Genomic DNA, 72,089 nt, shown 5'->3' with positions numbered 1-72,089 from the left:
AGGAGTGCTTCATTTCCAACTATGTGGTCAATTTTGGAGTAAGTGTGATGTGGTCCTGAGAAGAATGTATATTCTGTTGATTTGGGGTGGAGAGTTCTGTAGATGTCTGTTAGGTCTGCTTGCTGCAGAGATGAGCTCAATTCCTGGATATCTTTGTTAACTTTCTGTCTCATTGATCTGTCTAATGTTGACAGTGGGGTGTTGAAGTCTCCCATTATTATTGTATGGGAGTCTAAGTCTCTTTGTAAGTCTCTAAGGACTTGCTTTATGAATCTGGGTGCCCCTGTATTGGGTGCATATATATTTAGGATAGTTAGTTCTTCCTGTTGAATTGATCCCTTTACCATTATGTAATGGCCTTCGTCTCTTTTGATCTTTGATGATTTAAAGTCTGTTTCATCAGAGACTAGGATTGCAAACCCTGCTTTTTTTGTTTGTTTGTTTTCCATTTGTTTGGTAGATCTTCCTCCATCCCTTTATTTTGAGACTATGTGTATCTCTGCACGTGAGATGGGTCTCCTGAATACAGCAAACTGATGGGTCTTAGCTGGTTATTTTGCTCATTAGTTGATGCAGTTTCTTCCTAGCATTGATGGTCTTTACAATTTGATATATTTTTGCAGTGGCTGGTACTGGTTGTTCCTTTCCATGTTTAGCACCTCCTTCAGGAGCTCTTGTAAGGCAGGCCTGGTGGTTACAAAATCTCTCAGCAGTTTCTTTTCTGTAAAGGATTTTATTTCTCCTTCACTTACAAATCTTAGTTTGGCTAGATATGAAATTCTGGGTTGAAAATTCTTTTCTTTAAGAATGTTGAATATTGTCCCCCACTCTATTCTGGCTTGTAGAGTTTCTGCCAAGGGATCTGCTGTTAGTCTGATGGATTTCCCTTCTGACCTTTCTCTCTGGCTGCCCTTAACATTTTTTCCTTCATTTCAACTGTGGTGAATCTGACAATTATGTCTTGGAGTTGCTCTTCTTGAGGAGTATCTTTGTGGTGTTCTCTGAATTTCCTGAATTTGAATGTTGGTCTGCCTTGCTTGGTTGGGGAAGTTCTCCTGGATAATATCCTGCAGAGTGTTTTCCAACTTGATTCCATTCTCCTGGTCACTTTCAGGTACACCAATCAGATGTAGATTTGGTCTTTTCACATGGTCCTATACTTCTTGGAGGCTTTGTCATTTCTTTTTACTCTTTTTTCTCTAAACTTCTGTTCTCGCTTCATTTCATTCATTTCATCTTCAATCACTGATACCCTTTCTTCCACTTGATCAAATTAAGTATTGAAGCTTGTGCATGTGTCACGTAGTTCTCATGCCATAGTTTTCAGCTCCATCAGGTCATTTAAGGACTTCTCTACACTGCTTATTCTAGTTAGCCATTCGTCTAATCTTTTTTCAAGGTTTTTGGCTTCTTTGCGATGGGTTCGAACATGCTCCTTTAGCTTGGAGAAGTTTGTTATTACTGATTGTCTGAAGCCTTCTTCTCTCAACTTGTTAAAGTCATTCTCCGTCCAGCTTTGTTCCATTGCTTGTGAGGAGCTGCATTCCTTTGGAGGAGAAGAGGTGCTCTGATTTTCAGAATTTTCAGCTTTTCTGCTCTGATTTCTCCCCATCTTTGTGGTTTTATCTACCTTTGGTCTTTGATGATGGTGATGTGCAGATAGGGTTTTGGTATGGGTGTCCTTTCTGTTTGTTAGTTTTCTTCTAAAAGTCATGAACCTCAGCTGCAGGTCTGTTGGAGTTTGCTGGAGGTTCACTCCAGAACCTGTTTGCCTGGGTATCACCAGCAGAGGCTGCAGAACAGCAAATATTGCAGAATGGCAAATTTTGCTGTCTGATACTTCTTCTGGAAGCTTTGTCTCAGAGGGGCACCCAGCTATATGAGGTGTCAGTCAGCCCTTACTGAGAGGTGTCTCCCAGTTAGGCTACTCGGAGGTCAGGGACCCACTTGAGGAGGCAGTCTGTCCATTCTCAGATCTTAAACTCCATACTGGGAGAAGTACTACTCTCTTCAAAGCCGTCAGACAGTGACGTTTAAGTCACAGAAGTTTCTGCTGCCTTTTGTTCAGCTATGCCCTGCCCCTAGAGGTGGAGTCTACAGAGGTAGGCAGGTCTCCTTGAGCTGCGGTGGGCTCCACCCAGTTTGAGCTTCCTGACTGCTTTGTTTACCTACTTAAGCTTCAGCAATGGCGGACACCCTTCCCCCAGCCTGGCTGCTACCTTGCAGTTCATCTCAGACTGCTGTGTTAGCAGTAAGTGAGGCTCCGTGGGCGTGGGACCTTCTGAGCCAGGTGTGGGATATAATCTCCTGGTGGGCCCTCTGCTAAGGTCATTGGAAAAGCACAGTATCAGGGTGTGAGTGTCCTGATTTTCCAGTTACCATCTCTCACGGCTTTCCTTGGATAGGAAAGGGAATTCCCCGACCTCTTGGGCTTCCTGGGTGAGGTGATGACCCACCCTTCTCTGTAGACTGCACCCACTGTCTGACAAGCCCCAGTGAGATGAACCCAGTACCTCAGTTGGAAATGCAGAAATCACCCGTCTTCTGCGTCGCTCATGCTGGGAGCTGCAGACTGGAGCTGTTCCTATTCAGCCATATTGGAACCTCCCTCCTCTGGTGTTTCTTTACAGTAGTGTGAGAATGAGCTAATATACTTTTCCAGCTACAAGCTGTGCCAGTCCCTCAGAGATGAGCTTCAATGGGATAATTCTTTTCTTTATTGATCCTGGTGCCTGATTAATACAAAGGTCAGAATCTCAGGTTTGACTCTGTTGTCTCCATATTATCTGATCTCCAAATATGGTTGTCATCACTAAATCCTGGGCACATATCCCAGCTGTAAGGGGAGGGAGAGGTAGGGGATATTAGTTAAGTGTCTTGTGTATAGTAAGAGAAAACAAAAGTGATCTTCAGATGAGGTTACTGCTTAGTTTCATAAATCAACTGTGTCTCAGGTATGTCAAGTGTACCAAAGTGTACTACAAATTTCTTTATTTTGGAAACTAAAAGATATGCTATTTTAAAAATTTTATTCATTCAATTTAAAATAGTATACATAATAACAATCAAAATCTGATACCTAAGAAATAACTATCAAATAGGCATGATAACAAAACTAAAACAACATATATACTGATTTCTAAAATGAGTCATAAGTTATTAATAACCCAGTGCTTTAAGATGTACTTGGAAATCTTGTAGCATGTATCTTTCAAATAATTTTCAGTCAGTCATAGTGATATCTGGCCTGGACAGGCTATAGAGAGGCAGAGTCTATAGTCACTTGGTACTTACATTTTGAAAAGTGTCACAAAAAGCATACCAACTTTAGCCCCATCTAGAAATATCTTGCTCATTAAACCACACTCTTTTGTTGCCAGAACCAGAAATTCATCTCATATTGAGTAGGAAGTTTGTCACAGTAATTGGGAAATCCAGGGTTGCATTGGGGATAACAATATAACAATATCCAGTTTCAGAAAAAAGGTCACTGGATTTCTCTTTCTCTCTCTCAGTCTCACGAATGTACACATACCCACATATCTTAATGCCTTAGAAATGTTTCTACTATACTCTTCTTTTTTCTATTACCCTGCAGACAGGTTTCCTTGACACAACCAGGAAAGGTGGTTCAGGCAGTTTCAGAATCACATCCTTCCAAGGTTATAAATTACCGAAGAAAAATAATCTTTTAAATGTCTCTTCAAATTCTTACAAGATGCTGAATTTATACAGGCTCCCTCCCACATGGTTAGCCACTGAAGAAATTATAGAGAAAAAATTTTAAAAAGCTGTGAGGCTACCCTAAGTTAAAATGGCTCTTTGAATTGTTGCATGTTTGACAATGTGGGTTACTACAGTCTTGAGCAGGGGGTTTCTTAAAACAATAATAATAAGACAATTGGAAAGCTGTTCTTAGTTCTCTTGCTTTCTGCTTTAAGATAGGCAGTACCTGACCCTACTAGAGGAGCTTGGTGCCAACACTCCAGCTGCTGTATAGGGCATTTAAGAGAGAATATAATGAGGAAAGCAGAGAAATCTTGGTTCAAAGAGATTTAAGGTAGACCTTCTTCAGAGAGACCTCCTCCTATCCTTACTCTCCACCTATAAAAGAGGATGAAGGATTTTAATAAAAAGTGGCCTTCTTTTTATTGTTGTTTCTCCCTAAGTATTCTAGATGTTTTGTTTTTCTTTTTTTTTTTTTTGTAAATTTGTAATTAATTTATCAATTTATACAAAAAGTCTAACTGTGATTTTGATTGGAATTGCGCTGATTTTATAGATCAATTTGAAAGGAATAACAATGGACAATAGTGGGTTCTCAGACACATCAATAAGGTATATCTCTTTCTTTAGGTTTTTAGTTTTTCTCAGGAATGTTTTATAGTTTTTACTGTGTAGTTCTTGGGCAATTTGTCAGATTTTATATTTATCTTAGTCTGTTTGTGTTGCTATAAAGAATGCCTCATGCTGAATAATTCATAAAAGAGATTTATTTGGCTCATGATCCTGATGGCTGGAAAGTCTGAAATTGGTCTCTGTGTCTGGTGAGGACCTGAGACTGCTTCTACTTATAATGAAAGGTGAATGGGACTCAGCATGTGCAGAGATCTCATGGTGATAGTGAAAGCAAGAGAGAGAGTGAGAGGGAGGAGGTACCAGGCTATTTTTAATAACTAGCTCTCACAGGAACTAACAGAATAGGAACTCACTCACATCTGAGAGGAAACATTAGTCTGTTCATAAGAATCCATCCCCATGACCCAAACACCTCCTGTGAAGACCTGCCTCCAACACTGAGAATTAAATTTTAACATGAAGTTTGGAGGTGACAAATGTCTAAACCAGAGTAGTATTTCCCACTGTATAGTTGTTTTAGATGGGACTATGTTTTAAGTTTTAAATTTTTGATCATTTGTATCTACTATACATAAATTCAAAGGAATTTTACATATTGATCTTGTATCCTGCAAGCTGTTAACAGATGCTTACTAGTTGTACTAGGTTTCTGTAGATTCCATCAAGTTTTCTACATGACCATGGTCTACAAATAAAGACATATGTGATGTTTTTTTTTCAATTTGAAGGCCTTTTAATTTTTGTTCTTGCCTTTTGTACTGGCTAGAAACAGAAGAATGATGTTAAATAGAAATGTGTAAAGGAGATATCTTTGACGTTTCTAATTTAAGGGGAAATCATTCATTTCTTACCATTTTGAGCGATGGTATTTATTGGTGGTGTAGATTTACATTTATCAAGTTTAGGAATTTCCTTTCTACTGCTAGATTTCAGAAAATTTTTTCTTTTGAAATGAATGAAGGATTTTGTTAAATAATTTATTTGAAGTTTTTGAGATAACAGGATTTTTTTTTTGCTTAAGTTTATTCATATGATAAAGTATACTGATTCATTTAGGAATATAAATCCATCGTGCATGGTATAATATGTTTTTACATATTAGTAGATTTCTTCCTTCCTTTTATTCTGTGTTTATTTCTGGTACAATTATCAGTTTGACATTGAATTTTTTGATCAATATTCTAATTAATATTCTTACTGTTTTTCTGGTAGTTTAAATATGTATTTGTTTTTTATTCTTTGGGAGAATGTTCATTCAATGTAGCTTCCAAACATAAAATCGAGTAACTTTGTTAGTCTATTTTCTTTTTAACTTCTAAGAAATCTTTCGGCCGGGCGTGGTGGCTCAAGCCTGTAATCCCAGCACTTTGGGAGGCCGAGACAGGCGGATCATGAGGTCAGGAGATCGAGACCATCCTGGCTAACACTGTGAAACCCCGTCCCTACTAAAAAAAATACAAAAAAACTAGCTGAGTGAGGTGGTGGGCGCCTGTAGTCCCAGTTACTCGGGAGGCTGAGGCAGGAGAATGGCGTAAACCCGGGAGGCGGAGCTTGCAGTGAGCTGAGATCCGGCCACTGCACTCCAGCCCAGGCGACAGAGTGAGACTCCGTCTCAAAAAAAAAAAAAAAAAAAAGAAAAGAAATCTTTCATTATTACCTTTGAGAAATCAGTATATTTCATTTAAAGTTTTGTTCTGTTTTCCGCATTGTCTCTATTTTCTCTGTATTTCTATTTTATTTGTTTGGTTGATTTTGTCACAGTATTTCATAGCGGAGAGTTTCTCAAGTGTTTGAGAATTATTTTCTGCCTATTTGAATTTAATAATGAGGTAATGATAAGTTGGATGTTTTGTGTGCATTGGTGAATCTTGGACTGGTTTACCTAACCAGGAATGCAGGCACTATGCTGAGATATCATTAAATATCTGTACCTATATATATTTCCTCCTGAGTTGTTCAATTGTTTAAGGAGAAAAGTATCTAATTTTATAGTAAAAAGTAAATTCTTGTCAACAGCAATCCTTGGGCCAAGTGGTACAGGCGGGAGGACACATGGGTAAAGAGTCTCATTATTCAATATGTAAACTCATATAGTCATCCTGTTGTGACAGGTCTCCATAGTTTATATTTTTCTGTGCTTTATTTTCTCTGAACTGAAGCATCTCTTACTCAGTATCTCGGAAAATAAGCTTTTATACTCCTGCCAAAATTACGGAGGAACATATGCCTAGAATGATAGAATATGAAGAGAGACCACAATGCCTAACTGATTTGTCATTCTTGAGCTTTGGAGTAATTCCTTTTGCAGCCCTCACCTTTTACCTTTGGGAAATTTTATTAAAATTATTACAACCACCTTTTGTAACTAAAGCAATGATGTCAAAATTATGCATGGCAATTATTTTTTTACTTACTTTTTTCTGAGACTGATGGTAGAAGGTGTATTTGTGATTAATAGTCATCTATTGGGATTTTTGACTGGCCTCCAAACACCAGACCTCTGAGTTTCATTTTTCTCCTTTGGAACTTATCGTAAGCATGGAATGGACACTAACTCCTTTGTGACACAGGACACCTCACTAGACCCAGGAATTGTTTGAATACCACTCCTGGCACTGGTGATCTTCTTCTATTCTTGCATTTATAAAGAATCTGTAAGATAATATTGTTTTCCAGATTTATTCCAATAGGCTTTAGGTTCACATAGGGAATATCCTGGAACTGTTTACATTTCAGTGGCAGAAGTGCCATCTTCATTTCAAGTAGATATGACATCTGCCCTCACAAATACAGCTCTCATTACTTGCAGTTATGAATCATTTGAGAATAATTTTCTCCTCAGAAACTTAAGTTGTTTATAATAAAGCAATTCATATTGACCCATATTTTACTGAAGCAAGCAATAATTTTAAAATGCACGATTCCACCTCATGACTTGTGTAAATAGTTCACATTAACTGAGAGCCTTGAAAAATTATCTCTTTTCACTCATATTTTCCATAATTAAATAGTGTCTAGTTGATAAAATTATAAAGTATATTTTAAATTTTATTCTCTGAAATCAACTTTTGAAAAATATGCATAAAAAGTTTTTAGAAGTTGAAAGTAAAAAAGTCACTTAGAAGTAAAATGTATTTTTTGATATACATACCGAAAAATCCAGAAATATGACTGATTCCAGACAAAGCTTGATACAGCAGCAACAATAATGTGAATAAAACTTAACATTTTTACAGATCTCTACTATCTCTTCTAAAATGAAAGTGTGATCCGTAAGTTAAAAACAAATAAAAAGTCTCTGGTCTCTATGCTCGTGACCTAGTAAAAGTTTTCTTTCATCTCCTGAGATGTGACCGAGTTACATGCTCTAGTGAAAAATTCTTGAATTTATCCTTACCACCAGTAGCTTAAGCTATCCCTAAAGTCAAATCCTACTTACCTGAAGAGCACTTTCAAACTGCAAATTATATCTTATTAGTCAGTTGTAGAATCAATATGTACATTTCTTTTTTTCAAAAGAATATACTAGAATTGAATTTTAAAAATCACAGTACATCACACTTGATAGCAGTGGCTATTTTATAACACAATGTTTTAATGTATGTTTATGTGAATGTATATATGTAAATGTCAAGAAAGTTTGAACGTATGCCCGAGTAAAAGTAAGATCGGTGTGCCTTTCAATAGCCCAAACAACCACATATCCACTATATATTTCTTTATCACCACTTGTTTTAAAATCTTCACTAAAAGAAATGAAGTGACAGTTTTACAAATATTTACTCTTTTGAAATTAAGAATTTTACCATGATTTTAAAACAAATTATTCTGAAAGAAATTCAACACTTTCCTCTGTGTTAAATAAGAGCCTATGTGTAATACATCTAGCATATTATTTGGGTAAGCAATAAACCTAAAGAATGAGGCAGAACCACCAGAGTCCTCAAGGGCAGGGCAGTTCTGAGGACCAGACAAAAATCTAATTATCTGCCTTGGGCTAGAGCCAGCCTGACAGAAAGAACATCTCTATAATTAACTAAGTGCATGATTTATCTCAGAACTTCAGGCATTGCTCACCCTAAATGCAGAGGTTTAAAGGGGCTACCTATATAGATTGAGCATCTAGGAGCAGGGATTTAGGGACATTGTTATATCACATAAATCAATAGAACATGCAGAACTTGACTTGTATTTTCAATTTGTGAGAGAAGTGGAGTCTTGTGTTTTAAAAATGCCTGTAAAGGTTAATAAAATATATTTTTTTCTGTTTTGAATTCCACTCAGTTACAATATGATCTAACATTTATTCACCAAGAAACTTAACCAAGCAGAGTAGAATATTCCCATAAAAACATCAACGGAGCTCCAGAGCATTTGTGTGTGTATCACGTGTGTGATACAGTTCATATTGATTCAGAGCTTGTCATCACATGTGTTTAATAAAACAAGCAAAATCTTACAATTTAAAAATAATGAGGGTAAATAACACTTCCCAGGAAGCAATTCTGGTGTACTTGAGATGCCAACAGACATAGAAACTTGCCATACTTATTGCCATGGGTTGGTTGAAATCATAAGGACTATTTCCAGGTTTAACATTCTCTTATAAAACATTCTATTATAGGCAATTGTTTTAAAAAAATGTATTTTTGAATATCAAAAAGTGATGAAAATATAAACACCCAGAAAATCAAATACTAATATAGAGAAAAGGGATGACTTAGGGTGGGAGTACTTTAGGTGCATTTTAGAGTGAAGGCTTATTTTGAAATTAATCTTAGAGAATGAGATTTGTGTGTGAGGATATAATACCTTATTATTTCTAACTGGATGTGAAGAAAATTGTAAAAATTGTTCTATTCAGATTATATTGGTCCAAAACTGTGTAGTCCTTTGAACACAGCCAACTACTATTTTCATGCCATGTTGGACAGGAGAAGAGAAGAAAGACTCAGTGGATAGTAAAGAGAACATAGATTAAAGTGTTTATTTTACTGTGTATTCTTCTTGTGATAATTATTTGGTACATGTGGAAATGTACTGTCAATGAATCCTCCAAGGAGTTAATTGGCATTCTTAGAAATGCTAACGAGGGTTATGAAAACAAAAAAGATGACTTTAAGGAGATCAGAATACAAGCAATGTTTTAGAGTAAAGTTGGAGGTTATGATCAATGACATGTAGAGAATTTTAAGGTCTAAATAAGATTGTATACCATTTGTTACTTTGATAACTGTAAAACATCAGAAATCAAATTCTGGAATTCTGTTATTTAAAATAGACATTTGATAAGTAAACTAAGCAGCACATAACAACCTCCGTGTAAATAATTGTCCTCAAATGTCAATGCCATTTAGGATATAGAAAGGTGGATAAGTTTTCACTCCTCTGTGATTTCTGCTTTTAAGAGAATCATTTACTTTAATGCTGGCAGAATACTTCATACTCAAATGCTTATTTTGTCCTTATGAGAAGGTTTAGCAGATTCCATTTAAGAAAACATTAGAATTTTCAGATTCCAGAATTATGAGAATATTCAGAGACTAAAATAGTCTCTAAATTCTGTAGCTTCAAATTCCCTGAAATATTAATAGACATTTTTATTCTGTCCATGAAACAATTAAAATAGATTGCTTTGAAAAGTTGGGCCTAATAAATATTTTTTTTCAAGTGTGTGTGTGTGCGCGTGTGTGTATGTGTGTGTGTATGTGAGAGAGAGAAACAGAGGGCGTGCTAGAGAATGATCCATGAGTCCTCAGTGCTTTTTCCAGTTCCATGACTTATTACCTGCAATCTAAGACTCGTTGTTTTACTTTATAGGAATTATATATTTTCTAAAATAAAAGGATTAGAACTAGAGCCAGAATTCACAAACTAACTGACAGCAAATATGATCTGCAGATAAGTTTTGCTTGACTTATTTGGGTTTTTTTTTTTTTTTTTTTTTTTTTTTTTTTGAGGCGGAGTCTCGCTCTGTCGCCCGGACTGGAGTGCAGTGGCCAGATCTCAGCTCACTGCAAGCTCCGCCTCCCGGGTTTATGCCATTCTCCTGCCTCAGCCTCCCGAGTAGCTGGGACTACAGGCGCCCGCCACTTCGCCCGGCTAGTTTTTGTATTTTTAGTAGAGACGGGGTTTCACCGTGTTAGCCAGGATGGTCTCGATCTCCTGACCTCGTGATCCGCCCGTCTCGGCCTCCCAAAGTGCTGGGATTACAGGCTTGAGCCACCGCGCCCGGCCTTGGGTTATTTGTTTTACACAAATTTGAAATGTTTAAAAAAAAATCAGGAGACTTCACATAACAGGGTCGATATCTTGCCTTTTGAACACATTGACTCTGTTTTTGCACAGTAGTCATCAAGAGCCAAGTCACTGCTCCTCTCTGGTCTTCTTAGGTTGGGTGACACATTGTAAATGGACATAAAGAGATGTATCTGTCCAGTTTACTGCCCTGGCTTATGTGAACATTTGCATGTACCATCCCTGGACCAAGGTGATACTAAGTCCTCTAAATTTTCTAAGCATTCTGACTGTATACTGTAAAAAGAATGGGACATGTTTAAATATCTAAGTTTATATATATGTTCATTTATATGATTCTACTAATAATTCATTTTATTAGTTTCATTGTATATACTTTCTTTATTCAAGGATATAGATTTCCTCTGCTTAACACTCTACGTGTTAGCTACCTTTGTGATTATGTATTATGATTCTATTGTAAAAAAACCACATTTGAAAACATTAAGTGTATGCATACATAAATATATACCTAATAGAAATGTTTTATCAGATAGCTAAATGAAATGACCAACATATACCTTTACAGTAAATTTATATCACAAAAATAATCCAATGATGAAGCTGCTATGTAAACAGTGGATGTTTATTACTATTTTCTCTAATAGTAAATATAAAATGAACAAGATACAAAAGAGTAAAATGAGGAAAAAACATTTTAATGAAATGTTTAAATCAGTTATTAAATAAAATATGTTACTAATTGATAAAATCCACTGTACATAGAAAAATATTTAAATATTTTAAAACTTTGTAATTTAAAACATTTGACAACATTTTTTAACTCTATGTGTTTGTGTGTATGTGTTTCTAGGACATGTACATTCACAATGTTTCTAGGACATGTACATTCACATTAGGACTTATACATGTTTGAAATTACAATTTAAATAATTTTTTTCACTTTTTGCAATTTAACATTACATATAAATGCACTTAAACAGCATAAAACATCCATCAAATAACTGTTCTTAAATCTATGTAATTATTCCCCCGAGAATTATGTAAACTTTACTCCATTATTTATTATAATTATCACTGCATTAAACTTCTTTATGCTTATAGCTTTTACTTTTAAATTTCTTCTTTTGAAATATTTCCACAGGTATTCCCAAGAGCGAAATTACTCAGTCAAAGGGCATAAGCTTTGCTGTAGTTTATGATATATATTGCCATGCGGCTTTCCAAAAAGAAAATGCTAATTAACACTGCTACAATTTAATGTACCAATGTTGTTAGAACTCTACCAGCATTTGCATATTGTAAGTTTAATTTTCAAGCTAATTTGAAAACAAATAAAATTATGTAATAATTGTTTAAATATGCATTTATCTTAATATAGTAATGCTCCACATTTTAACACAGACTTTTTATATTTAAAAAAATGTGGAATGATCAGTTCTACATTCCTAGATACAAAGTATATGTGAGAAATCCTGTAAACAAGTCATATATATATGGCAATGTTGAAGGAAGAGAGTGGGTGACATAAAACTTAATTCAGATTATCCTAACATAAAATTGCCGTTAACATAATTATTTCTCATAAAATCATCCACCCACAAAGAATTGCTTTCCTAAGTATTTTTCTTATAATAAACTCTAATATTCTAGATCTCTAATAACCAGGTAACTCTTTGCTGCACAGTACTTTCAATTGCTTCTGAAATAATGTGTTATTTCGGCCGGGCGCGGTGGCTCAAGCCTGTAATCCCAGCACTTTGGGAGGCCGAGACGGGCGGATCACGAGGTCAGGAGATCGAGACCATCCTGGCTAACACGGTGAAAACCCGTCTCTACTAAAAAAATACAAAAAACTAGCCGGGCGAGGTGGCGGGCGCCAGTAGTCCCAGCTACTCAGGAGGCTGAGGCAGGAGAATGGCGTAAACCTGGGAGGCGGAGTTTGCAGTGAGCTGAGATCTGGCCACTGCACTCCAGCTTGTGTGACAGAGCGAGACTCCTTCTCAAAAAAAAAAAAAAAAAAAAAAAAGAAAAAAGAAATAATGTGTTATTTCATCAACTTAAATCATAGAAAACAAGCTGCTTTTATAGTTTTGCCCATGACGCTTCAAAAATCAAACTCATTGCTTAGGTCAATGGAAAACCAGAAATGTTAACATTGCCAACTTTACAAAAAAAAATTAAGCATTCATGTGAACAAAGCTTTTTGAAACAAAATATTGTGTAAAATATAATCCTCATTTACAATGATATCGTATATATAGTGTGTGTGTATATGTGTATATATGCATATATACACATATACGTAAACAATTATAAATGGGTATGTGTGTGTATATATATGGGTATGTGTATATATACACACACATATATATACATGCACACATATATACATATATAATAACAATTTAGAATGGTATATATATTCCAAATGATTTATATATATATATATATATATATATATGTATATACACACACACACACATGCACGCATACTCAAGAGCTCTTTCATGGAAATATACAAGAAGATTAATGTTGTTTTCCTGCCTGCTAACACAACATGCGTTCTGCCATTCTGCAACCTATGGATCCAGGAGGATAAGACTAATTAATAAGACTTGACTTTCAAGTCTTATTTAGCAAACATATTTTGTAAGGCTATATCTACCTCATCTATAATGATACAGCATGTATATGTGTATACCTGTGTGTGTGTGTGCGTACAACACATATAAACCACTCTAATCTATACAAGCATATCTCATTTATTTTGTTTCATTTTATTGCACTTTACAAATGTTGTGTGGTTTTAACCAATTGAAGGTTTGTAGCAACCCTGTGTTGGGCAAGACTATTGGTGTCATTTTTCCAGCATGCTTACTTCATGCCTCTGTGTCACATTTTAGTAATTCTTGCAATGTTGTACATTTTTAATTATAATTATATATGTTATGGTATCTGTAATCAGAAATGTTTGATATTCCTATTGTAATTGTTTTGAAGGCTTACAACTGCTCCCATATAAGACAGGGAAATTAGTCAAGAAATGTTGTGAGTGATCTGACTTCTCCACCAATGGGCCTCATGTCTCTCTCTCTCTCTCTCTCTCTCTCTCTCTCTCTCTCTCTGAGCCTCCCTATTCCCTGAGACACAACAATATTGAAATGCATCCAGTTAATAACCCTACGATTTTTTCTAAGTGTTCAAGTGAAAGAAAGAGTCATATGTCTCTCACTAAATCAAAAACTAGACATGATTATGCTTAGTGAGGAAGGCATGTCAAAAGCTGAGACAGACAGATAAGCATCTTGCACCAAACCGTTCAGCCAAGTTGTGAATGTAAAACAAAAGTCCTTGAAGGAAATTAAAAGTGCTACTCTACTGAACACACAAAGGACAAGAAAGCCAATCAGCCTTACTTCAGATAGGGAGAAGTTAAGCAGTCTGGATAGAAGATCAAACCAGCCCCGACATTCCCTTAACCCAAAACTTAATTCAGAGCAAGGTTCTAACTGTCATCAGTTCTATGAAGATTTAGGTGAAGAAGCTAAAGAAGAAAAATTTGCAACTAGGAGAGTTTAGTTCATGAAGTTTAAGGGAAGAAGCCCCTCCATAACATAGGTAAAGCAGCAAGGACTGATGTAGAAGCTGCAACAAGTTATCTGGAAATCTAGCTAAGATAATTAACGACGGTGGCTTCTATAAACAACAGATTTTCAATGTAGGTGAAACAGTCTTTTATTGGAAGAAGATGTTATCCAAAATTCATACCAAAAAATAAAAAGTCAGTGTATGCAAAGCTTCCAAGAGCAGGCCATCTTTCTTGTTAGGAGCCAATGCTAATGCCTTTAAGTTAAAGCCAACGCTTATTTACCATTCCAAAAATCTTAGCACCCTTAAGTATTTGGCTAAATCTACTCTGCCTGTGCTCTGTAAATGAAACAATAAGCCTGAATGACAACACATCTATTTTGAATGGTTTACCAAATATTTTTAAGCCCACTGATGAGATACACTGTTTAGGAAAAAGAAGAATTCATTTCAAAATATTACTGCTCAGTATCAAAGAATCTTATCACCCAAGAGCTCTCATGGAGATATACAAGAAGATTAATGTTGTCTTCATGCCTCTTAACACTACATCCATTCTGGATCTTTTGGATCAAGAAGTAATTTTGACTTTCAAGTCTGAATATTTGGTGAATATATTTTGTAAGGCTCTGTCAGAGATGGTGATTCCTCTGATGGACTGGGTAAAGTAAATTGAAAACCTGAAAAGGATTCACCATTCTAGATGCCATTAACAACATTTGTGATTCATGAGAGGAAGTCAGTTTGGAGGAAGTTGATTATAATACTCATGGATTACTTTGAAAGGTCCAAGAGTTTAGTGGAGGAAGTCACTGTAGATGTGGTAAAAATAGCAAGAGAACTAGAATTAGAAGCAAAGTCTGAAGATGTGACCTAATTGCTTCAAAGCCACGATAAAGCTTTAATGTATGAGGAGTTGCTTCTTATGGAGGAGCAAAGGAAGTTGTTTCTTAAGATGAAATCTACTCCTGTTGAAGATGCCATGAACATTGTTGAAATGACAACAAAGCATTTTCATGAACATGACTTATAAAGCATTGGCAATGTTTGAGCCAATGGATTCCAAGTTTTAAAGAAAGTTTTCATGTGTGTAAAATGTTAGCAAGCAGCATCACATGCTGCGGAGAAAATTTTTGTGAAAGGAAAAGTCTGTTGATCCAGCTAACTTCACTTTGCATTGATGCAAAAACCCTCAACAAAATACTGGCAAACCAAATCCAGCAGCCTATCAAAAAGCGAATCCACACAATCAGGTAGGTTTTATCCCTGGGATGCAAGGTTGGTTCAATATATGCAAATTAATAAATGTGATTCATCACATAAACAACTAAAAACAAAAACTTCATGATTAGCTCAACAGACAAAGGCTCTCCATATTGATAATAAAGATAATATTTGACTAGTCAGATTTTGGTCTCTTGAATTACATCTTTTTTCCACCTAAAATATTGGAGCTCTTATACAAGTTAAGCTCAGTCCATTGATCTTGCACTTCTATAGTTTCTTTTATTTTTATTGAAAAACTTCACCTTTACTTCATAGAATTATGTTAAGTAGGTATATAATACTGTAAAGTAAAATATGTGGATATCAAATATACTGATATTTATGTTGTTGCATATTTATGATGCAGTTTTTAGTTTTAAGTTTATTATCAAAAGATTTTTCTTTTCATGCCAATATGACCAAAAGTGTATTTTTCTAACAATGGGCTACAAACCTTTTAAGCTTGGGGGGAAAATATGACTTACAATATGGAAAGATTTCTTCCTATTTGACCTTTTAGCACATTAACAGAATTGAAAGTAAAAGTCAAAAGGCTTAATGCAAGACACGTGAAATTATGCATTTGTCAAACCACACAGAACAATACAATACAATACAGAGTAAACGCTAAAGTTCATTATAGACTTCAGTTAATAAAAACTTTTCTGTATTTGCTCATCAATTGTAGCAAAATGAACCATACTTACACAAGATGTTAATAATAGGGAAAACTGTGAGTCAGAAACTGAGCTGTTATAAGAGAATTTTCAGTTCTATCTACATAATTTTATGTAAACACAAAACTACTCTAAACAATAAACTTTATTAATATTTAAATAAATATCAAGGTGCCTTTTGTTGCTAATTCAGTCTTGTAGACAAAAGTGAGTTGTAAGGCAGGAAAAAAAAGGGGGCCTAAAATGTTGTAAGGTTCTAAATCATAATACTCTATTGGGTGACATATTGAGGTGAGTTTGTTCATTAAACCAAAATATAGCATGCATCTATGAAGCTAAATGACAAAGAATTATTTTATTCATTAATATATCACTCTATTGGCCATATTTATGGCCTTTTAATGCATTTTCTTTTCAAAAGTGCTTTAATACTTAATAAAAATTTATTATAAATCAATCATATGTACAGACAAAAAATGGCACAAAATAAGAATTAGAAAATGTCAGCATTTTGCAAAAATCTTGAAAGTGTTTTCTCCTAAAATTGGAAGAATTTTAGCAGAAATTTTATCAGTAATATAACAAAAAGCCTAAAGCATGTAGCTCCCGGGCTCTGTTCCCAGTCAAATTCCACCCGAAGTTTCTTTCAGGGATTCTGAGATGATTAATCAAAATACATAGATCAGAGAGTGAATAAAAAGTAATAGTATGTTAAAACACATCTTCAGTGGATTAAGCACTGAAAATCAATGAAGACTGACTCTGAGGGGAAAATATAGATCTTTGAATTGCACTAAAATTCTTTTTTACCTAGTAAGAAACAGGATATATTCAAGGATGCTTAAGTTACTGTATATCTGCTTCATCTGTATCACACAAGTTTACAATGAAGTACCTTGGACAGTGTTATGGCAATGAAAGTAAATATTGCAGTAGGTGTATAAATAAAATAAATATTCCCTTGTTAAAGATGTAGAGTTCACCTGTACTAACATACTATAGGGCACAAGTTCCAAATGGCTAGGTAAGTTACAAAAAACAAAATTATAACAAGAAAATGCACTAAAAATTCCAATGTTGGAATATCAGTTGGCTAAGTAACATACTAAAACAAAATTATTTCAGTCTTTTGCTAAGTTTACTCCATTAATCTTCTACTCAGAAAATGTAACAGAACTGATCAATACAATCAGAAACATTTATAATTTCTTCATACCATACACTATCAACAGATTGTCCATTAATTGCCTCTAGTTACTAACAATCTATTTTAAACATAATTTCAATGTCTGTTACTGAATCACTGAATTCTCTTATATTATTCTATTGTATTTCTCTTTTTGGATCAATATATTTCTTGAAGATATATGCCAAAGCTACTTTGAGAAAATTTTGAAAAAAATCTATTGTAGAAAACACATTGATCAGTATCATGTGTCCAATAAAGAAGTCACATAGATAGGCACCCTTAAAAATGACAATTAGAAAAATTACCACAACTCTATTTTTTTTATATTTCATGGGCTCTGAAAAATATGCAGCATGTTTGTATACATGCTTTCTGCACTTAATCTGTTAAAAAATTATCCTCCCATCTCTGTATCTTTTCTTTTTTTGCTGTGATAATTGAGTATTTTAAAGTATTTGTTTTATGCTCTAGTTCAGCAGTGGTATGCACACATGCACAATCTCAAAAATTCTATTATATACCCTATTCAGGTGGAAAGCATTTGTTATTTTAACTAAGCATTTTATAAAGCAATTGAGGTCAGTTTTCTCTGAATTAGAAGCCATGGACTGAAGCTGGGATCTTAAGTAAACTGAGATTTTTGTTGCTGCTTGTACAGGTGAAAAAATGTCATAATAGTGACAATTACAATTTTGGGAAAAAAAAATGTTGGTTTAAAGCCAATGCTTTAAAGAGATGGCCTCTTTACTCCCAAAAGGAATTATGCTCAAAATGAGTTTGATGTTCCTTCCTACTTCTACATAAATGTCTTTTCCTAGGGGTAGGCGGTTGGGGAAGGGATAGCATTAGGAGAAATACCTAACTTAAATGACGAGTTGATGGGTGCAGCAAACCAACCTGGCACATGTATACCTATGTAACAAACCTGCACATTGTGCACATGTACCCTAGAACTTAAAGTATAGTAAAAAAAATTTAAAAAAAAAACTGAAAAAAAAATTTTCCTATATGTCCCAGTTTTATCATTAACTTCTTCCCTTTAATCCTACTTTTGATACAGTTTTTAAAGTTATCTCACCAGTGTAAAGATTTGAACATATGAGACATGGTGCGTGCAGAGGGCAAGCCAGTGTCCTCAGGTGTTCCAGACATTGAACCACCTCAGATTGTCCCACAAATAATTTTTGATTCTATTCTACATCCAATTTTCTTTCTCTGAATTAAAAAAAAAAAATACATACAGTTTCCTATTGTGTTTACTTCATGTGTGCAGATAAATTAATCATCTTTACTCCACATTTAAAGTACACACAAATTTATTGATAATAAATAATATTACGTTTTAAACTCAAGTTAAAATTATGCTCAGAGGCATTTTGTAAGAATCTGCTCCTCTATGGAAAGTTGTGGAGAATCTTGATTTGTAAACATAGAGGTGACGATCCATCAGCATCTCTGCTTTTAATGCCTCGTGAAATAATTTTATTATTCTTTTCTGCTTAAAAAATAATATTGAGGGCTCGTCTGTCATTCTAGGTTAATGATTAGTGTTCTGATTTGTTTCTGAAATCTTATTAAAATACAGCTCATCTCTGGAATCATAGTAGGATTTGATTGTAATGCTTTTATTATGACGGTGTGAGCTTTATCTCTGATTACTCTTTCTTCTAAGGATACAACATAACTGTAAATGTTATATATTATATTGAAACAGTTTTATTCTACACATTTAAAGCCAGAAAAAAAAGGAAATCCCAGGATCTTAAATTCTTCCTATATTTTAGATAAAAACAATAGTGCAATTAAATATCCAAATTGGATTAGGGGAAAATTTCTCCAAATGAAATAGACTGTTAAAAGACATACAGTTTATTTTTTCTTCTTCTTTTTTTCTTTTGATGGAGTCTATGGTTATCTTTACATAAAAAAAAAAAAAAAAAACAAAAAAAAAAAAAAAACACCTATTGTCCTTAACATTAAGATATATAAGAACCACTGGATTTAGTTGAACTGAAAACATATTTAGGTCCTTAAAACCTTTATCCTTGATACTTCATAATAGTGCTTCCAACTGGGGTACTTTTTCCACTCAATAAACATTTATCTATGTCTGGAGATATTTTTGGTTGTCACAACTGGAGGATGGAATTACAGGCATGTAGTTGGTAGAAGCCAAGAATGCTACCAAACAAAACATCCAACAAAGTCCTTAGACTAAATAATATGACCCCAAATATCCATAATGCAAAGTTCAGAAGCTGCCTTTAAGACAAAAATTAAAGCTCAAATAGAAATAATAGAAGTTCTTAAAACTTATCTTGGATACTTGACAAAATATAGGTCCTCATCTCTCTATCAAATATTCTAACTTACAGGTTGGTTTGGGAATCCAGTATATACATTTTATGAATTCCAAATGTTTCTTATCTTGGAGGTACATTTGAGGAATAGGGACTTAGAGAGGAACCCAATACCCCTTGTTCCTATGCCTTTTTCTCTTCACTGTAAGATGAAATAAATACTATGATACTCTGGTATTGGTTAAATTAATTGTAAATTATTTCAGAGTAATCAGTGAGTTCTTGATTGTGGACTATTGAAATCAGTTGCTAGAAATATCAGCCTTTGTTTTTGAGAGTACTTGACTCCATCTTTTTCACTAGCCAGCATTCATTCTGGTTATTCCTATATTATTGTGATACTGGTTTCAGAGAAAGATGACTAAGGTCTGATCAATGAATTCTGGTCAAAGATGTAGCTGGACACCCTAAACATGATGCTTGGTCTGGAGCACAGAATTACAAAGAACATCTCTCGCATGATGTGTGGCAGCATTTGATTTGCCATCATGAAAGGAGCTCGAGTAAAAGACAGAATACTGCTTCTTCCTAATTTTAAAATATGGACTTATTCTTAAAATGGCACATTGCTGAGATATCTTATCTCATATAGAATCTTAGTGAATAAAATGTTTCAAAATGGGTTCCAGGGTTTCTTTATTAAAATAATAAGTGATTCACCAATGAAAGGGAAAAAACATAATTAAGGCCTTTTATGTACACCAGCTTTTTATTTTACCACACGTAAGCAAAACATCCTATTATTTCTCCTTCAAGCAAAAATAATGTAGTCTAAAATTTTGTCAAATACAAACAGCATGTTTATTATTTATTTTCTTCTTTTCAGAAAGAAAGAAAAAAGTGACAGCTTACAAAAATTTTTGTCGTGCTACTGGAAGACAGTTATCTGTTTGTGGAAATTTAAATGATCACAGAGATTTTATTATTAGAATATCTGAGACAGTTACGATAATACCTTTTCAGCTCAATGAAAGTAGCTTACTAGCAGTAGAATTGTTTATCAAAAAAGGAATGATAATTTTACATAAAAAGACTTGAGTTGAGGGTTTTCTCCACCTCTGAGTTATAGATTAAACAAGTCAGTATATCTCCTAAGCCCCTAGGCGTGTCACCTATAAAAGGAGGTGTATGATAGTACAAACGAAAATCTTAGAGATTAATGAGGTGATGATAGTGAAATATTTTGCAAATTAAATAATCTTATTAATTTTTCAGTTTTAGTTTTCACATTAGAAAATTTGAATTAGTTCCAAATAAAATTTATTAATGTAAAGTCAGCAAATAAAATCATTTTGCAACTATTTTATTAAGTACTCTGTATGTGCATTTTGATTCCTTGTTCCTATGGTCTTACAATATCAAATAGTAGATATACATGCTATGAAAATTTCCAAAAAGGAGCACTTTGGTTTCATTCATTTTACTTTTTGTGAAGTACTTCTTAAACATAAGAGCTTCTGATTACATATCAATGTTTTCACCTTGAATTCAAGAGTGATGTTTTATAGAAATACAAGCTCCATAAAATGTCTTTTTTAAAATTTCACAACGTAGTGCTCATGTTTTCATTATTTTTTTTTTATTTCCTGAAGAAATACACTACAATCATATGGACAGGATTGCTTCAATTAAGAATAATGTATATTAAAGACAAAAACAATCAGCCATACCACTTTTTTACAAATTTTTATCAGATACATTTTAAAATAATTCTGAAACAGGTTTGCATATCTTTCTTTTATATATTCTTTTTGAGTCCTTTCTCCATGGATAAAATAGCTTTATAAATTTTACATAGAAAATTATCTGTTTTTAATCAGTGAAAAATACTTATTATAATAAGTTTTAAGCTGTTCAGTAGCCTGTGTTCATCCACTAACTGTCTAACAAAACCTATAATAAATCTATACACATGCAGGCCAGTAAATAACCTATGAAATAGAAAAGTCCATTTGCTAGTTGAGATTTTCATTTTTAGGGACATCAAAAATTTAAGGAAATAGCTGATATGTTATGCCCTCTGGGAAGTGTAGACCACTGATTCTCAAACCTGGCTTCTCATTAAAATCACCAGGAGAGTTAAAAAAAAAATGCTGTTATCTAAGTTTCATCCCAGAAATTCTAATTCAATTGGCATGGAAAATGACCTTGGCAGCAGGCTATTTAAAATATCCCTTGGTAATTCCACTGTGTCACAACATTTGAGAACCACTGGCAGAGATAGAATAGTGAGTAGGAGGAGTTGAACACCAATCACAATCACAGAGGTCTGGTTTTATCCAGGGGACAGTCTCTAGAGAAGCTGAGAGTTGAATGAACTGTGAAGTAATTAGATTTCATATGAATTTCAATTAGATACCTAGGAAAATATGATTTAGCAAATATTCAACTTTTAAAATGTTTATGCCAAAAAAGAGATGCATTTGAGTTGCCATAATTTTTATTAGCACCTTAGAATATTAGTGAAAATCATAGCTTATATTTATGCAAACAAATCAAGACCAAGGATAATCTGAGATTCATGCAAAGACAAAACATCTGAAAAAGACAAAGCATTTGTGTTCTTAAAAAATAAACTATGTAAAGATGGTGTACAAGTGGCCAACAAATATATGAACATATACTCAACGTCAGTCATAATCAGATAAATGCAAATTAAGACCACAAAAAGGTATCTGTTCACATCCATTAAGATGGTGACTATCAAGAAAACAAAAACAATATAACAAGTGTTGGCGAGAATGTGGAACAGTTGCAGGCCTTGTGCACTGCTGGTGTGAATGCAAAATTATGTAATTGCTATGTAAAACACAATGGAAGTTCCTCAAAAAATTTAAAATGTAACTTGCACATGATTCAGCAATCCCACTCAGGGTATAGCAAAATAATTGAAAGCAAGGTCTGACAGAAATGTTTCCATACTTGTGTTCAAACCAGCGCTGTTCGTAGTAACCAAGAGGTGAAAGCATCTCAAATAACCATTGGTAGATCAATGGAGAAGCAAAATGTAGTGTATATATATACATATATATGTGCACATTGGAAATATATGCATATATATATATATATATATATATATATGCAATAGAACATCATTCAGCCTTTAAAAAGAAGGAAATCTTGTTGAATACTACAACATGGTTGAATCTTTGTGTGATGGTTATTTTTAATGTGTCGACTTGAAAGATCCATGAGGTGCCCAGAAAAAACATGGTTTCTGGTTGTATCTGTGAGGGTTTTTATAGACGGGCATAGCATTTGAATAGGTGGACTCAGTGAAGTAGATTACCCTCCCCAATGTGAATTGGGCATCTTCTAATCCATTGAGGGTCTGAATAGAATAAAACGGAGACAAATAAAGAATTGGCCTGTTTTCTTCCCCTGACACTTGGACTGGGTTTTACATTATTGGCTGCCTTCATTTTTGGATCTTTGACACAGACTAAATTATACCACTGGCTTCCCTGGATCTTCAGTTTGCAGACAGCAGCTTGTGGGACTTTTTAGCCTCCATAATCATGTAAGCCAATCCAATTCCTCCTAAAATCTGTGTGTGTGTGTGTGTGTGTGTGTGTGTGTGTGTGTGTGTGTGTGTGTATGACCAATACACACTTTGTTGGTTTATACTTTCTCTATATAACTCATAAATTGAACATTATTGGTTCTGTTTCTCTGGAGAACCCTGACTAATACATTTGAAAACATTATGCTAAGTAAAATAAGCAAATCACACACACAAAAAATACAGTATGTTTACAAGAAATAAAATTCATAGACAAAGAAAATAGAATTGTGCTTACCAGGCGCTGCGGTGGGAGAGAAAAGAGGAGTTGATTAATGAGTATAGAATTTCAGATTTGCAAATTGAAAAGGATCTGGAGATCAACTTCACAGCAATGTGACTATTTCTAACTGTCCACTTAAAAATGGTTAAGATGGTAAATCCTTATGTTACATGTTTTTTTTTTTTATCACAATTAAAAGTTTTGAAGAACGTTTTAAAAATTTTAACATGAATATCAAGAGCCTGTGGTTTACATAAACTCCACATGGTATCTAATTATATTGATGTTTGTCATGATCAAACATCAGGGCTGCTTGAACTGCAGCCCAAAGGTACTGCAGTATCTTTTCTTGCTCTAGTTCTCACGTAATTAGTAGTCTTTAGTGTTACCTAGTTTATAAATCAAAGCAGTATTATCAAGCATGGAATATACCACTTCCAGAATCTATAAAGAGATATCACATATTACACTTCCTTAGTAACAATGAGAAGTGCAACATCTTTTACATACATCCTTTACTTTGGAAGGGATGTCCTAGCATGTTACAGACCACCAGACCCATCAATGTTTTTGTGATATATATCTCTGTGGGATTTATCTGTCACCTTTCAGCATCCATGTGTTTAACCAAGGCCTCCATGACACTAGTTACTTCTTGTACATTCAGATTGATCAACAAGGCCTTGTTATAAGGATTATTGTGATATTCAGCTGGGTGTCAAGTGGGTTTAGATTATTTCAGAATATATTATAACAGGCAAGGAGAAAGCTAACAGAGGCTCAATAGTTAACACAGATACAGATTGTAAATATATATTTTTGTTCATTTCACGTGAATGGAAAGTGTTTTGATAGGGATGGTTGTTTTTGTCGTCAGTGGGTTTCACCTATCTCTACTTATTATACTTATCTGTGCAACAACAGCTATCACTAGGAGGTGTGATGACTCCAATGATCACCTATGGTCAGGGCAGGAGTCTGTATTACCTGAAGCACAGGGACTGAAAGTAGAAGATGATTAGTTATTCTGTGCTCTGTCTTAATAGAACCAAAATGAAAGGAAAAAGAAGACTGAACTTCCCTCCCACACTGCCAATTATATACCAGCATTGTAGAACAATACAACAAAACTGTTGCTTCAATAGCTGGTCTTGTACTTGCCTTCTAGAGCCTGGGGAAGTGCCCAGCTCGCCCTTTCCATCCATATTCTTCTGCTTATTCAACAAAACCATCTGGTGTGTGCCTACCATGCACTGAGGACTTAGAAGCAACACCTCAGTTATTTTCCTTGGGGAGCTTTCAGTCTGTTAGCCGTGGTGTCAGGGACAGGCAACCCAAAAGACAGGTGGCGAAGGGAGCACCGAAAGTCAACGAAGAGATGTGATTTGGAGTGATTTACTACCAGATCAAGTGACAGTCGCCCTATTTTGCTATTTTTTCATCACCATTTTGAATTAACGATGTGTCTCTTCCCACGCATACCCCTCAGAGTAGGGAGTAAACACTTTTGTATGTGACTGTGCTGAGCTTTGAAGCTCCCAGAACAGCAGTCCTCCTGCCCTGCCTTCTTCTCCCCAGGCAATGTGACTCAGGACGGTCCTTGTTTGCAGCCACCAACCCTGCCCGGAGCGGCTGTCTGAACTGACCTGCCTGGATCTCCTCACCAAGGCCAGGATCAGGCAGAAGGAGATGGAGACACCTCCCGCCTCTGCTTCGTTATCCCAGGGCCAGCGGGCCCGCGCGTGCCCGGAGAGGGGCGGTGGCGCGGGCGGCCTGGGGGCCTCGGTTCACATCAGAGTCTCCTCTGGGCTACCCACGTAGCCCCTGCCCGAGCGATCTGAGTCGCCACCAGCTGTGTCCGCGGAGATCTGGGGAGCAAGATGGGAGGGGTCTCCCGCTCCTCGTCCCCACCGGACACCAGGCACCACGTAGCCTCCGAGAGCCTCCCGGAAGCGGGGTCGCCTTGGGGAGCGGCTGAGGCCGAGGACCCGGGGGAAGGAGGAGCCCACGGACGGCTGCAGCCCCAGGTAATCTCCATGGAGGACCGGGCTGGTCTCCTCGCCCGGAGACCCGAGCCAGGAGCCTTGGACTGAGGACTCCAGGGGCGGCACCTCCACCAGACAAGTTTCTGGCAGCTTGAAATGAGGGAGTCCTGAAACCGACACTCGTTTTAATCAGCCTATCTTTTCCTATTTAAAATTATGTTATTTAGGCAATGAAAAGATAGTCTCTAGGTGACTGTAGTTTTCTAAGTGTAATCCTGAAACTTTTCACTTACTATGTTCGTTTACGTTGTGTACATTTATTAACCTGCTGACGTTTGGGTAATCAGAAAACAGACATTTAACCTATTAATGGAACGTTGCAAGTTCGCTGTTGGTTTTGGAGTGCTGTTTTTCCACTTCTGTTAGCCTCTGTCTTCTCATAGTAACACCAGAACGGGTCCCTAAGTAGTAGTTTTTGCATGTGAGAGTTCTACTTCTGGGATCCTTACCAGGTTAACCACCTTTTGATTGCTAAGATTAATAAGTTATCAAATAACAAGAGGTGCTGCTGCACTAGGGCTGGTACTCCTAACACTTGTGAAACCCCGTGCTAAGTTGATGGGAGTGGATGGATACTGCGATCCTTGTATGACATGTAATATTCCTTAAAATCATCTTAAGTTCTTTTGCCTTTATTCCGGATGTGACTAATCATTTGCACTATACACTAATAATGCCTCATATGTAAATGTATGAACTTTTAAAAGACAAAACTCAACTCTGGCTTTTCTTGTATCTAATTATTCTAAGAAATTTAGCATTGGGGCAATGTTTAATTCTATTCTAATTAGGTATAATACAGCCTTTAGTTAAATCACGTTTTAAAAACGCACAGCTTCCTTTTACTCTCATGTATTTTTAAAGCCTTACTTTTGTAAAAAGATCCTTCCCTAAAATTGTCTAAGATTGCAGCCAATTTGTTATGCTAATTTTTCCTTGGCTGGCTGAAAAGCATAACATAAAATGTTTTTATGTCTTCCTAATTTCTAAATACAAATTAGCAGAGTGCATTGAAATGGAAACGTATTCCATTTAATGTAAGAAACCAACATAATGTTTCAGAGTGCATCTTTCCTTCCCTGTTTCTTGAATTATCCCAGTTTTTGAAGTGGGAGTTTTCTTGGTTGTACTGCCTGCAAACTCTCTTCCTACTTGCCTACTAGAGCAGAGTTAATTAGAATGTAACAAATTCACACATTTCTTCTCAGAAAAATGTATACTGTGTTGGCTTCTGATATTGTTAAATTACTTTTAGAAATTTTAGGTAATGTATTTGACAAGCCCAAATCCAAATATCTTTCAGTCATTATAGCTAATTGTATGAAATAATTACTAAATAGTTATTAAGTATTTTAAAGAAATTAATATACTTTAGTTACAAATTAGCATACTCTAGATGGCATTCTTTTTCTTTCCAATGGAATGCCAACTTCAGGCTGATTTTATTTATAAAATAAATACATTTTATGTCTGGGCAAGTTCTGATATTCGAGTAACCAAATAGATACGTTACATTGACAAATGGAGGCTTCCTCTTGCTCATTTTGCAAAACTGTGCAGTACTTTCCAAAATTTTGTGAAACTTTGCAGAACATAGTTTTTGTATAAATTTGGTTTTATTATGATATATATAATAAGGCTAATAATTCCAGAAAATAATTGGTGATGCTAGCTTTTGTTAAATACCTTGACAAAATATGGTGGCAATGTTTCCTTGGTCAACTCTTGAGGAGTAACATTTATAAATATATAGATATGGATATTAAAATATAGTTACATATAATATAATTATATATAATTAATGTATATAAATATATAATTTGTATATATATTTACAAATAGATGGTATATTCTAAAATTATATATAGTGAGTATATTCTACTCTAAAATTATATATAGTGAGTATATATATAGAGTATATATATAGTGAGTATATATAGTGTGTGTGTATACATGTGTGTGTGCGTGTGTGTGTGTATATATATATACTGAAAATGTGGGAAGCTTCTATAAGATCTAGAAAACAGCCTAAAAAGGACAAATCTAAGAGTAACTTGCCTTAAAGAGAAAGTAGGAAGAGAAACAGAGGTAGAATATTTACTCAAAAAGATAATATACGAAAACTTCTCAAACCTAGAGAAAGGTATCAATATCTAAGTACAAGGTTATATAACAGCAAAAAGATTTAACCCAAAGAAGACTACCTCAAGAAATTTAATAATCAAACTCCCAAAGGTCAAAGATAAAGAAATAATAGTAAAAGCTACTGGAGAAAAGAAAGTAACATACAATGGAACTCCAATACATCTAATTGCTGACTTTTCAGTGAAAATCTTATGAACCAGGAGAGAGTTGCATGACATATTTAAAGTGCTGGGAAAAAAAAAAAAAAAAAAAAAAAAACCCACAATTATGCTAGAAAAGTACATCCATCAAAATTATTCTTCAAGTATGAAGATGAAATAAAGACTTTTCCCAGTCAAACAAAAGTTGAAGGATGTTGTCAACTCTAGACTATTCCTACAAGAAATGCTGAAGGGAATTTTTCAATATGAAAGAAAATGACATTAATGAGCAAGAGGAAAACATCTGAAGGTACAAAGTTCATTGGTAGTAGTAAGCACACAAATAAGCAGAATATTACAACATTGTCATTGTGGGGTATAAACTACACCTAAGCAGAAAAACTAAATGCTGAAATAATAAAAAACAATAACTACAACAACTACTCAAGACAGTACAATAAGACATAAACAGAAACAAAACAAGTTAAAAAATGATGGATTAAGGTATAGAGTTTTTATTAGTTTTCCTGATTTTTGTTTGTTTGTTTGTGTTATATGCAGTGTTAAAGCATTATGAGCTTAAAATAATGAATTATAAGACCGTATTTGCAAGACAGTATGTGGTAATCTTAAAGTTAAAAAAAATTCGATACACAAAATTGAAAAGAGAGAAATTCAGTTATTCTACCAGAGAATATGACCTTCATAAAAAGAATACAAGAAGGAAAGAAAGACGGAAGAGAAAACCACAAAACAGCCAGAAAACAAATACCAAAACGGCAGGAGTAAGTTCTTACTTATAAATAATAACACTGAATGTAAATGGACTAAACTCACCAATAGAAAGACATAGACTGGCTGACTGAATGAATAATTTTTAAAAAGGTGCAATGATCTGTTGCTTACAATAAATACTACATTTATAAAGGCACAAATCGACTGAAAATAAAGTGATGGAAAAAGATACCCCATTCCACTTGAAACCAAAAGAAAAAAAAAGCAGGAATAGCTATACTTATCACAAGTGAAATAAATTTCAAGACAAAACTGTAAGAAGAGACAAAGACCGTTATATAAAAATAAAGGGTTTGATTCCTCAAAAAGATATGTAATTGTAAATATATATACACATAATACTGGAGGATACAGATGTAAAGGAAATATTATATAAGCTAATGAGAGAGAGAGATCAGAATACAATAATAGCTGGAGACTTGAACACCCCACTTTCAGAATTAGACAGATCATCCAGACAGAAAATCAACAATCAAACATTAGACTTAATATGCATTATGGGACAAACAACCTTAAAAATATTTACAGAAAATTTCATGCAATGTCTGCAGAATACATATTTTTCTCTTCACCACATGGGTCATTGTCAAGGATAGACTATATATGAGATCACAAAGCATTCAAAAAATTGAAATGATATCAAGCATCTTCTCTGATCACAATGGAATAAAACTAGAAATCAATAACAAGAGGAATTTTGGAAACTATATTTATGCATGCTGTATTAGTCCATTCCCACACTGCAATAAAGACATACCTGAGCCTGGGTAATTTATAAAGAAAAGAGGTTTAATCAGCTCACGTTCTGTGGACTGTACAGGCTCTTGCTTCTGGGGGGGCCTCAGGAAACACATGATTATTGTGGAAGGTGAAGAAGGAACAGACATGGTCTTCACAGGGCAAGAGCAGGAGGAAGAGAGAGAAGGGGGAGTTACTACACACTTCCGAACCACCAGATCTCATGAGAACTCTCTCACCAGAACAGCGAGGGGGAGGTTTGCCCCTAAGATTCAATCACCTCCCACCAGGCCCCTCCTCAAACATTGGGAATTACAATTCAAGATGAGATTTGAGTGTGGACGTGGAGACAAACCATATTATTCTGCCACAGACCTTCCCAAGTCTCACGTCCTTCTCACATTTGAAAACACAATCATACCTTCGCAACAATTCTCCAGAGCGTAACTCACTGCAGCATTAACTCCAAGTCCAAGTCCAAAGTCTCATCTGAGACAAGCAAGTCCCTTCCGCCTATGAGCCTGCTAAATAAAAAAAACAAGTTAGTTACTTCTATGACACAATGAGGGTACAGGAATTGGGTAAATATTACCATTCAAAAATGAAGAAATTGGCCAAAAACAAAGGTGCTACAGGCCCCATGCAAGTCCAGAACCCAGCAGGGTAGGCATTAAATCTTATTCCAATATAATCTTCTTTGACTCCATGTCTTACATTCAGATCATGCTGATGCAAGAGGTGGAATCCCAAAGCCTCGGGCACCTCCACCCTTGTGGCTCTGCAGGGTACAGTCCCCACAGCTTCTCTCATGGGCTAGCATTGAGTGTCTCTGGCTTTTTCAGGTACACAGTGCAAGCTGTTGGTGGATCTACCATTCTGGGGTCTGGAGGATGGTGGCCCTCTTCTCACAGCTCCTCTATGCAGAGCCTCAGTGAGGACTCTGTGTGGAAGCTCCAACCCCACATTTTCCCTCTGCACTCCTCTAATAGAGGTTCTCCATGAGAGCTCTGCCTCTGCAGCAGGCTTCTGCCTGAGCATCGAGGCATTTCCATATATTCTTTGAAATCTATGTGGAAGCTTCTCATATGGTTTGACTCTGTGTCCCCACCCAAATCTCATGTTGAATTGTGATTCCAAGAGTTGGAGGTGGGGACTGGTGGGAGGTGACTGGATCATGGGAGTGGTTTCTAATGGCTTAGTACCATCCTTCTAGTGCTGTCTTGGGATAGAGTTCTTACATGATCTGGTTGTTTAAAAGTGTGTGGCACTTCCCGCTTTGCTCTCTCTCTCTCTCTATCCTGCTCAAGTCATGCAGGATGCACTGGTTTCCACTTAATCTCCCACAATAATTGTAAGTTTCCTGAGGCCTCCCTCAGCCATGTTTCTTGTATAGCTTGCAGAACCATGAGCCAATGAAACATCTTTTCTTTATAAGTTACCCAGTCTCAGGCATTTATTTATAGTTATGTGAGAATTTATAAGTTACCCAGTCTCAGACATTTATTTATAGTTATGTGAGAATGGAATAATAGAAATCCCAAGCCTCAACTCTTGCCCCTTGAACATCTGTAGGCTTAACACCATGTGGCAGCACTGATGACTTCTGGCTTGCACCGTCTGGAGTAGTGGTCTGAGATGTATCTGGGGTCTTTTTATCCATGACTGGAGCTGGAGCTGGAGATGGAGCAGTTGGGACACAGGGCACCATGTTCTGAAGCTGCACAGGATAATGGGGCCCTGCTCCTGGCCCATAAAGCCAGTCTTCCCTCTTAGGTTCCGAGGCCTATAGTAGGAGGAGCTGCCAGGAAGATCTCTGAAATGCCTTGGAGGCATTTTTTCAATAGTCTCGGATGTTATCACTTGGCTCCTCTTTACTTATGCAACTTTCTCCAGCTGAATTTTATTTCTCCCTAGAAAATGGGTTTTTTTTTTCTACCACATGGCTACACTCCAAATTTTCCAAACTTTTATGTTCTACTTCTGTTTTACATATAAGCTCCAGTTTCAGATAATCTTTACATTCACACACAGGAGTTTACATACACTATTAGAAGCAGCCAGGCCACAGCTTGAATCCTCTGCTGCTTAGAAGTTTCTTCTGCCAGATACTCTCAATCATCTCTCTCAAATTCAAAGTTCTACAGAGGTCTTGATCAGGGGCACGATGCTGCCAGTCTCTTTGCTAAAGCACAGCAAGAGTGACGTTTACTCCAGTTCCCAATAAGTTTCTCATATCCAGATGAAACCTCCTCAGCCTGGACTTTACTGTTCGTATCACTAGTAGCATTTTGGTCGCAACAATTTAACAAGTCTATAGGAAGTTCCAAACTTTCCATCATCTTTCTGTCTTCTTCTGAGCTCTCCATACTGTTCCAACCTCTGCCCAGCTCCAAAATCACTTCCACATTTTCAGATATCTTTATAGCAATGCCTCACTTCTCCGGTACCAATTTTCTGTATTAGTTCATTCTCACACTGCTATACAGATATACCTGTGACTGGGTAGTTTATGAAGAAAATACATTTAATTGGTTCATGGTTCAGTGGGCTCTGCAGGCTTCTGCTTCTGGGGAGGCCTCAGGAAACTTACAGTCATGGGGTAGGGTGAAGAGGAAGCAGGCATGGTTTTCATATGGCCAGAGCAGGGGTAAGAGAGAGAAGGTGAAGGCGTCACACACTTTCAAACAACCAGATCTTGTGAGAACTCTATCACAAGGACAGCGAGGGAGAAGTTTGCCCACATGATTCAGTCACCACCCCCACCTGGCCCCTCCTTCAACACTGGGAATTACAATTCAACATGAGATTTGGGTAGGGACACAGAGCCAAACCATATCACATGAAAATTAAGCAATATACTCCTGAATAACCCATGAATTAATAATTAAACTAAGGAGGAAATTGAAAACTTTCTCAAAACAAATGGTAATGGAAACACAACATATTTAAAAGTCTGGGATAAAGTAAAACAGTACTAAGAGGGAAGTTTATAGCTATGAGTGTCTACATCAAAAAATAAGAAAAATTCAAATAAACAACCTAATAATGCATCTTAAATAACAGGAAAAGTAAGCGCAAAGCAAAACCAAATTTAGTAGAAAAAAAAGAAGTAAAGATCAGAGCAGAAATAAATGAAACTGAAATGAAGAAAACAATGCAAAATATCAGTGTAACCAAAAGTTGAAATTTAGAAAAGTTAAAATTGACTAACCCAGACTAATTAACAAAAAAAGAGAGAATGTCCAATAAATAAAATCAGAGATTAAAAACAGGAGGCATTACAACTGATACAGCAGAAATTCAAATGATCACTAGTAGCTTCTTATAAGAAACTATATGCCTATCAATTGAAGTATCGAGAGGAAATGAGTTAATTTGTAGACACATAAAACCTACCAAGATTGAAACAGGAAGAAATACAAAATCTGGAGAAACCAATAGCAAGTAATGAGATCGAAGCCATAATAAAGTCTTCCAATAAATAAAAGCCTAGGACTTGATGGCATCACTGCTGAAATCTACCATATATTTAATACGAATCCTAATCATACAATTTTGAAAAGTAGAGGAAGTGGGAATAATTCCAAACTCATTCTGTGAGGCTAGTATTGTTCTGATACCAAAACCAGACAAAGACACATTTAAAAAAAAAAAAAGAAAACTACAGTCCAGTATCTCTGATGAATATGGATGCAAAAACGCTCAAGAAAATGCTAGCAAATCAAATTCAAGAACACAGTAAAATATATTCATCCTGATGAAGTGGGATTTATCCCAGGCATGCAAGTGTGGTTCCAAGTACACAAATCAATCAGTATGATACACCATGTCAACAGAATGAAGGACAAAGCTATACAGTCATTTCAATTGATGCTGGAAAAGCCTATGATAAAATTCAGCATCCTTCAGGACAAAAACCTTCAGAAAACTGAGTACAAAAGGAGCATACCTTAGCATAATAAAAGGGATATACGATAGATCCTCAGCTAGTATCATACTGAATGAGGATAAACTGAAATTATTTTCTCTAATATCTGGAAGAAAAAAGGATGCCTGCTTTTACCACCATTATTCAACATGTTGCTGTAAGTCCTAGCCACAACAATAAAAAAGGAAAGATATAAAGGGAATCCAAATTGTAAAGGAAGAAATCAATTTATCCTTGTTTGCAGAGGATATGGGCTTATATTTGGAAAAACCTAAAGATTCCACCAAAAAAGTATTATTACTGATAAACAAATTCAGTGAAGTTGAAGGATACAAAATCAACATATAAAGAGTATTAGCATTTCTATATGCCATCAGTGAACACCCTAAAAAGAAATTTTAAAAGTAATCCCACTTAAACAGCAAGAAATAAAGTTAAACACTTACCAATTCCACTCTCCATGTGAATAGAAAAAATAAAATAAAATGCATGTGGAACCACAAAAACCCAGAATAAACAAAGCCATCTTGAGCAAAAAGCAAGAAACTGGAGGAATCACATTACTTGACTTCAAATTATCCTATAGAGATATAGTAACCAATATAGCATAGGAGTGACATAAAAACAGACATGTGGAGCAATGGAACAGAATAGCAAACCCAGAAAGAAATCCACGCATCTATAGCAAATAATTTTTGACAAGTTGCCAAGAATATACATTGGGGAAAAGACAGTTTCTTCAATAACTGGTCCTGGGAAAATGATATTCATATGCAGAATTATGTTACTAAACACTTATCTCTCACCATATACAAAAATCAAATCAAAGTGGATTTGAGACAAAGAAGGAATTTGTGTCCAAAGGTTCGGTTTATAGTTTGATGATCTTAAAATTTACAGCAGTGACCAATATAAAACTCTGTGTGACCTGTAAACCTAGGCAAAAATGTATGTAGAAAATTTTGAAAACGATTTTGTTTTTATTTTATCAACAAATTTCAAACCAGCTTATTTATCAAAGATTTACTTAAATCACATAATTAAAAGGTTTTTGCATTAATTACTATATAGTTTATATAACTGTTCATTTATGTATGCCAATCTAAATATAATTTCTGTAGGGATTTCTGGGCAACTACACTAGGTTATACCATGTAAACAAAACATACACATTTAAAGACCTAAACACATATACAAACACAGAAATAAAGATCTTATAGCTTTCATTTCAAAATTTAAGTCACAAGACAATAAAACAAAGTAAGACAAGCTCACTGGTTTATAAAAGACAGTTGGATCCAAATTATATTTCTGACAACATAAGACCTGTTCAGATGGCTAGATTTTATTTGCTCCTATAGGTAATCTAATGAAAGCTGCAGATCACAATTTTTGAGTAAAGCAGTCTGGTTTTTAAAATTTTTCTTTTATTCCTTTTCTGTCCTTTTTCTCATTTTTCAATGACTTTGAGGTTAAATTTTCAAATTTTTACATTTTCGCTAGGACTGGCTGAAATGTATAAGAAAAATATCCCCAAGTGTCTTTGAATTTTTTCAGTAACAAATCTTTCTTTTGTTTACTCATCTGCTTTGTTAGAATAGTCAGTGTCAGTAAGGGAAGCATTTTAGTAGTGCTTTTATTTTTAAAAGGAAGAGTGTATCCAAAGGCTTTTATTTTTATTTTTTTGGCTTTATCTGGACCCTGCATTGCTGACAAAGCAATTCTTATGCCAGACAGGAATACCTTAGAGTCTTTATCTCAGACCAGGAGTGTGATCTGTTGGGTCTGAAGCCTACTTGTTTCTTTTTTTTTTTTTTTTCTTTCTTTCTTTTTTTAAATATCAATTCTTTAGTTAACTATTCTATTAGCCTAAGCAATCATCATTCAGGCAAACCTAAATTTACTTTTCCAGAGGTGTCCAGGTTGTTTCTCATGGAGTTGTTATAATTTGTAAAATCATTAATTTGAAAACTCCTTAAGACATTTTTTTCTTCATTTGGTTGAAATGCCGTAAGAAAGACTTCTAAGTGACTTTCGAAATTAGCAATAGTATATTATCTTAATAAAAGCAAAAAAAAAAAAGGCAAAATATTCAGCGTAAGCAGGAAAAATAATACAAAAATATACAGAGAATTTAAAAGACCCTTCGTGTTAACTCCATAGTTGGTTGCAGTTTCTAACTGATAGAAGAAAAACAAGCTTGGAAAGTTCTAATAATCATCATCATGGATCACAGATTTTAAAACCTGCACAAGAAAGCTATGTACCTGATTGGGGTCCCAGAAAACTTAGCATGCCTTAGTGTTTAAGAATCCCATTTTTTTTCTCTTATTAATCTCTCAAGAGCAAAGAAAATCTTGCATCAATAAATTCTGTTAGAGAGCTTGAAACTGGGTTTTAGTTGGAGCAATTGCGCTAGTGGCTTTTAATTTTCCATGTCAAATTCCTCATTTGGAATGTTTATTTTTGCTCTCAGAAGATGTTCAGAAAAAAGCAAGGAAAACAAGAAGAGCTAAATTATTTACAAATGCACATGACCAAACCAAAATGAAACCAAAATCAGAGTACTAACAAATATGCTAATGCAAACATGTAGATTGAACAAAATGTTAAACCAAGCATGCAGACACAAAAGTAAATTGACCAGAAAAGTCCTGCTTCAGAGACAGAATGTAAATTCTCTAAACACCAGAGTACTCAAGGTAGAAAGATACTTGTCTTTATGATAACAGTTTGGTCCTCCCCCAAAACATTTATAGTTCCAGAAGAGATGCCACATCTTTCATTTTGGGTGGCCTTATAACAAAATCAGATCCCAAATAAAATCCAAAATAAATTGAGAAAACTAAGGGAGGGGGTACAAGAATCTGAGATTCACCAGGACAGTAAATGTGATCCACAGTAATAGAAGGCCCAAAAAGCTTAGTAGGTACCACACACAATTCCAGGGGCCACCAATCCAACTGAGGGGAGCTCACTTCACTTCCATTTCTGGCAACAATAGAATAAATAGATAGGAAGCTTTCTACGAACAGTAATATTTAACTGAGAATAGGCGTCGCATTGGGACATGAGTACTATAGAAACTATGTGCATATTTCAGGAGGCAAAGGAAGATAAAGGTTTTTAAAGAAAAAAATGAGGAGGGTTACATAACTGTTTGAGATAATTATTTTGGCTACAAAGACCAGTGTTGGGGTGGCACCAGTCAGAGGATAGACAGGCAATTGCTGGGCAGAGGTTCTCATGGAAAGGTGTGTGTGTTTAAGATTGTGATGGCTTTTGTCCAAATTTGTGGAATTTGGCACAGTCTTATGTGATAGTTCTTGCTTTCAAGCATTTGTGCATGAGAACTCTTCCTTTATGGCCTTCCCTACCTTTATTTGTCAGGGTTTTTAACTCAAGTGACTCCGTTTTGATTCTGACAATTTTCACAGCATGTGTAGTGATCTGGATCCTTAGAAAAGCAGAAATCGAAATGGGATCAAATTGTTTTGGAAATTTATTAGGAGAAAGACCAGTGAGAGGCAATTAAGAAAGGGGAATAAGAAAGGATGAGAGAGCCATCAAATTGCCATGCATATCTAACCCAGACCTGCAGTGTAATCATAAGAAAAGATCATCAAGATTTTGAGAATACTCAAGGGGACTGTTTTAGTCCATTTTCACTCTTCTATAAAGAAATAGCAAAGACTGGGTAATTTATAAAGGAAAGAGGTTTAATTGACCCACAGTTCTGCCTGACTGGGGAGGCCTCTGGAAACACAATCATGGGGAATGGCAAAGGGGAAGCAAGTCATGTCTTACATGGCAGCAGGCAAGAGAAGAGGGGGAAACCGTCACTTGTAAAACCATCAGATCTCATGAGAACTCACTGTCCTGAGAACAGCATGGAGGAAACCCCCTTCATGATCCAATTACCTTTCACCAGGTCTCTCCCATCACACGGGGGTATTACAATTTAGATTGTAACTCGAGATGAGATTTGGGTGGGGACGCGGCCAAACTATATCAGAGAATTTAAGTCAGACTCTTTTCAGAAATCTGAATCTCTCAGAAACACCAAGCATTACTTTCCCTGCCATGTTTAGTCATTGACTGGCAGCAGCCTGTGACTGCTACAAAATATGGTGATGCATTTCAGAGCTCAGCAGCTAGACTGTCAGTCAATGATATTCCCTACAATTAGAGATTTTAGAGATATATTCTCATGGCCATCAAAGAAGATGATTAAGAAATATGTGACAACATAGGGATTTGTTAATATGAAAAATGCAAGATTCTAATATACTTCACCTTAAGAAGTTCCAAATTTCTTACCTGTTCGAAACTTCAGTTAATTTTTAAAAGTCTGAAACTTGAAAGAGATTCTATATTATAGCATAAAGCGATATTCCATAAAATTTTAACTGTTTCTGATAATTAAAAAAACACACATTCAAAATAGTATTTTACACAATACTGTACTTTCCTCCAAAAAAAACCCATATCTAAAAACATTTTATTTGCTCTCATTACACATCAGGTTTTATGATGGACTTCTATGAATTATCTTTGATGGAAACTTAATTTTTGGTTGGAAATAAAGCATCTTCATAGATGCTATCTTCTCCCTCTGAGGTAAAAACCCAACATTGTCCACGGGTTTATTGCTGTGGACATCAGTGATTTTTGAAGGGATGGAAAAAGCAATGATTATCACCAATGATAATAATGTACTAATTTATACATTATTAAAAACAAAGCAGTATTGCGGCATTGAGCATGTTATAATTCTAAAATTCTTCTCTATGTGGATCTATAGTAACAACATGAATGCTATTTATTAAAGATCTATTTGAGGAAATTATCTTTAAAGTATATTATTTACCTAGTAAGGTTAAATATGAAATATAGGTGAGTGATTTAATGACAATTGTATTTTAATTATAATAGTTATTTAACCTGTTAGATTTTTGGAAAACAAAATATACCATTTATTTTATGTCATATTATTTTAGAACTCTAAAATGAGCTCAAGTAGAGAGATATATACGCACACATACACCTAAACTCGGCATTTATACACGTACATATGTGAAGATTGAAAATGACTTTCCAAATTCGTGAAACACTGTATGGCAACACCTATGAAGACCATAGTGCTGTATGTAAATTACATTGTATTTCTCATCATGTAAAATTGTTGAATGTAAAGAAAACAATTATTTGAAGATGTTTAATACTTTGAACATATTATCTTGCAAAACAACTGGTGTTCTGTTATTAGCAAAATATAAATTAAATGTTACCTACAGTTACTGGCTAACATTTTCTTTTTAACATTCATACTGTTTACTCACAAATGAAAGCAACAATTTTTTATTCCCAATCCTTGTTCTGGGATCAAGATTGTCAGTTTGGCAGAGTATTTAGGACCTAATCAGAGAGCAAAATTACATCTTGCTAATCATGCACTTTATTTTTATTTAATTATTAGATATCTTTCAAATATGTGTGATGTTAATGTTAAATAAGTTTTGTTAAATATACTAAGAATACATTTCAGGTTACCAGATTTGTGTGTAGATACTGAAAAAAGCACTCCATATACTCTCAATAGTTTAGTTTCTCTCCTTTAACATAATAGAAAATAATTAATAAAGAAGTTATATTTGTTTTCTTTGAAATCCATTGTTATATATGCAGTTGAATTAAAGGTTCAAAAACTTGAAAAATATAGAATAGATATAATTTTCTGTCCAATATTTTCATTTCAATATTTTACTAGCAACTTTTCAAATTTTTATACATATGCTAGCAATTACTGCAGTTTTAGAGAAGGTAACTTGTGCATTAGTGAGTTTTTATGCAAACTCAATTACGAGTCCAATCTTATTCAAAGGAGACAATGCTTGTGGGGCTCTGGAAGTGAAGCAATTTCCTAAGAGTGTGCAATATAAAAAAACTACAAAACATATTTAGGAGGAATTCAATATGTGTAAAATACTTTAACACCTGCTCATCATTCTCTAAAAATATATTTTCTAAATAGCATAAAGACTGACAAATTATGTTCTGAACAGTTTGATGTTTAAATCTATTTTGAAATTGCACATTTGATTGTATCTCAGAAAACTAGTTCTGTGAAAAAAGAGTTTCTGGTTGAAATTCTCATAGTCCTGAGCCCCACATGTTCATGTGTTCAGCACTTCTTACAGCCATTCCATGTGCGAGGCACAGAGGCGATTAACAGTTTGCAATAATTAGTAAGAGATGATTCCAGTCTTAAAGTGCTTACGTCTTTAAAGGGAGATATATTTACAGATGAATAGATGGAAATGGATAAATAAATAAATAAGTTGGATGCTAAATGTGTCTCTTTAGTTTTATTTAAGCACAAATTATGTCTGAAGAAGGCAGTGCTGTGTGCAGTTCTTGCTCTGTTCTGGAAACTGTGCATCAGTGATAGAGATGAGTGTTAAGTTTAGCCAAAAGATGCCTCCTTAATATTTTAATTTTTGCCTACAGGTTTCTCCATAACACAGTGAACTGTAATCTTACTGGATGTGTAAACAGAATGTAACCTGCTCTTATAACAAGCAGCCAAGTATCAGCCAATCACAGAACAGGAGTTTCAGGCAATCACAGGTGACCAACTGTTCAAGTCCATGTTCAAAGAGGGCAAATGCTGGGGAGCTATAACCAACCCAGCTATTTCTGTACATCACTTGTTTCTTTTTTTCTTTCTTTCTTTCTTTTTTTCTTTTTTTAGAGAAAGGGTCTTTTCTTGCTCTGTCACCTATGTTGGAGTGCAGTGTTGAGATCACAGCTCATTGCAGCCTCCACCTCTTGGGCTCAGGTGATCCTCCCATCTCAGCCTCCCAAGTAGCTAGGACTAAAGGCATGTGCCACCTCTTCCAGCTAATTTTATAAAAATATATATATATTTTTAGAGACAGGGTTTTGCTATATTACCCATGCTGCTCTTGAACTCCAGGCGTCAAGCGATCCTTTCGTCTCGGCCTCCCAAACTGCTGGGATTATAGCCATGAGGTACTGCACCCAGTCATTTTGGTTTTGTTTACATCACCTTCCTTTTTCTGTCCATAAATGTTAGCTGACTGTGTGGCAGCCTCAGGGAGTTGCTCTGAACCTATTCTGGTTCATAGGACTGCCTGGTTCTCGAATTGTCCTTTGCTCAATTAAACACTGATAAATTTAATTTTTCTGAAGTTTATCTTTTAGCATTAAGAATCTGTTACAGAAATTCAAACAAAGATAATAACTTTTGAAACTAAAATAGGAATATTAAGTATGAAGGAGGAATAAAAATTGGTGGTAACATTGGAAGAACATGTTAGCAATTGTGTGTATAATATTTGCAATAAAGTCTCTAACTCTATTTTCGATGTTTGACAGACAGCTTTTAAGCTTTACCCCATCTCTTCTCCTTGTGTCTTATAACTGGGAAACTGATAAGGAAGCCCAAATACTCCTCTTTCGTACCTGAAAGAGAGTCAAAACATTCATGCTCCTGCCTGCGCAGGGAAATCCTCACCCCAGTCTATCCCTAAACACAGTAAAAGTCCCAAACCAGTCTGATTTCCTTACCCTCTTAAACTGTATTGGAAGGTTTGCCCCTGTCTCCCCTAGAGACCTGTTATGACAGTAATAAAGCTTTTATACTTTCTTGGTGTGTATATGTGATATTATCCATCTCTACATATAAATCATATTTTGGAGGTGGGTTTCTCCTGTCTTTATGAAGTAACTTGGCCACAACAACGTTGAGTAAAATAATGTAATCAATAACTACTTCCAGGTTTTTAGCGCAAGTGGAAAGGTGTTGGCATTATCCCTGCCCCCAGAAACAAACAAACAAACATAGTTTTTCTACTTTTTACTTATAGGAAACTCTTCTGAAAGTCAGAGAATTAGACTCTCTATTCTTTCCACTTCTTTTACATTGAACTTCTTAATCTTTATCAACCCACTGCCTATATTTTTTTTAATCGGAAATATGTAGAATCAGCTTTTCAAAAATAAACGTGTATAGAAGTTACCAGTTGATTGAAACATTGAACTTTGATCTAATCAATCATAATCCTTTCTATTTTTCATCTGGAGTTGTATGATCTCTGTGACACTAGAACAATCTGTATTAAAGCTATTAATTTATTATGTGAACAAAATGTGCTGGAGTTCAACTGACAACACAAACTGCTTGCTACTCAGAGTAAATGAACAGAAAGGTATTGACAATAAACTTTTTAAAAGTGGAATTAGTGGACTAGTTGCTGTCATGAGGAAGATGGCACATCTATTCTTCCTGAATTGGATTTAAAATGTCCTGGAAAAAATCTTGCAGAAATGTTGTATAATTTTTTTAATTAAAATAATGTGGCAATATTTTGAAGAGAAGTCATCATAATAAACAAGTATATTGTACTGGTTTTGAGAAAATATTTTACAATATAACTAAAGACTTTTGGTCTATTTAATAACCTGCTTTAGGTGCATAATAAGGGTCACCCGGGAGAGAAAAACACATTTATCAGATCTGGTATATTTTTTCATCTTTATAATTTTTTAGAGCAGCTTTAAGTTCAGAGCAATATTAAGAGGAACCTCCAGAGATTGCCATATTGCTCCTGCCTCCATTTGTGCCTAGACTCCCACACTGTCATCATCTCCCATTTGAGTGGTACATGTTACACTTCATGAACCTTCACTAAAAAATCATAATCATCCAAAGTCCGGAGTTTACATTAGAAGTCTTTCTTGTTGTTGTACATTTTATGGGTTCAGACAAGTGTAAATAATATGTATCCACCATTACAGTATCATACAGAGTAGTTTTACTTCCCTAAAAATCCTCTGTGCTATGCCTATTTATTTCTCGTCTCCCCTCACCTCTGCCTCCATAGCCTGGAAATCACTGATCTTTTTTACTGTCCCCTTGGTGTTTCCATTTCCAAAATATAATGCAGTTGGAATCGTACACTACTTAGCTTTTTCAGATTGGTTTATTTCACTTACTGATATGTATTTAAGGTTCTTTAATGTCTTTTCATAGTTTGAGAGTGTATTAATTTTAAATGCCACATAATATTCCATTATGTGAAAGTATAGCATTTTCTTTATCCATTCATCTACAAAAAAAATATTGGTTGCTTCAAGGTTTTGTTAATGATGAATAAAATTATAATAAACATCCACGTGCATGTTGTTGTTTGGCCATAAGTATTTAACTCCTTTGAGTTTATATTAAGGAGAATTCTGAATCTTATGGTTACAGTACGTTTACTTTCATAAGAAACTATCAATCTGTCTTCCGAACGGGCTGTATTATTTTGCATTCCCATCAGCAATGAATGTTATTTTTCAGGATTTCCACTTATTGCTTATATTACTCATCTGTTCTTGCATGTTGTCTACATTTCTTCTAAATGGGACCCGTATCTATGGGACACCAGTGACATGAGGCCATTTGCCAACCCTCAGGGTAGTTCCTCTCCTGTAGCTCCACATCCTTGCCAACATTTGGTTATGTCACTGTTCTGAAGTTGAGGTGTTCTAAGAGGTGTGCAGCGAGACCTCGTTGTTGTTTCAACTTACATTGCCCTGATCATAGGCCCTTTTTAAAATTTAATTGTTTATTTGTTTTCTTATTGTTGAGATAAGAAGCATTAATTTTATTGACTTTATTTTTCTTTTCAAAGAACCAACTTTTTGTTGCATTATTTTTCTTTATTGATTCTTTATTTTCAATTTCATTGATTTATTATATAATATTAATAGTTAAAGTTTAATATTTCCTTTATTTGCCTTATTTGGATTGAATTTGCCCTTCATTTACTACTTTAAGGTAAAAACTTAGATTATTGATTTTAGATCTTTTTTCTATTCTAACATATGCATTCAATACTATAACTTTCCCTCTAAGCCCTGCATCCCACAAATATTGATAACCTGTACTTTCATCAGTTCAAAACTATTTTAAAATTTCTCCCAAGATGTCCTCTTTGACCTATGTGTTATGTAGAAATATGTTGTCTACTCTCCACATAGTTTGGTATTTCCTAAATATCTTTCAGCCAACCCAGTTAACATAGGAGCTAATCAAATGCATTCTTTATGTCTGTTACTATCCTTTTTATCTCTAACATTTGTTTTGGTTAATTTTTCAGAGTTTCCCTTTATCTTCTTACAAGATTCATCTCTTATTTAATGCTATCTACCTTTCCTCTAAAAGGAACCAGTCTCTATTGAACACCAGTGACATGAGGCCATTCACCAACCTTGAGGACAGTTCCAGCCCTTAGCAGAGACCCAGGAGGCCCTGTTCTCAATGCTCTGTACTAACAACTTGACACAATGCCAATACAACCTCATGATTAAGAGAAACCAAGGAGGGTTATTTAGTCCACATCAATGCTTTCAAGCCATTCACAGATACAAAATTTATTTTCAATTATGGAGTACCTCTGAAGTGTGAAAGCATTACTAACTGTAACTCCTCAGATTACTCAACTGTGGTATATAAAGAGGTTCATATTTGACTTTTTAATGCTGACAAGACTAAAACACTGATATTAAAAGTATCTACTACTGGCCAAACATGGTGGCTCACGATCCCAGCATTTTGGGCGGTCAAAGTAGGCAGATCACCTGAGGCCAGGAGTTTGAATCAGCCTTGCCAACACAGTGAAATCCCATCTCTACTAAAACTACAGAAAATTATCTGGGTGTGGTGGCACACACCTGTGATCTCAGCTACCCGGGAGGCTGAGGCAGGAGAATTGCTTGAACCTGGAAGGCAGAAGTTGCAGTGAGCTGAGATCGTGCCACTGCACTCCAGCCTAGGCAACACAGGGAGACTCTGTCTAAAAAAAAGAAAAGAGTGTCTAGTATGAAACAATGTGTTTTGGAGTTTAAAAAATTTGCAAAATATCAGAGTGACATTTTATTTTTTTAATTAAGAATACAATCTAGCATTTTGCCAATAGTTGCTTCTGAAGAAATATAAAAGGAATGTTTTAATTTATTTAATCACTTTCAACATGAGAATGTTTTTTAAATTTTTTCCAACCACAAATAAGAGAATTATCTCTTCTACTTTTTGGTAATTTAAATTTCCCAAACCCAGACTTAATGATTGGTAGGTTTAGAAACAATTTGTCATGTTTAATTAAGCTCGTCTTTATGGTTCTGATAGTTAGAGGTGCTGCACTAAAGGCAACATTGACTTAAATGAAATAGATTCAATGTCATTGAAAAATATAAAGATATTGGTTATTTCATGTGTATTGGGGAAAATATATTTAAATTATTTTATTTTGGAAAAATGTTTTACTTATATATGCACATGCATAAGTGAAGAAAATCACATTGCTATGGATAGTTTCGTGGCTGGTTCTGAATGAATACAGGTGGATATCATACATGGGATGATTTTTGAATCATATATTAAGCTTCTTACAATGTGTTGGCAGTTATCTATATACATGATGCTAAAAATACTTCCTCAGTAAAGTTAAGCTATTTTAAATTTTTATACCATAACTGGGATAAAAAAAATGAAAAGAAGTTTTGAAAAAATTTAAAAATCAGTAAAAGTGTGTGTGGTATCTGTGTATGTTTGTGTGGTGTGTCTATAGGGAGAGAAAGAGAAGCAGGAGTTTATTATTTTGTGTTATTCATTTATTAAAATCTATTTGAATGTGTATTGTGTACCAAGCACACTTCCAGTAGCTGATTATGGGGTTATGGACAACACAGACAAGTCCCTGTCTTGATAAACTTAACATTGTTATAGGAAAAGACAATTAATTTAAAAGAAAATAAATAAGATAACTTCAGATGGGATAGGCACAAAAATAAGTTAGTGAGATACAGAGGGGTACTGTTCATTGGGAGCAGGGCATGGGGGCATGTTGCTTTGAAGAAGGTGGTTAAGGAAAGTCTCCTTGATATAGAAATTGAGCTGACACTTGCAAGATGGAAATAATTTGTTATGTAAAATTCCAGGATAATAGAGTTATGTACAAAGGTAAATGACTTTAAGATGGAACAAGCTTGCTGTGGTCAAGAGATAGAAAGGTCAGTGTGGGTAGAGAAGAGTAAATGTGAGGAATCTTCAGGTAAGATCAGCCCAGAAAGGCAGGTAGGAATCAAATCATCTCAGGAACATGGAGAGAAGTTTGTCTCTTATTCTAAATTCACTTGAGGGCCATTAAGGGGTCCCTGCCAGGAAAAGAATAGGCCTGATTGTACTGGCTGTCATCTGGAGACTGGACTACAGGAAATAATAGAAGGAAACTCTGTTAGGCAGCTACTGCAGTATACTAGCTGTGAAATGATGATGCAGGCAAGTAAGTACAATTAGAAAGGCCAGGTTTAAGATACATTTTGAGAGTGTAGCTGAGAGGACTTGCGGAAGAATTTTATGTGGGGAGAGAGAAAAAAGTGATTTGGTCTGAGTGAAGGGTGGGTGGCAGAGTTGCTGCACCTAGGAAGATAAGACTAGAGGAGGCATTGGAGGGTGAGGTCATTTTTGAAGACATTGGGAAATACAAATTAAGCTATAAACTTCCAACTAACTGAACAGACTTCCATTTGGCCAAGGAGACCCCAGCAAAACCTGGGAAGCTGAGTTCCTAACCATGATGGGAGAGGAGGTCAGACAAACCTCATTATATCCCCTCCATCACTAACCACTATTAGGCTTTCTTCATTATGAGCCAAACAGAAGCAGCCCTTTCACAGGGCTTCACACTGATCATGTCTATTACTGGCTTATCTTCCCAAGTACAGAACAAAGGCATGGCAAGATAAATCCTTCCCTCACCACTCTTTGAAACATCTGCTTCCTCTGTTCCCTTTTTTCTTCTTCCCATTTAATCTTATTTAAAAGGTAGATTTACTAAGCACTAACTAAAGTCTCACAAATATGTTACCATTTCTCTTGCTGCTGCCCAAACCCTCCCTCACCCACCCCACCTTTCTTAAGGAAAATGTATAAATACCAAAACCTCCTAAGAAACTTTTGGAAAAACAGCCACAGATGTGACATGCTTTTTTTGTTTTGTTTTGTTTTTTCTTTTTGTTTTTTCCAGGCATGACCTGAGGCTGACTCAATAAACTTTGATTGTTTGGGACACCTGCCTCAGTCACTCATTTTGGCTGTCAGCATGGACTCTAGATCAGACCAAGTTGACCTCCCTTCTTCACTATTAACTGGTTTGAGGTAGCTATTTAGCCTCTCTGGTTCTCAGTTTGCTTATGTGTAAAATGAGAACCATAATAGCACTCATATCATAGTTTTGTTCTGAGAGTAAAAGGAGTTAATGCAAGAAAAGTACTTACTACTTGTGTTTGGCTCAGGATGGGTATTAGTTATGATTAAGGGAGAAAAATAAGTTTGGACATGTTAAGTATGATAAAAGGGAGAAGAATCAAGTTGAGCATTTTAAGTTTGTGATGCCTTTGAGACATCCTGGTAGAGATGGGAAGACAATTGGATCTACATGTATGGAGTTGAAGGGGAAGTTAGACAATCGTTAGCGTATTAATGTTACTTAAATCCATGGAACTGGACATGATAACCTGAGATTTACTGAAAGAGATTAAAGCTGAGAATAAAACAGAAACAAGGTCAGAATCATTTCCAGGTCAGGGCCTAAATGTCAGCAAATAAATCAGAAATGAACATTAGCAAATGAAACAGAAATGACAGAGACTGAATGAATTCCTTGTCTTACTATTTTTAGTGAAAGCCATGTATTCAGAACTAAGTGTTGAAACAGTGCCATTTGAAGTTCCAGATTACACATTGCCCTTAATTTAGCATTTTACATATATGCTTTTATTTTATTAAAAACATACTGCTTTTGGGGGGAGTGGAGAGAATTCATTACTGTTTCAAGCATAGCACAATACGTGTGTGAAGTCCTTAATATTAATACAATTTTCAATTAATAGTTTAGAGAAAGCATAGTGAACAAAATATATTTTCCGTGGTACCAAATGAAGGCCTAATGACTGAGGAACTCAATGATTATGCTTTAAGATAGACATCTAAATAGACAAACTGAAGCACTGTATTTCCCATCCCTTCCTCCACTAGGGTGATTTTCTTTTGAAAACTGCTGAGTCAAGGTATAGGACTATACCTTGCTTTATGCACATAGAATCCTGTCTTTTTCTTATTGAATGTCAGGCAAATGAATGAAGAGTTAATGGAACTTTGGACAGGCAGATCTGTGCTTATATTTTAGGTACGCATTACAGTGAAACCTTGGTTAGTTTCTTGAACTTTCTGAACCTTAGTCCTGTCAACAACAACAAAAAATAGAGACGATAATAACATACCTCATAGTATGTGGACAATCCTAAAATGCTATGCCCAAATGTTTATTTTATTATGTGTTTTACAAAATATTCTACATTTCATGCAATGTTTTTAACATTGACAAATTGCCATTTTACTATGTATGTAGACTACAGAGAGTCTGTCAATTCACCGTGTTCTTAGAGAATTCAATCTATTTTGAAAAGGGCATATGTAATTCAAGTTTATAAGGATGTCTGCATGTTATCTATAGATATAAAAAATCTGAATTAGAGAAATGTTCTATTTATTTTCTTTATTCTCTCTACATGAAAGTGTGTGTGTGATCACCAGGTTTTTGACATAAGAAAGGAGGGATTGGTTGCAGCTGTAGTAATTTGTTACTTACATTGGCATTCAGAGGCAAAGGCTGTCATGGTCTCATGGTTTTCTGCCCCCAGAGGATGAACTGTGTTAATTAAGTACATTTAAGATAGAAAAACATGAAGCCACTTTGCCTCTGTCCTTGTTGAACCTGTTTCTTTATTCACCAATGCTTGTTACAATTTATTAACCATGAATTATACCTCTGAGTAAATTAAACTTTCTTCCTCCCTGCCATTCTACACTCACCCAATTTACCTGGTATAAAAGTTGCATAAATTTGAAAACAAATCAATTGGCTTTCTGAGCATGCAATTAAGTTATGGAGCAATTTTCTTTTTTTTTTTTTTTTTTTTTTTGTGTTTGAACGCAGACCTTTATTTTCACAAATGTACTTAATATATTTGCATCTCATCTGAGGTATGATAATCAAATGATAATCAATTCTAATTTCTTTGATGTACTATAATCATTTTCCTTTCAAATGACTTCATTTTCTATTCTAACACAAAACTCTAAATTTGTATTTTATTTAAGCAAAAAGAAAATAATATTTGTTGTTTAAATATGATTGGTCATTTTGGTTTTGTCTTTTTTTTTTTTTATTATACTTTAAATTCTAGGGTACATGTGCATAACGTGCAGGTTTGTTACATATGTATACTTATGCCATGTTGGTGTGCTGCACCCATCAACTCGTCAGCACCCATCAATTCATCATTTATATCTTGTATAACTCCCCAATGCAATCCCTCCTCTCCCCTCCCCCCTCCCCATGATAGGCTCCAGTGCGTGATGTTCCCCTTCCCGAGTCCAAGTGATCTCATTGTTCAGTTCCCACCTATGAGTGAGAACATGCGGTGTTTGGTTTTCTGTTCTTGTGATAGTTTGCTAAGAATGATGGTTTCCAGCTGCATCCATGTCCCTACAAAGGACGCAAACTCATCCTTTTTTATGGCTGCATAGTATTCCATGGTGTATATGTGCCACATTTTCTTAATCCAGTCTGTCACAGATGGACATTTGGGTTGATTCCAAGTCTTTGCTATTGTGAATAGTGCCACAATAAACATACGTGTACATGTGTCTTTGTAGTAGAATAATTTATAATCCTTTGGGTATATACCCAGTAGTGGGATGGCTGGGTCATATGGTACATCTAGTTCTAGATCCTTGAGGAATTGCCATACTGTTTTCCATAATGGTTGAACTAGTTTACAATCCCACCAACAGTGTAAAAGTGTTCCTATTTCTCCACATCCTCTCCAACACCTGTTGTTTCCTGACTTCTTAATGATTGCCATTCTAACTGGTGTGAGATGGTATCTCATTGTGGTTTTGATTTGCATTTCTCTGATGGCGAGTGATGATGAGCATTTTTTCATGTGTCTGTTGGCTGTATGAATACTACAAGGCTACAGTCACCAAAACAGCATGGTACTGGTACCAAAACAGAGATATAGATCAATGGAACAGAACAGAGTCCTCAGAAATAATACCACACATCTACAGCCATCTGATCTTTGACAAACCTGAGAGAAACAACAAATGGGGAAAGGATTCCCTATTTAATAAATGGTGCTGGGAAAATTGGCTAGCCATAAGTAGAAAGCTGAAACTGGATCCTTTCCTTACCCCTTATACGAAGATTAATTCAAGATGGATTAGAGACTTAAATGTTAGACCTAATACCATAAAAACCCTAGAAGAAAATCTAGGTAGTACCATTCAGGACATAGGCATGGGCAAGGACTTCATGTCTAAAACACCAAAAGCAACGGCAGCAAAAGCAAAAATTGACAAATGGGATCTAATTAAACTAAAGAGCTTTTGCACAGCAAAAGAAACTACCATCAGAGTGAACAGGCAACCTACAGAATGGGAGAAAATTTTTGCAACCTACTCATCTGACAAAGGGCTAATATCCAGAATCTACAAAGAACTCAAACAAATATATGAGAAAAAAACAAACAACCCCATCAAAAAGTGGGGAAAGGATATGAACAGACATTTCTCAAAAGAAGATATTCATATGGAGCAATTTTCTGCAAAACTGAACCCCAGAAGAATACAACAGCCTCTGTGAATCTAGTGCTGAGGTTCATTTTTCAAACCAGTAACACAATATCTGAATCATGTTCAGCACAATGTACCTGTCTTCAAATGCTGTTTACAGTTATGTATGTGTATTAGTTTTTGGTTTTACAGCAATATATTTTTTTCTCTCCTATTTGAATCTCTCTCTTTTTCTCCTCTCCTTCTCTCTTATCTCTTTCTCTCCTTATCTCCTTTCACACATACACACAAACACACACACACACACACATGCATACACTTCATCATCACAAAGTAAATGTATATCAAAAAGTGCCAGTTGTGAGAATGATTATTTAATTGTCCAATCTACATCCTCACACTGTGGTTTAGATGGAACCCTAAACACTGCATTTTTTTTTTTTTAACTGTCTGTGGCTGATTTTACATTTTCTTTCCACCACTGAAATTTGTTTTCTAAGGAATTTGTCTAACAGTTTAACATTGTTTTCCATACATACGATTGTAAAAATTGTCAGGTGTATTTCTAGTTCCACCAGAAATACTCCAAAACCCTTCATATGGAAGACTCGGCTATTTAGAACTTGAAAAATGTATTTCCTTTTAAGTTTCTGTTTTTCTGTCTGACAAAGAGAATTTGTGAGCTGATTACCTGAGATTACGTATGTGGCGTGTTTATCACACAGAGCTTGGCACATAGTGTCAGATCTTACTTCATCATTACAGACTTGATGACTGGAAGGGCTGGGAATCAAACTCAGGTCTGACTCCAGATGATGATGATGATGATGATGATGATGATGGGGATTCAACAACTCAATGCTCCTATTTTGGAGACAGCTCTGTATCTTTAGAGACCAGCTAAGAATTTCACAAATTCATGGAACATGGCTAGCAAGCAGTTTTAGAATCTGATATTTTTTGGAAGCTTCCTTATACCAATCAAAATATGTAAAGATGTTATTAATTTTGTTCCTTTGTTATCCTAAGTTGTCTACTAAATGAACATTTTTTCATATAAAAAATGTCCTGAAAACCAAAATAGTCTTCGTAATTATGAATTATACTTGTTGAAATTTTGCCATGTAGAGTATTACATAAAATATCATAATAGTAAGATCATATTTATGAAGCAGGGATCTAACCTAGAAAAAGCAAAGTCTTAAGTTTTGGGTGAAAAAAACATGAGTTGGATAAAGTTGTTCAAAGGCTTTGCATGTATACCTCATATCTTGGACCCCAACAAAATGCCCAGTCATCTCCAATTCCATGTGTGAAAAATCTGCTTGACAGAAGTTTTGGAGGAGAGGTCTCTGTCTGACTTCCATGGACAAAATGAGATAAGAACAAATAAAATTTTCATTAGGTTTTGATAGGTGAGCCAAAGCCAACTTAGTACTACCAGGATCCAGTGTGATGAGTCTTTCAGAATTTATAAGCTCTCGGGCTGGCTAAAGGAGTATATTAATAGGATCTATTCTCATTATCTTTCTTATGATTTTCTTATAAAGTCACAACAAACAATGATGAGGATTGGCAGCATGATAAACACATTTACTTTGCTCTCATATTTGGACAGACTCTTGAGCACAAGACTAATGCATCCCCAGAGAAATTGCCAATTGAAACCTGGAAATTGTTTTCAAGTCAAAGGTCTTGAATTAGAGTGGGGAGAATATCCTGATTGGAACTCACTGGAGTTCCCCAGTTTGTGGACAGAAATCTCCAGAAAATGAACACTAGAATAATGTGTTGGTAAAGCAACTCTAAATTTATGAAATCTCTAGGATACCACTTTGAGAGAGCTTTCATAATGAATACACCAGAATGGGGAGGTCCCAGGATCACATTCATAGGTTTTTAAGATCTGGGCCCAAGTTGTCATAGGCATATGTTTTCACCTTCTTTTTGTAAATACCACATTCTATTTTTGAATGACTGAAAAATTATTCTGTATTTTCTGATTTTTTCCACCAAATATTTGAAGTACTTATATTTCATGTCTCAAACCTCATATGAATTAATATATATTTGCATATTTATAATATTTTGACTTAACACATCATAGTAATTGACCTATTTGCCTGAGTGTTTTGTTTTTATAACTTTAAAAATTAATATCTATATGTAAATAAAAAAAGAAAAACATAAAACCAACAAAGAAACCTGAATGGCATGAATAAATGTAGACTTAGTGTTCTTTTGTAATACTGACTCTTATCACACAAGAATCAATATCATTTCCAGAAGGCAAATAATATATATAATCAGAATAGCTATTTCAGGAATTATGATCTCTTGTAATAGCCAGGGATTTCCAGAAAAACAGAACTGATAAAATGTGTGTGTATATATACAGAGAGAGAGCAAGGAAGATATTTATTATAAGGAATTGGCTCACACAATTGTGGAGCTTGGACAATTCCAGTACCTTCAGGTTAGGTTGGCAAGCTCAAGTGGAGACCCAGGAAAGCCAAGTTACAGTTCCAGTCTGAGTCCAAAGGCCTGAGAACCAAGAGAGTCAATGGTATAATTTCAGTTTGAAGGCTGGCAGTCTTGAGATTCAAGAAGAGCTGATGCCACAGTTGGAGTTGGAAGGCAGGAAGAAACTGATGCCCCAGCCCAAAATCTGTCAGTCAGTAATAGTTCTCTCTTACCATGGAGAAGGTCTGCCTTTTTGTTCTATTCAAGCCTTCAGCTAATTAGATGAGTCCTGCCTACATTAAGGAGGGCAATCTGTTTTACTCAGTCTACTGATTCAACTGTCAATCTCATCCCAAAACACAGAAACACTTAGAATAATATTTGATCAAATATCTGGGCACCTTTTGACCTACTCAATTTGACACATAAAATTAACTGTTGCATCTTGTATACATTATGGTAACGTAGTTTAGAAAATGGTGATAATTTATAATCATTTAGTTAAAATTATAAAGATCAAATTAAATTTCAAAACATTAAATCCAGGAGACCTAATTTTGCTGGTGTTGATAACAAAGGACTAGCAGATTATATACAAATATCTGCAGTCTTAATGGGGTCAACTGCTCCAAATTGAGTACTTCTGGACTTCATTTTATGTAGTGCAGTTATTATTTGGTGGAAATATCATCCCTTTAACAATTGTATACATTCAAATATTTGGTCCATCCTCAGTAATTATATACCATTCACCCTTGTGAAATGTTTTGAAATAAAGATTTACTCTTGATTAGTGAAACTGTTAATTTTTTTGACCTTCTTTAGGTTCATAATTTTAAAAAGTGGCAATTTATTTCTTATTTTCCACTGCTCTCTTAATACATGGAAACATTTATGGCTTTGCCTCTAATTTTACTAGAAGAATGATTTGTAACCAAAAAACTCTCATATTACATGATGCTATGTATATCTTTTTACAAACAAATACCAAGAGCCTTTGTTTCTTTTTAATTTTCATGTTCTTAGAAGTACTGCTTTGAATATTTTAAAGGTTATAGTTGTAAGTACTGATAGTTTTGGAAAAATAACATTCAAATTTATTCAGGTATTTCTTTGATTTAAATTTGATGGGAAATATAAGGCATATTTCATCAAATTTATAACAACTGTATTTTAAAATGTGTTAAAAAATACATGTAAAATACATGTTAAAATAATGTGTTACTCTTTCTATTTTAAAGTAATTTGGACAATTTATCTTATTCTAAGCAATTCAATTGCACTATGCAAATGAACTGCAAATCTATGGGAGAAGATGGAGAGGATAAGTTGAGAAGGGAGCAAGCATATGCCAGATGTTTTGTTGACTAAGATGCCAAGATCTCAGCACTTGATAATGAATTTATAAGGTCACAGAAGATTGTACAGGATTAGTAAATATCAGAAAAAGTAATGATATTAAAAGATTACAAGAATAAACTTTATATCAACATTACCATTGTTTTCAAAATAAATTTTTTTTTATAAATTGTAGTGTGATATTTGCTTCTCACATAAATTCAAATCCTTTAAGTCAAAATAAAGATATTAGATGACTGACCTTGAATTTATACAGTAATAAATACAGAGCCTTACCACCTTGTTTCTGGCCTAAAAGAAGTTTTATTAATGGTCATAGTATATAGGACCCTTCTTTTTAAAATAACTTCTTCAGTAGAATATAGCTTAATGTTTTTGGTGCAGAAATCATCCCTGTCTAGACCTATTACATCAAAATCTGAATTTTCCCAACATGTCTGATTGTTGTGTGCAAGTAAAGTCTTTAAAATGTTAGCCTACTGCAAATGAATAGATTTTGAATCATGTTGCATTCATTCTGCATCTATTGAGATAATGATATTTTTTGTAGTGCTAGATAATTAAGTAGACTTTAATTTAGAACAGTTTCAGGCTTATAACAAAATTGAACAGAAATATGAGAGTTCTCATATTTTTACTGTTCTCACACATGTGCAGCCTCCCACACTATGAACATCCCCCACTAGAATGTTACATTTATTATAACTGATGAACCTACATTGGTATGTCAACATCATTCAAAGTTCATAGCTTACACTAGAGTTCTGCCTTCGTGTTATACAAGACAATAATATTTTTTACCTGTTAATGTTTCAATGCACTGGATTATATTAATATATGTCTAAATTTATAAAGAGAAAATTGAAAAAAAAGTTAAGTTATACAAGGCAGAGAAGTGAGAATTCAAATCCTGTCATTCTAATTTCAAAGTCTATATATACCTTTATTCATTATAATATAGTGTCTATAGTCTTATGCTGTTTACAAGGAAAGTACACAAAGTAGAAAGTCAAAGAATGGAAAACATGATATATGAATTATTATGAGATTTTCCTACTATATGTCTAGGTATGGATTTTTTTTTTCACTCTGTCCATTCAGGGTTTTTTTTTTCTTTTATTTCCCTGCATCCCCACATTAAATATACATTCCAAGCGATTACTAATGTATTTTTCATAGATGCCAGATTGTTTCAATGAATTTTTTATGTCAAAATGTACTTGCAGAATATTTAGCACATAGTAAGTGACTGATAATTGTAGTACATGAATAAACATCTTTAAGCTATACACTTCAAATAATCTAATTTCAGACATATGGGGTGTGAATGATTGTTCTTTGTCCACTTCATCATATATGTCTTTGTGGCTTTTCTTGAGCAGTTATGCATATCAGATCCTAATATACTAAGACATGTAATTTCTTTTCAAAGTGTAGGTGGTTGTGAAAATAATAACAACATATAATGCTAAGAAACTCCATCACTTCATCACTTAGGTATTTTTGTTATACTCATTTTGTTTGTGAGAAAGCTGAGGCTTAGTGAAATTAAGTTTCCCATGGTAACACAATATTGGAACAAAATTGGAAATGAGCTCTGTCCTACTTGAGGCAGTCTGAGTTTTTCTAACATTACTGTATCCACGATCATGTGTAGAAGACTGGAAAGCTCCCCATCTGTTTCATCTTCCTACTAAGTGTCCCTGCACTAATCATGTCATCATAGTGTTGCTAAGCAAGTTTAATTAAAACATGATTGTATTAAAAAATAAAATAAAACCTTTATATTTAGTTTTTTTCTTTAAGATTTTTATAATCTGATCTTATTCTAACTATCCAAATTTAGTTTCTATTAGTTTTGTCTGAACTTCTTTTTTTGCTCTTTCTTGGTTTCTTATCTCTATATCTGCTCTGTAATATTCTTTTGTTTCACGTTTGTTAACACTCCATGGGCCTATCTTACTTTTTCTGTAAAGTAATTGAAATATTTTCCAAGGTTCAAAAGATAGATAAAATCCTACAACCTCTACAAAGCTTTTTATGACTATTATTTTTCTGAATCTTCATTGACATTTAAATAGAGTACACACTTCCCCTGGATATTTTTTCAATAATATTTTAAAATTAGCATAAACATTTTTATATTGCTTGATAAATACCTACATTTTAAAAACAATGCCTCATCACAAAAGGTCACCACACTAAAGAAATATGTTTTAATGTCACACATAGCATTATTTCAATTATGGATGTGACATATAATTACTAACAACACCACTAAAACATGACATCACTAAACGGAAATGAAGACTGGTGTAATGGAAAGGAAATTTGTTATGGTCTTAAACAGGCTTGAATTCACACCTGATTTGATCACTTACAAGATATGTGATATGTGGTGATTATTAAGGTTATCTGAGATTTTTTTCTTTTGAAAAATAATTTTGATAAACTTCTCTTCATAATCAATAAACTTGAATTATTTAAGTCTTTTCATATGTCACAGGATTCCACTTAGACTAATGTACCTAGAACAGATTTCTTCTCCAACTGTTCTCTATTCTCTCACTCTACTTTTCTACACAAAATTATCACTCCCGGAAAGTGTAACATTTCTTTGTTTATTTTGTCTTTTACACTAACCTCTATGACCACATGGATCTTGACTATTTTAATCACTATTATATCACAGAAGCAGAAAAAGTTCTCCAAACCTAGTAATACATTAAAGTGTAATTAAAATATATTAATTTTAATAAAGAATATGGTAATATTTAATATAAACACTAAATATGAATATACGTGTTTTTCATAATATACACAAAATTGCCAGTCAAAAGATAAGAGGTTAGTTTCAAGTCTCTAACTTAATGGGTGGCTGCAGAAGTAGTAAGCCTTCTTTATCTGCGAAATCAGGGACTTGAAACAAGAGCATCACTGTATGATTTCATTTGGAAATATATAATCTTATTTTAAAAACCATTTCATTTTGTGTCAAATTTTTAAGAGATTAGTTGGCTTTATATCAAAAGACAAACACAATCAATGATGTCTTCAAAGTACTAATTATATGTTTGCCTCAATTTTATATTACTCAACAATTTGCTGATAAATCAAACTATTTCTTAATTATCAAATAGTCCAAAGATTTTTAAAGGTAAAGTAACATAGAGATACTTCATTGAGAAATGGTAAAAAAATTTATAGCTAGATATTGCAGATTGGGATGCAAAATGGTTTTATTAAATTATAGACAACTTCTGGTTCCATTTCTTTTCCAGTTCTGACCTCGCTAGAGTTGGTGAGGCCACATGAAACTGTTCACCCACCATGGACTGAGCCGCATGTGTGGGGAGTGGGGCCCTGTGGCTTCCCCCTGTGCCTCCAGGACACCGAGGTCCCTGTCACTCTGTGGAGTTCAACTTCCACTTCGCGGTTTATGTGATACCCAAAGTGGAGTGGGGGGCCATATCTTACACCTGATCAAGGAACCTAAAGGGCTGATTGAGGGATATGAGAATGATGCAGTTTCTGAGGAAGGTGAACCATGTGCTGCCGGAGGTGGATGCATTGGAAGTCACCCTGCAAGACATTACCATGTGACTGTGTGAGTCAATTCTCCTTAATAAACTTCCTCTCATATATGCATATATTCGATTAGTTCTTTACCTCTAGACAATCCTGACTAATACATTATTATGTATTGAAAGCCATAAAACATCTTGTAATGCTATCAGTATCAAGTTCTACGTAAAACATGAACACAGCTCTAGTTCCCAGGACAACCAATAACACTGTGGTTACACTTTTAGAGTTAAAGTGCAGATAACAGTGTATACTAGGGATTCACAAGACTTCTGTTAGCTATGTAATTCCGGAAAAATATCAAACTCTATAGTTTCTTCATTGTCAAATAAGGAAGGTGATAATAATAAAATTTCGATTTCCTTCTAGGGATGATTCTTACCATCTAAAAAAAAAAAAAAATTTTAAAGTCGTGGAGGACAAAAAGAGCAGAATTAGACACAATCTTCTCATTGGGTAAAATAATTCTCTTCCCTGTTTTTGCCAATTAAAATGCATAACTCAAGCAGAAAAAAGAAAGTTATTTGAGACAATGTACAAATAAAGTGATTCATTTCTTAGAGAAACACCAGCAGATTTACAGTTTAAATGTGCAATTGAAAATTTTGGGAAAAATAACAGGCACCATGACAGAAATAGTAAAAGAGTAGGGGAAGTTTGAAAATTACAGAAAATTACAGGAAGTTTGACAGTGTTCTACCTTAGCATTGGTTTTCACAATAGCTGAAGAATATTTGAAAAATTAGAATTGTTTTTATTGCAGAAATACAAATTTATTATAAAATGTTCCCTGTTTTTGCAATAGACAATCACGAGTTTCTGTTCGCCTCAATTTACATCTAGCTCTGTATCTAAACTCCTTGAGTTAAAAGTAATTTCCAGGGTTTTCTGCTGTTACTTTATTTGAGAAATGATAAATAAGATTCATTTAGAATTAATATGGATTAAAAGGAAGACAAAGAAATCCTTGTCCAAGAGTCATTTGAATTTACTTGTATTGTTAAAGCACTAAAGAAATATGTATTACTTCATTCAAAATTTTTCACTTTGTCTACAGAACCAAACTGCAGATAATTGTACTTGTAGCTCTTAGTAATATCATGATAGTCTTAGTTTCTTCGATTGCAAAATTCTTTAAATTGAGAAATATGTGTTTTCAAGTACATAATATGTTTAATTTTCAAGTATTCCTTTTACATATGTTAAAGTGTTTCTCTTTTCAGGAATAATTGATACAGTTAAAGAAAGGCATTTTTAAGAAAGTGTCAAAACAAATTTCAGCATTCATGCATTATAGTCTATTTCATAGAAAATCATTTTAAATTTAAAAAAACACTACTAATATTAGCCACAGATATTTTAGAAATTTAGAATTTTGATCAAGAGTATATGTTACTTTGATCATTTAATAATGTCAAACCAGTAATAAAATCATTCTTATTTTAATTATTTTCTTAACATATGCTTAGAAAACTCCCATTACAAAATTTTAGATAATGCTACTGAACAATTATTATGAAGAAGCTTAAAGGTGGCTTTAATTGCTTTTTGAAATCCATGATTTCTCCTACTGGATTATACTTGAATTTAGACTGTATTGCTTTCCTGCTGTATGGCTGTTACTCTTCCACATTTCTACATGATAATATAATATGTTTCAATCAGATTTTATTTTTGTTTGTTGACATTCAAGACTAGAAAAAGAAACTGTAAAACAAACATCAATTTTGTCCGTGAAAAGAGACTATTAGTTTTGATTTAAAGAGTTATGCAAACATAGAGTTGTAGAGAGATAGAGTGTCCTATCATACAACAAGAGAAAAGCCTGAAGCAACTACAAATCAGCAGTTCTTGACTCATCGAGGTCACAAGACAAAAAACTAGCCTGAATTCTGGAGAAAGATAGTAGGCTCCAAGGAGTTCAGGAGGGATAGAGACTAACCTGGGAAAGCATGGGAACAGAAGAGAATGGTGGAGACTTTTGTCACAGAAAGTGCCTTTAGTTTTTGCATTGTCTCTTGCATTTTTCTCAATCGTTTTTTTCTGGCTACCCACTCATTTTAAATTTTTCCCGTAGAGTGATTTTCATCCCATAAATATCAGTAATTCATTTGTTTAAACAGGGATGAGGACTAAGAACTCCAGCAAACACGTTAATTTACATAAATCCAAAGAGTCATCCTCAGACACCTACAAGACTGGATTCCCATATACCCACTTATAATATGACAGACAGATATTAACCCTTTAGGAGAAAGAAGTGAAGGCAATATTACCAGCTTCCCATATTTTCTAACCATATAGTGATCCTTATATCAGAGGTGTGTGAACCAGAGCAACTCCATCTTAAATAGAAGCTGGGTGAAATGAGGTTGAAGCCTACTGGGCTGCATTCCCAGTTGGTTAAGGCATTCTAAGTCACAGGATGAGACAGGAGGTCAGCTCAAAATACAGGTCATAAAGACCTTGCTGATAAAACAGACTGAAATAAAGGAGCCGGCCAAAACCCACCAAAACCAAAATGGCGACGAGAGTGACCTCTGGCCGTCCTCACTACTGCACTCCCACCAGGGTCATGAAAGTTTATGAATGCCATGGCAATATCAGGAAGCTACCCTATATGGTCTAAAAGGGGGAGCCATGAATAATCCACCCCTTGTTCAGCATATCATCAAGAAATAACCATAAAAATGGGCAACCAGCAACCCTCTGGGCTGCTCTATGGGATAGCCATTCTTTTATTTCTTAACTTTCTGAACAAACTTTCTTTCACTTTGCACTGCAAACTCGCCTTAAATTCTTTCTTGAGTGAGATCCAAGAACACTCTCTTGGGGCCTGGATCGGGACCACTTTTCTGTAACACTTACAGAGTTTTAGAGCCCAAATTACTCATGCTTATTCAACTGTTTAAATACCTATTAAATTTTGAAAATGAAATATGTCCTATATTTTAAAAGGTCTCATTTCTGAATCATCACCATAGAATTGAAAACAAAAACCATATCAGAATAGAGGAAAACATATTTACTCTAGTTTTGTTCAGAGTGACAACAGGTAAGAAAAGAAAATGTCAATCAATAGGAAAATGCTTGAAAAATTTGTTGAACATGCTTATTGTAGTAGTCTGATGTGCCTGTTTGTGCACAAGTCTACTCCCTTCTCTTTCCCTTTCTATAATCTGTATTGCAGAGGATACAATTCTAAAAAGTTTAATTCCCAACCACTCTCACCTACTAGATTCTGGAGAAGTACTGCCACTGTGAGCACTTACAGAAGCTACAGAGAAGCTCAGGATTGTTCCTCCTCTTCTCTGCTGCAGGCGATGTTTCGGATAGAGACAGTTTCTTCTTTAGAACTCCACTGGGTTTCAAATATTTTTCATGTAATAGTGCACTGATGTTATATTTCTAAAAGGTAATTGACTCTATTTTATTTCCATGATAGAATCTGTATATTTGTCATCTGTAAAGGAAAATTTATACTTCAAATTTTATTACAGTTGTCAGTCTCAAAGACAGTTTAAAAATCACTAGAACCCCCAATTCTGTGTATTTAGCTTAGAGTAACAATTAAATGAAGAAACATTTTAACAGTGTTCACTGCAGCATTTTAGTAACAGCAATGAAAAAAAACTGATTATGCACACCAGGAGAATGCATTATTAAACTGCTATATCCTTAGAATGAGATATTATAAAGGGGTGGAAATAAATAAACTACAGCTACACTGAAACACAAGGATAAAACTTGAAATCATAAATAAAAATGCTACAGAAGACAGCTTTCATTATAAACAAATAATTAATATAAAAACTACTTAAAAAGCAAGAAATTGGTAATTATGAATGTCAACCCGATGGCTACTTGAGAAGCTACACTCCGGTTCTTAAGTTGGGTATGATAAAATCGCAGTTTTTGGTAAAATAATAATGATAAGAATAGCGAATTTATTTCCATCATGAAGATGTATATTTAGGTATCACAATGCATTACTGAAAATGCAGACAATAACTGCATTTATTTCCATTATTAGCAGTCAAAATTAATGATACTTCTGATATTAACATGATCTTGATGATGATAACAATTATGATGATGATGATAATGAACAATAATAGTTAACTACAATATTAAGCCTCTACAATATACCAGGTCTAATAAAGTATTTTCCTTGTGTATTTTTGCGTGTTTCATAAAGTACTTCAAAATTCAATAGTATAAGTATTATTGTTGTCTCTGTATTATAAATGATGTGGCTAAAGTCTTAAATATTAAGTTACTTGCTCAAGTTTACAAAACTATTAATTAGCTGACCTAGAATTAGTATCTCAATGCATCTCACTCCAGAGCCCATGATCTTAACTTTGTATTAGATGACTCCCAAACTACACACATATAGTTTGTTTTGGAATTGAAGTCAAAAATAGAACGCGTTTATTGAGTTAATTTCTACTGAAGACGTTTTTATTTCACATAAGTGTAAGATTGTTGTTCACTCTGTACTGGCGTGACTAATAGTTACTATTCAAATAAATTTATTTTAGAAACACATTTGACGTGTATAAACATGGCTAAGAGGAAAGTAAAACTTCTTGGTCCCCTTAGCATAACTATATATATATGGCAAATTATTATGAAGATGCATCATAATGTTTATTTTCTGCCTTTAAATAAATCTGATAATTAATTATTAATGCAGCATGTTTTCTTACATAGAAATTTCTCTACTATAATTTGACTTTGTCAATGTAATCTTAAAGACAAGTAATGCCTTTGTTAACATGCCAAACATCTACCCAATATATGCTTCTTAAATAGTTTTTTATTTAATATACCACATGCCCTATCAATAAAGACGTAAAGCATAGAGTAAAGGTATATCACTATAAACTACACTTAGTATTGTGTTACGGGAAGTAGGAACTCAATATTTATCTCATAAAGGAAAACTTCTTCTATGATATGTATTGCCAACTTCAAAATATACATCAGAGAAAACTATCTACAAATATGTTGAGTTTACTCAGGAATGAGAAATAAGGATTATAATCCAGAATGCACAGAATGGCAACCCACTAGTACACTGGGTGAGAGAAGGGTAAAAAGAAGATTAGCAAAAAGAGAGAGGCTTACAAAATCTGTTAAGAAGCAGAGTTCATTGGTTCCAGAGGCTCAAAGCCAGAGTTGTAATCACTTTGTTAGTAGAGATGCCATTCCTGGGCAAGTATTCTTTTGAGGGTGTCTGATCTGAATTACTGCAGCCCTAAGAACGTGCAGTGATGTACCTTTCGAACGTGGGAGATGCACGCAGGATGTGAAAGGGCTTTTTGGGTTTTTCTGAGAAAGTTCTTGGAAATCGTTCCTTTCCCAGACATGTATACATTCTTATCTCAGACTTTTGTGCCTTCCTGGCCCTGTCTGAGTAAAGTGATTTCATCATGGTATCTGCAAATTATATAGTACATTCTCAAGTCTGAACTGTTTTTTGTTTGTAGTTATTATAAAAATACATTTATTTACGCTGGGCATGGTGGGTCATATCTGTGATCCCAGTACTTTGGAAGGCCAAAGCAGGAGGATTGCTTGAAGCCAGGAGTTCGAGACTAGCATGGCCAACATAGTGAGACTCTGTGTCTCTTTAAAAAATTTATAGAATAAAATAAAAATATAGTTAATTATAGTTTTAATAATAACTAAAGACAGAAAATAACTAAAACTTGAATGTGTATAAACTAATTGTATGTACATATGATATACAGGTTGACTTGAAATTTATGGATGTATAGACATGGCTCAGAAATGTTTTTAAAAACAAGTAAAAAAAATATTCCAAGTATGGACAAATTGCCCAGGCAAAATTGTTTAAAGAAGGTCTGTCTCTGAACGGGAAAGGAGTTGGCTTGGAGTTGGCTGGGAAGGAGGATAAAAAGAAATCCTAGGATGATGAAAATATTCTACAACTTAATGGAGCTGTGATTATATGCATTTGTCAAAACTCACAAAATTTAAATGTAAAATATTTGAATTATATTTGAATTTTACCAAAAGAAAAAGTTCCATACACAAAAACTAAATATGTGAAAATATTAACTGAAAAGGGGAAATATATCTGGGGTGTAAATTTAAGAAATTAATATTTTAATATATTTGTTTTATATTTTATTTAAATGATCACATGTGATTTTTATAATCAAATAATAAAATAAACCTGACAAAAATAGTCAAACAATATGCACCACCTGGAGAAAGTTCTTAATTTCATAATGAGTATTTATACAAACTATAATAAAATATTCACCAATTGCTATTGTTCAATTATCCCCTCCAAATCTCATTTTGAAACTTAACTGTTAATATAAGAGTGTCAGAAAGGCCTTTAAAAGGTGAATAGGTCATGAAGACTCTCTCTTCATGAATGTATTAATGCTATTATTGAGGCGTGACTTTTAATGGAAGTGGGTTCCTGATTAAAAAGGATGAATTTGATCCGATTTGTTCTCTCTCTGTCTTTCTCTCTTTCTCTCTCATCTGTTCTCAGCATGTGATAGTTCCCACCATGTTATGATGTAGCAAGAAGGCTCTCACAACCACATGTATTCCCTCAATCTTGAACTGCCCAACCTTCCGAACCATGGAGCCAAATAAATCTCTTTTCTTTATAAATGACTCAATCTGTGGTATTCTGTCACAGCAGCAGAAAATAGATTAAGACATTAATATTTTCAAGTTCATAAGAATTAAAACGAAGCATTTCATTGAACATACAGTTTCTGGCCAAGTTGAATATATCTATTTGATATTATTTTAACAGTTGTTTGTTGGAGGTCTTCATATTATTTAACATATTTGAATAACATATTAATCATGGAACATAGAATTTTATTCATATTTTAAACATACATTTTAAAATCATATAGCAGAAAGGGAATACATAGTCAACATGACTATTTATGGTTGATTTTTCAATGTGATTAATACTAATTTTGCAAGATATTAAAAAACAAAACTTCTAAAAGTGTTTCAAACAAGAGCAAACTAAATTGATTTTGAAGGAAATCACTCAGAAAAATAATTAGGACTTTTATGATTTTCTGATGTGTTTTTCCAAAGATATGTTTCATTTATTAACATTCAGTACATATGCATGTTTACAGATTGTTTAATTTATAATAATTAAGTTTTTAAACCTCATAATTTTGAGAGATAAACAAGTACTTTCCTTTCTTTCTAGTTTGTACACCTATTAACATACTTCATTATTAGCTTTGAATTGGTTTTGATTTTGCATAGCTGTGAAACTTATTTAAATAAGTTCATTATTTTCCTGCCAGCAGAAACAAAATTTAATTTAATTAGAGGTCACTGCACTTCCAGATTGAGTTAATTAAAGATCTAATCAAGCCTCCTAGGAATAAGTAGATTGTCAGTTGGGGAAAATCATCACAAGGCAAAACTCTAAAATCTACATTAAGGTTAATAGTTTTTTCAACTAAAACTTCATGTTTCTTGACTTCTTCCAACTCTATAGCCTTTTTAAATACTGAAATGAATGTCAAAAAGCTTGCATCTGATTAATGTTCCCTAGTCACATTAAATACAACTTTATCAAGTCTTCCAAAAACAAGCAGGATTTAGGTCTTCAGTGTGTAGGGACCAAAGGAAAACTTCCCCTTGTCAAAACAGCAGGAGCATCGCCATCTTGGACAAACACCACCATTTTAGAGTCTCCCTAAATCCAGCCCCAAAACATCAGCCTAATGGCTAATGTCAACATGCCCATGAATCACAAGTGACATCTCTGGCCAAAAACATTCCAACCCTGAGATAAACCCCGCTCCAACCAGAAATATGCCAATCTTGAGATAACCTCCCCTCCAATCAGAAACATGCCAGCCCGAGATAACCTGCCCTCCAACCAGAGACATTTCAACCCCACAATAAAACTCTCCTCCACAGGGTAACATTTCGAGCCTGAGATAAGCTCTCCCTCCCTAAACCCTTCAATACCCTTAGTCTGTAAGAGAGAAGGCTTTTGACTGAAATCGGCCAGAAACCCCTTTCATGTTTATTCTCTAAAATAAACCTGTATTTGACTGTTGAGCCACTTTTTCTGTTTCTTCTTTTTTTAACTCTTACCCCTCCACCCTCTGAAGGTTCATTAAAAATCAACTGACAAGTGGCAGATTAATAGGACAATAGGCAGATAAGTGTATTCATGTATGTGAGTGGGTGAGAATCAGGGAGTGATCACCCTACCACATAGTGAGGTGCAGATGCTTATATACCCTTCTTATTCATAGTAAGAGAGATGGGTAAGTGTGAATAATTTTAGGAGGGTAGTACATGAGTTTTGGAAGATTTCAATGGACTTGAAGAGCATACATTGGCCTGGGACAAAGTCTGTCAGACCAGCAGAGCAGACAATGATTTGAGACAGAAATCTATCCAGGTGTGTTGACAAACTTCTGTCTTTCTTCCTGTGATAAGGGTTTCGTTAATGGAAACTCAGAATAGGGAACATAGATAATTGGTTTCTTCTTTGGAGGATTCAGACTTTAAGCAGATAAGAGGACTTGAGAGAATAACTTCATCTTGTGCTTTGAGAAAGACTGAGAGACTGGGTGGGGAAAGAAAGTGGTGGGTGCAGGGAGAAGGTCAGAGAGATTTTGAGGCTTTTTCTTCAGTTCGGCATGTCAAAGTGTCATATTTGAAGGTAATAGTTTCTGAGGCTCAAATTATAGAATAAATGATTTTTAAACTAAACCAGGTAGATGTTACATTACAGAGTCTCTGAGCACTCTTATGTCTTCTGATAATAGAACAATATCAGTTTTATTAATGCTAACAGTTGACAGTTTATAAATGTATAATAGCCCTATTAAAAATAGTATGTTTTAAATTTCATCTTCAATTCTATTTATGGGGTGCTATGTCCACGGGGAAATTTTAGGAAATGATGTAAAATAATGACTCAGTTATACCACTGAATTGTAAAGTGAGGGAGCGTAGAATGCGCACAAAACTTCTTTTCAGGTGTGTTTAGGGCTGCTGGAATGTGAGGTGGTTAGTATCTTGGTATTTCAGATCTGTTGTTCAGGCTTTCCAAAACTTTCTTTCAAAGCTTTGGTAAATGCCCTCAGATAAACAGGTGTCAATGCTGGTGGTCAAAAACTAACGAGACAGAGAAGGAAGAAGATTGGGCACCAACAACATCTGCTCTATCATTATTTTGAAAAAGGAATAAGTTAGGGATATCAACATGATTATTATTGATATATTCTATATCTTTCTGTAATTGTTTACTGTATGTGTCAACTTGAGTGGACTAGTGGTGCCCATATTACACATTGTTTTCTGTGAGTCTGTGAGGTGTTTCCAGATGAGATTAGCATTTGAATCAGTGGACTCGGTAACTTAAATTGCTCTCACTAAAATGATTTAACATCAGTCAATCTTTTTAGGGCCTGAATAGAACTCAAGTCAGAGAAAGGAGTAATTTGCCTTTTTGTTTGTTTGTTTTTGCCCATATTGTGTAAATTGAGCTAGACAACTAATCACCTTTTTTTTGACCTTGGACTGAGATTTACATCATCAGTTCCTCTGGATCTCAGGCCTTTGGACTCAAACTGAATTATACTATTGGCTTTCCTGAGTTTCCAGCTTGCAAAGGGCATACACACTGTGGGACTTCTAAGTCATAATCATATGAGCCAATTCCTCCTAATAAATGTTATAATTTTATATATTATGTGTGTGTATGTGTGTGTAAGTGTATGTGTGTGTCTGGAGAAAGCTAACTAAAACAGATTTTGGTACTGTGAATGTTAAAAATGAGTTTTCTTTGGTTCCGAAGTTTTTGGTATTGGGTTTATAATGTGATTAAATATAAAGATGCTAGTAATTAAATTTTCAGTAGTAAAGAGAGAACTGAGAGTCATTGACTTGGTCTGGTTATAGAGATACTCAAAATATCTGTGTTACATTGCCATAGGTAACCCCTTGTATAAAGTAAGGAGCCAGTAATATTTTGCTGGTAACATTTTTAAATAATACTTTGTAACATTTTTGAAAAACTAATGAATTTAAATATTTTGACTGCTTGTTCCTAAGGTTGATGGACAAAGTGAGGCAAGAAAAGGATGAGCTTGGAGATTCAAATTTCCATCCCAAATACCACACAAGTAAGCTAAGTTCTTGTATGTGGGCCTGAAAGTAGATACTCATCTCTTAGCTACAGAGCTAAAGTTGCTGTAAATCGAAATCTCATCTTCCAACATGCTGAATAACAATGCAAGTTGAACTCCCAGGCTTGCAGTGTTTACTGTGAAAATGAGGGTGTTGACCAGGAAACAAGGATATCCTATAAATTGGGATGGAGTTGTGTGGAAAGGCTCTGATGCAACTGGAGACACTGAGCCCCTAAATTCTGGTGAGCTTTGTTTTCCAGTGGAAGAGGTTTTCTAAACCCAGTGGAAGCAGATGCCCTTCCCTCAGTGAACTTAGCCTGTAAACTGTCGGCAGAAGTGAGCTTCCTAATCCTTGCAGGAGTAGCTCCCCATCCCCACTGGCAGAGGCATCTCCTCCCTCCAAGTGGTTGAAGTCTCTTCTCCCACTGCAGCATTGGCCTGTCCACCTCCACCTGATGAGATTAACCCTCCATTACCCGAAGAAACTATAAGGGTCTCCCCTGAGGCGGTGTTCATGGAAGAAAATGTTGATTGCCTGGACCCACCTCCATCACCTCTCTTTGCTTTTAGATCTGTAACTATAATCAGGGTCATGCAGGCACCTAAAAGGGAAATGCAATGTGAAACCCATGAGGAGGTGTGCTGCACTCCAAAAGAACGACTTGAGTTCTCTGATGTATACAAATGGAAATTAGAAAACATTTTTTAGAAATTGATGCTGAGGGTGTGGGATAATGATGAAAGAAACAAAAAGTTGAGTAAGGCTGAATTTATGGATGTTGTCTCAATAAGCAAAGATTCTGCATTTAATGTTGCATACTGGAGGTTAGAAAGGGACTTAACAGTTTGTTTCCTTCAGAGTATTTTTTGCATAGAGAATCATATCATCTGCCCATAAAGACAGTTACATTTGTCTCTACTTCTTTTTTCCATTTTTATTTTTTCTAGTCCTATTGCACTGGACAAGATATATAGTGAAATGATGAATATAATTTGGAAGAGCAAATATCCTTGTCTTATGCTTGATCTTAATGGAAAGATATTCCGACTTTGATCATTAACTTCTAGATTTTTCATGTGCCGCCTCTACCAGGCTGAACAAGTTTTCTTCTATTTTTGGTTAGCTGAGAATTTTTATCAAAATTGTCCTGAATTTTGCCAAACATTTTTTGCATGTATTGAGTTGATGCTACAGGTTTTTGTGAAGTACCTTGATTAATTTGTAAATGTTTAACATTTAATTCTCACGTTAAAACATATTTGATCTCATTGCTTATAATCTTCATTATATATTGTTGGATTTCACTTGTTAAATTTTTGTTGAAGTTTAATCTTGTCTCTGTTTTTGAGGAAGAAACACTGATCTGCAGTTTCATTTTCTTATAATGATTTTTCTGGTTTTAGTATCAGGGTAATGATGTTGTTATAAAATGAACTAGCAAGTGATATTTCTCTTGTTTTCGTAAAGAATTAGTGTAGAATAAGTGTTATTTATTTTTGAAATATTTGGTAGATCTGGTCAGTATAGCCAGCTCGGCCTGCGGCGATAGGGACGGGGGGTAGGTCAGAGGGAAGTTTACATTAAAATAATATCATACCACTTTATATTAGTGAAAAAATATATACTTTCATTTTCTTCTCCTGTCCTTTTGATCCTGCCTTATATTTATTTACATGTATTATAAATTTCATACCACCCTGTTTATGTTGTTCAAAACAAAGATAAAAAATGAGGAAAAAGTATCCTAAACAAATACTAGTATTTAACCTATGTAATTTGATAAGATTGACATATGTATATACCCGTGAAATCATCCCCAATTAAGATGACAACAATTTAGCTGGGCGCAATGGCTCACTCCTGTAATCCTAGCACTTTGGGAGGCCAAGGCGAGCAGATCACAAGGTCAGGAGATCGAGACCATCCTGGCTAACACGGTGAAACCCCATCTCTACTAAAAAAAATACAAAAATTAGTCAGGCCTGGTGGCAGGCGCCTGTAGTCCCATCTGCTCTGGAGGCTGAGGCAGGAGAATGGTGTGAACCCAGGAGGTAGAGCTTGCAGTGAGCCGAGAATGCACCACTGTACTCCAGCCTGGGCGACAGAGGGAGACTCTGTCTAAAAAAAAAAAAAAAAAAAAAAAAAAGACAACAATTTCTATCACTTCCGAAAGTTTTCTTGTATCACTTTATAATCCATTTATTTTTCCATCTTCATTCTCAGAGAATAATTTATTTGCTTCTTTTAATCACAGATTAATTCAATTTGCTCAAATTTTACACAATAGAGTCATGTAGTCTGTACTCATTTCTTCCCGGCTGTTTTTACTCAGACTATATATATATTTTCACTCAGAATATATATATTTAAATAATAAATGTATATTATTATATAAGTATTTACATATATACATTTTATAAAATATAATAAACATGATATATAAATTATATAATGCATAATACAATATAAAATTTATATTTTAATATGTAAGTTATATATTATTTATATCTATATTGATTTAAGTCTTTGGCTTTTACAAGTAAAGCTAATGTTAACAATTGTGTATAAGTTTTGGACGGACAAATGGTTTCATTTATTTTTCGGTAAATATCTAAGAGTAGAAGTATACTTTAAATTTTACAGGAGTTCACTAAAGTGTTTTCCCAGGTGTTTGTGCTGTTTTACAGCAGTGTATGAGGATACTAGTTCCTCTAAATCTTTGCCAAAACTGGGCATCATTAGTCTTTTTTATGTTAATCATTCCAGTATACATGTAGTGATTTAATGTTCTGGCCTTAATTTGCAATTTCCTAATTAATAATAATGCCAAATGTTTTCTTACCGCGCTTATTTCCCATTCACACATCTTCTTTGGTGAGATACCTGTTTATATCCTTTACCCTTTTTGAAAAAAAAGTGTCCTCTGATACTGGGCAACAGTTCATTATGAGATATATTATTTGCAAATATTTTCTCATCTTTGGTATTTTTTAATTCTATTCTTATTTCTTTAGACATGAAAAAGTTTTACTTTGAGAACATCTAATTTATAACATTTTTAACAGTTTGTTTCTGTGGTTTTATCAGAACTTGTTGCCTGACTCAAAGTCTAGAAAATTTTCTCTTGTTTTCTAAGGAATTTTTATAGACTTACCTCTTACATTTAGTTCTATTATCCATTTTGAATTAATTTCAATTGTGCATAAAATGTAGAGATTAAGGTTTTAGTTTTCATTTTAGTTTGGTTTCAACATTTTGCTTTTAATAAAATTTAACATCTACTAATTTAATTGTTAGCTAAGAAATTACTGTATCACTTAAAATGTTGTTAGTTAAGTAGGACTCACACATGATAGACCAACATGAGATCCACTTACCCAGACATGGTGAAAAGGGCTGAAATGCCACTAAGAAGATAGCAAAGCCATTGGAGATTAACCACATCAGGATGTTGTTCCCTGGGAGGAAGAGATTGTTGTCTCCAAAGTCAAAAAGCTGAGGCCTCCAGGCATAAACAAAAATGTCCACAAGAGGCAGAAAGTAGGCTCTTTGTAGTATGAACTGGATCCATAGTTCAGCCACTGACAAAAAAGTTGACCAAACCAGATAACGAGGCTGAAAAATATCTAATATTTTCCCTTCCTTGCATTTTGTTTCATTAGATATTAAAAAAAACTACTATTTCCTGATGTAAGCAATAATCTTACATTACTAAATTTTTACAAGAAATATAAAATAGTCAACTAATATCACTTATAATTATTTCAACCCAAAGCATTCATGTTAATATGAACTCAGAGGCTCACATGCTATGTCAGAGTCTTGTTTTGTAAGAGCTCCTGACTAGACTTTAAACAGCACACAATTTGGTAAAAATACTCTATAAAATAAAAATAGTTATTGTGATTCTATTTTTTAAATAAAGATGTAAAATATAATAAATTTTTAACAAAATAGTTACCACATCACAATAACCCGATTACACCTATCGCTAAATATTTCATTTTGAGGCTATTATGAATGAAGTTCTTTCATTAATTTTATTTTTGAATCGTTATACTAATTTTAATTATTGAAAGTACTGTGTTTTCATAGTTGAGCAAATTTTAGTAGTCTGTCAAAAAATAATATATAACCCATATAACATAAATGTAAAGGTAGGTATCATTTTAAAATAGTAAAGATCTGAATTGAATAAACTTTATGTAACGTTATCCATAGTTCTGAGTAATGCTTTCTACATATATTCAAGATGAAACCAATGGGCAAACTATTTCATTTGAGTGTGTGGATAAACCAGTAAATATGTATGTGTATGCATATGCATATTTGTATGCAATTACAGAATAATCAGTATAAATATAAATTTTATGAAGGAGCTCAAAGAAAAAAATAATTTATTGATTCATTTGTGATATGTCCTAAGCACTTGATTAAAAATTTAGAGTTTTCTTTAGAGGGAAATAATTACTTATATTACATTTATACACGTATATCATAGAGA

General features: G+C 34.5%; 1 long non-coding RNA gene across 1 annotated transcript; it reads left to right on the top strand.

Annotated features, from left to right (window-relative positions):
- Nucleotides 1-25,278: 25,278 nt before the first annotated feature.
- LOC115892625 lies at nt 25,279-57,458 on the top strand. Its single transcript, XR_004052483.1, has 2 exons — nt 25,279-25,512; nt 57,094-57,458. It is a non-coding gene; the product is annotated as an uncharacterized LOC115892625 (long non-coding RNA).
- The last annotated feature ends 14,631 nt before the right edge of the window (nt 57,459-72,089 follow it).

Source organism: Rhinopithecus roxellana, chromosome 2 (assembly GCF_007565055.1).
Source record: "Rhinopithecus roxellana isolate Shanxi Qingling chromosome 2, ASM756505v1, whole genome shotgun sequence".
Lineage (NCBI taxonomy): Eukaryota > Metazoa > Chordata > Mammalia > Primates > Cercopithecidae > Rhinopithecus > Rhinopithecus roxellana.
The sequence above is the reverse complement of the archived record's forward strand: the minus strand, read 5'-3'. Positions and strand labels throughout refer to the sequence as shown.